The sequence below is a fragment of the Diospyros lotus genome, chromosome 6 (genome assembly GCF_014633365.1).
Source record: "Diospyros lotus cultivar Yz01 chromosome 6, ASM1463336v1, whole genome shotgun sequence".
NCBI classification, from domain to species: domain Eukaryota; kingdom Viridiplantae; phylum Streptophyta; class Magnoliopsida; order Ericales; family Ebenaceae; genus Diospyros; species Diospyros lotus.
The window spans coordinates 25,412,007-25,484,095 of record NC_068343.1 but is presented as its reverse complement, the minus strand read 5'-3'; the positions used below and the strand labels follow the sequence as shown (position 1 = coordinate 25,484,095).

Here is a 72,089-nt window from a genome sequence, read left to right as displayed (position 1 = left end):
AGGGATTGAGTATGCTGAGGTGTTTTCTCTAGGTTGACATGTGTTGTTTTGTATATGCCATGCTTATGATCATACATACATTGTATAAACTATTTTTGTGCCATTACTTAGATGATTCAACATCTAATCTGAGTTATGCCCCTGGAACATTCAAACGTTCCAGACGAGGGTTACGGCAGGGACGAAGACGTGATCAGTTAGAGCTGATGGAGTACGAGCATGATAGACACTAGTTTCATTTCATAAAGTTATGTAATCTTTATTTGATTTGAAGATAGTTGTATGAACGATTGTAGTAATCTATGATATTAAGTTTTGTTATTTCCGTTGTGTAATGATATGCCTTGTTTAGCTTAGGTCTATTGATTTTGATAGTTAAATGGGCAAGACTGGGGTTTTAGGATTTTGTGAGCATGTGAAGATTATTCTTTGAAACACTACGTGTGTTGAAATTATGTATGGAAGAAAAAAAATCCCAATAAATCCCCTATAGTAGCGTGCCTGGGGAGGCGGGGTATTACACCTGTTGTATGTTGTACCTCTATGAGTATTTGCTCAGATTTGTTGGGGTGGTTACAGAAAGGACAATGGAGTGACACTTGATTGGCGCGTATTGTTGTAGATATGGAGAGATTCAGACCTTTAGGGTATAGCCAGGGAAAGGACGGGTTGCTATTGTATCGAGGACTAATTTGTGTACTGGAAGAGGAGGAGATTAGGTAAGTTATCTTATTAGAAGCTCATAAGACCCGCTACATTATTCACCCAGAAGCTATCAGGATGTACCGAAATCTACGACAGTATTACTAGTGGGATGGTTTGAAGCAGAGTATAGTAGACTTTGTATTGCGATGCCTTGTGTGTCAGCAAGTAAAGGCCAAGCATCAGAAACCTGTAGGGTTGTTACAGCCATTGCCTATTCTAAAGTAGAAATGGGATCATATTACTATGGATTTTGTCACAGGCATGCCGTGTTCTAGTAAGGGCCACGATACTATCTGGGTAATTGTGGACAGGTTAACAAAGACGACGCATTTCTTACCAGTTAAGAAGACATTTCCTATGCATCACTTCGCTAAGTTGTACATTGAGGAAATTGTGAGGCTACACGGTGTACCAGCCAGCATTACATCAGATCGAGACTCTAGATTTATGTCCCACTTTTGGGATGCATAGCATAGTGCTTTGGGAACACAATTATAGTTCAGTACAACAAGTCATCCTCAGAAGGATGGACAATCGAAGCAGACTATTCAGAAATTTGAGGACATGCTCCGAGCTTGTGTGTTAGATTTTCATTGGAGTTCGGAATATCATTTGCCTCTGATCGAGTTTGCGTTTAGTAATAGTTATCATTCCAATATGGAGATGGCGCCCTATGAGGCATTGTATGGCAGACACTGTAGATCTCCTTTGTGTTGGGATGAGGTAGGAGACTAGGTATTACTTATACTAGAGATTGTGGAGTAGATGATAGAGAAGATACAATTCATCAAGAGTCGAATGAAGGCACCCCAAGATAGACAGAAAAACTATGCTGATAATCAATGGAGAGATTTGGAATTTGTCATTGGAGACCATGTGTTCCTATAGGTGATGCCTATGCGAGGTGTACGGAGATTCAGGTTTTTCGGGAAGTTGAGCCCTTGTTATGTGGGGCCATTTGGGATTCTGGAGCGGATTGATTATTTGGCTTATTGATTAGCCCTACCACCACACCTAGCTCATGTGCATAACGTGTTCCATGTATCTATGCTTCGAAAGTACCGACCAGACCCCCATCATATCATGGATTATCATTCCCTCAAGGTTAAAGAAGATGAGTCCTATGAAGAGTTGCCTGAGCATATCCTAGATCGAAAGGAAAGAGTCTTGAGGAGCTGGACCATTGCTTATGTGAAGGTTCAGTGGCAATGCCGTAGTCCTGAGAAGGCGATGTGAGAGCTAGAGAAGGAAATGATACGTGTCTATCTGCAGCTATTCATGTAATCAAGTATATATTTGGATGACTAAATTCTTCTATGGGGGGAGAATTTTTAATGATTTGCTAAATTGCAATTTAATTTATTTTATTAAATTAGGGTGTTTAATTAAATGGAATATTAAATTATTTTAATATAGGGAAATGGGAAATTATTTGAAAAGAATTGGGGTATAAGTGTTAATATAAGTGGGGTGTGCGGTAATTTCTTGAAATTATGGGGTCTAAGCATAATTTCTCAAACATGGTTGGGGATCATTTTAAAATTAATGATTCACGTATACATTGAAGGAGCAGTTAGTCAAGATGGCATGCACATAGGAAGGTTATGTGGGAGGTCCTAGGTTCGAGCTTGGAGGTGTTTGGCTGTGGAGGAAATTGCTGATTTTTCAACAAGCCCAACCCCAAAACGACGTCGTTTTGGGGTAAGGCAGTAGGCAGCTAGTAGCTACCACGCGACGCATGCTGGGCTACCCATCTATTAGCTTTTTAAACCCCGATTTCAGTAACAACTTTAGGGATTAATTTTAGGAAGTAAGTTTCAGCAACAGAAGGTAGAAATTAAGGGGAAGTTGGGGATGGAAACAACGAGGAATAGGGAAATTCAAGGGGAAACACGATTTAATAAAAGTTTAAATAGCCAGGTAAGTAGCAAAAATATATTAATAATTCTTTACTATTAGAATTTTATTTTGGGTGCAATTTTACTAATTTTGGGAAGTTATATTATTTTGCAGCATTTATAATATAGTGATGTGTGGGCATAAAAATACTAAAAATAGCTCATTAAAGGCAAGCTTTTTACTTCCTTTATAAGCCTTCTTCATTTTATGAATTTCATTCCCTTCCTCAATTCGATTTGGTTTTGAGTATTAATTATATGAATTAAGGATTTCATTAATATAATTAATTTAAATTAAATAATAGACTCCTTGGGTTATTATTTGTTAAATACTTACGGGGTATTGTAACACCCCTATTTCCTTGGAAATGATGTCGAACTAGATTCGAGACTACGTTTCTAGAAGTTGGGGTTCAGTTATGCGTTGCTCAGGTGTGGGTAGCCGTAATAGGGGCATGAGCTGTCGAGCAGTGAGGCGTGTGTCAACCGTCTAGCGATAAAGGAGCAAACCATCGACAGGCTTGAAAAAGTTGTTGACTGGTTGCTCTGAGTCATGGACCGTTAATAGCTATGAGTGGAGCTAGGCTCTGGATAGCTATGACTCAGGAACTTCGGTATATGGTTATTGTTAGACTGGGAAGTGTTATGGCACACACCAAGAGGGGGGTGAATTGGATAATTTAAAATTCAAATTGAACTTGAAAAACTTTTTGATACAAATTAAGGTTTTAGTGATTTAAAAATGTAAAGCATATAAAATGACAAATATAAGTTTGCAAAGATAAATAAGTGAACTAAGTGAGGAATAATGAAATGCTTGGAAAGATAAATAGATCAAAGAACGCAAGCACAAAAGAACACAAGGATTTATAGTGGTTTGGCTTAATCCAAGCCTAATCCACTACCTTAGCTCCTCGTTAAGAATTTTGCAAATAATCCACTAAAATCTTCTATCACTTCAGATAAACCCTCTAGCACCAAGCTAGGAAATACAACCTCTTTCTTTCAAGCAAGCCCTCTAGCAATTCAAGGTAGGAAAAACAAGAAATATACAAAAGGGAGTTTCTAAGAGTATATCCTCTTAGTTACAATGACTCTCAATAAATATACAAGGCTTGAATCAAATGAAACAAATTTAGTACAAAGCTTTTTGAGAGAAAAGTTGAAGCACAAATGTAAATCGAGAAGTGTGAAATAATCCTTAAGCTCACTTCACTTCATTTCCATCCACTAGCCTCTTCTTGATTATCCTTGAGTTATATATATATGCATCCCACAAGATCTAAGAGAAAACTAGCCGTTTGTGATCGTTGGGATTTGAAAAACCAGCCATTAGAGGCTTTCTACAAAGAGAGTTAGTCGACAGATAAAAATAGTTAGTCGACAAAATCAGACAAAATAACAAGTTTGGTCGACAGACAAAAATAGGTTGGTCGACCAAGTCATAAAATCAACAAGACACTTAATCGACCAAGACAAAAATAGGCATGGAAGTTAGTCGACCAAGGATACCCATCTGTCGACAAACTCAAAGAGTTAGTCGACCAAGTCATATCAAGAGCACTGTTAGTCGACCAAGGTTTAAGGTTAGTCGACTAAGACCATAACATATATACTGTTAGTCGACCAATGCTTATAGTTAGTCGACCAAGGCAAAAGCAAACACACTGTTAGTCGACAGATCCCATAGCTTTAGTCGACCAAGTCAAGCTTTAAAGCTAAATGAGCATACTGTTAGTTAAACAATCAAGAGCAAATTCAATCCGATACATTACAACATATTTATATTTCTTTAGTTTGAGTAAATGCCCTCATTTTTCTTAATTTATATTTTATCTTCCATTACTTTAATACATAAATGTAAATAACAAAGTACCCCCTATTTGGATTCAATAAAAATATCTAGAAAATCAAAATCCTTATCAATAAGAAAGTAGAATTTGGGTTTTAGTACAAACTTAAGATTTAGGAATAGTACCACCTCCAAAATACATACTTTTCATTTCTTGATAAATTCATTAAAAATCGTTTTAACAACAATGAATACTATATATCAAAATACCGGGAGATAGTTTTCTAAAAAGAAAATATTTTCTTATAGGTCTCCTTATAAGGTTCTAACCTTCCAGACTTAGAAAAAATATAACTTTGAAATCTCGATACTTGAAATTCATTTGGTTTTCATTCTCACAAAGTAATACTTGATATTGAAATTGATTTATGTTGAAAACCACAACCTTGACTCATGACTTAGGGATTAAAAAAAATATGTTTTTCATCATCAAAACTAATATACAAAAAGTACAACAACAGTTATGATGAGAGCTTTGGGCTCATATGGGTTATGTTATAAGGGTCATGGACCTATGTGGATGATGCTAGCCAGTTCATGGTTGTGATAGGTTTGTATGTTGGGACTTGGGTGCCAGGTTGTGCATTTCTTATGTGGGCCCCAGGAACCATTATGTGCATTGTTATATATATTCGTGTTGAGCCTTGAGTACTTGATGCATGGTTTGGTATGACACCTGTTTCATTACATGGCATGTTATGGGTGGTAGACAGAATGGAAATTCTATTCCTAGCCTTACCGTTATCCTTTTATTTGGTTGTTGAGTCTTGTGACTCACCCTTGCCCTACATCATTCCAGGTACAGGGAAAGCAAGGGCCAAAGATGAGGGTAGCAACGTCTGAGAGTTTGAGTAGCTGGTTGTACAGGGTTATCCTAGCCGACGATCACAAGTTTGTTTTTGTGGTGTTGGGGTACAGAAGATTACTAGTTATGCTTTGTATGTTATGATTCTTGTGCCCAGGTTTTGTCAGGGGTGCGGGGATGTTGCCACCCCACTACTTTACCACTTGTATGTATGTATATACCATGCTTGAGCTATGCTAGTGTGTTATTCCTTTAACATGTTGTTCTACTAGGGGTTTCTTTTTGGTGTCTTATCTCTCATTTTTGAGACTTCTATCAGGGGCTCATGGGCTTCCAGGATCTCTGGGCGGGGAACCTCACACTATTAGTAGAAAAGAATGTATTAGAGAAAAGTTTAACCACATTGATTTCAAAGAAAAAATCAAGAGCTAAACCAATGTACAAAGAACCTAAGAGAGAATGGAAACAACCTAGGTGGAGACCCCAACCTAAGAAAAGTAATATAGTATAAATGTGGATACCCAAAGAGGTAGTACAAACAATGAATAGTCTAGATCACAAAATTTTAAATGTTGTTTCCCATTCACATACATCAAAAATAAATGGGTACCCAAATCTAAAAGATTCAAGGGACATGTCTATAGATGGGTACCTAAATCGAAAGAAAGATCGTTTAAATGTGCAAATGTGTGACGACCACAATGGGAAACAAGTGGTATATGGACAGTGGTTGCTCACGACACATGACCGGTATTTCTCTCCCAAAGATAGAGGATTTATCACATTTGGGGACAATGCCAAAGGAAAAATGGTTGGTATAGGTACGGTTGGCCAGCCACATTCCACTACTGTTAGAAATGTTCTATTAGTAGTGTTGTAGCCCTAAAACTACGACAATAGAATTTGTAGTGTAGAAAAGATGGAGCTGAGGCTGAGTGAGGTAGACAGCTAGCTAGGGTCTGCTGGTGAGACGGACGTTGGGTAGCTCCGGTCCCCAATGTCTTGGTTGGGGTCGTAGATTAGCCCTCGAAGGCGTTCTCAATAGCGCCTGCGAGTGGCCTCCTGTGTTCTTGGGGCATATTTCCGCTCACAGGAATAGGTTAGAAGGCATATGGGGATTTCTCACTCATGCATGCCCTTCGATGCTTAAGCTAGTATCGGTAGGAGAGAGGAGTAATATGCAAATAAACCATGCTTTCATTAAATATAAAGCAATTATACCTTTCCCGACGAGAAGGGATCCCGGTACTATTACAGGGTGTCGGGGATAGACCTGCACGTAAATAGCAATCGAACGGGCATAAGGAGAATCCCCTCTTGGAAGACCGAACTGCCTAGAGGGTCATATGGGAGAAGGTGAGCCTCACTGTGAGCTGCTGAAGTAGAGTCTCGGCCCCTAAGAGATCAACCCGGCTATAGATCCGGGCTTAGTGAGAGATGCCCCGAGGTGATGCTTACTTGACCTCTACTCCCTTAGGGGACACATCACACTCCATGGACACCAACATATTGCATTACATCCTATAGACATACCATGTGTGAGATAATATAAACATTAAACATTATATACAGTATGTAATGTGATATACATTAAGGGATGTGGGGGTCTGAGGGTGCATCATAAGAGTATGGCATGCTAACACCATATCACAACCCATGGCTTCTCTATCTGGATGCTACTCACACAAGCCTTGCCATTATACATATATATAATATATATCAGTAGAGGGGAAGAGTGGGTGAGAAAAAAGCCAAGGAAGAAGGCCTCGCGGAGAAAACCACCTCTTAGAAAGAAGCCTTCTTGAGAGACCTCTCGCCGAGAGATGCTTACCGAGAGGGAGCTCGCCTAGAGCAAGCCTGATCTATAACACCCCGCTCCCACTTACGAGTGTTACTTGTGAATAATCAATTAACTATTCACTCGCTAAGACAATAATGAAGAGACGGGCTATGTTTCAATGAGAAACGCCCTAAGTGGGAAATAGGTTTCGCCCCTCCCTTCGCTCCACTCAAGGATCCGGGAAAATATCGAAAATACCTCGCAGAAATAAAATCCAAATCCTTGGTGAAGTGTCACCCTTCTCAAGCTCTTAATGAAGAGCCAAGGATGACTTTTCTCAGAATTCGACAAAATAAGCAAACCATACTCGCTTCATTTAACTATGGCATAAGGCCTTAATTATTAGAAAATAAATTTGGGCCAATTATTGACCCATTTTTCTCACTTCCAAATCCTTTAGAAAATATTTGGGTTAAGCTTCATTTGAAAAATTAAATAAATTTTTCCTTATCAAATCTCCATTTATTTTCCTTTTATTTCATTTCAAAAATACCTCAAATTTCCAACCTTTAGGAAGTAAATTTTTGAAATTAAAACATCAATCCTCCTCATCCATTTTCCAAAATTTAAGGAAAATACTCCTTTATTTTATCTTCTAAATTATAGGAATTTTCCCAAAATGCCTCAAAATTTACCTTACTTTAATAAATAATTTGGAGGCTCAAATCTTCATTTATTTATTTATTTTAAACATTCCTTATTCCCAGAAATTCCAAAATAGCATGAATAAATTTAAAAAAAAAAATAGTAGGGGGCAACGATAGCACCAGTCACGCCCCCAGTGCACGGGCTGCGCTAATTGCTCACGAGGGCCGCCTGCCATGCGTAGCCGCGCCCCAGCCACCCGCCCGACCACCCAGCCCGACAGCCCCCAAAAAAATTATTATTTTTTTTCCTTTTTAATCCAAATTTTTCAGAATAGCCTTTCAACCCAAAATGCTTCCAAACCTCAAAGTTTTCCTCCATCTATCCACATTAAGCATACATACATATCAACTAAATAAATACATCAATACACAAGTCAAAACATACACCATCACACACACTTTTCTCGCTCCATTTCCTTCAACCTTCCAAAACTTTCTTTTCTTTAGAAGATTCCCCACTTACAAAAAGGTCAAAGGACCTTATGAGACGTTGCTCAGTAAAGGTTCTATGCATAAGTAAATATAAAATGAGATAAACATGTAATGCAAAATGCAATGCAATAAATGGGTAGTCTTCCATGCCCTCATAAGCTCCATAGGTTAAGGCACCAACCAACATTTCCCACAACACTAGTCCTCCATATGGCCAATAGGTACAATAGAACACAACCGTGCAAATATGACCACTATATGCAACTCATACATAAACAATTACAAATGCAAGCAAACCCCACCACTTGGAGTCATCCCCTACCTCTTCTCTCTTGAGAGCTTTAACGAGAATTGGCTTCCAAGACTTCTTTTGCTTTCAACCACCTTAAGAAAAGGATTCTTAGAACATTAGATGATCTTGAAGACTAGAGAAATGAAAGGGAGAAATGAAGACTTTTCTTTCTTTCCACTAGAAAAGACTTAGATAAAAAAACACACCTTACTTTCCTTTGGAAGCTCACAAGAGAACACTCCCTTGTTCTTTAATTTTCTTCCACAAAGAAAAACTTCCAGTTAGAGATTTTTCTTCTTTATATATAATGTCTTCACATCTCACAAGTTCAAGACCAATTTCTAGCCCATGATCATTCTTTTGAAGAACAAATCCTAACCCTTGAAACTAGCACAATCCTTGTGCTTTAAGAGGGTTTATTCTTAGCCATAGATCAAGATGAAACTCAATCTCCACCCTTAAAGAAAAGCACAATCCTTGCCATCTAGTCTCATTAAATCTCCACCCTTAATGATAAATTAGAGACTAAATCTCCACCATCCATTCTTTTTATTAGGCTCATTAGATGTTTATTTATTTGCAAATTTGGCAATCCATGCCACTTTCAAGAATCAATTGTAGCCATTATATCTTGATCCTCTCCAAGTTAAATCCTCAACCATTGGATCTTTTATTTCTCACTATTTAATTAAATGAGAAAATTTTCACTACATCACTCTTGAAAGGCATAATTCTTTTTTATTTGCATTTACTTTATTCCCACTATTTTCCCACATAAATGCATGACTAATATCCAATTTCATTTATATTTTCTTTAATCCACACAATGATGACTCTCATTTAATGCTTGAGATACCATTTTCCTTTTCCTTTATGAATTTCTTTTAATCTCACATCTTGCTTCACAAGATTTTGCCAAGTGTCACCAATCTACCTTACTTGGCTTCCATTTAAATTCCAAATTATCCATGCATTTAAACAATAATTAAATTCTCCCAAAAATCCAATTCCCTAATATATAATTATTTTTCATAAAAATAATTTACCTTTATGGGATGGGAATTCAAATTACCGTTTTGCCCTTCTTAAGGCTTCCTATATATTATATGCCTTCCCTTTGATTCAAGGATAGTTACAGAAATTTTCATATAACCTTATTCTTTTAATTGACGATTTTAACATAATTCATCAAGGGTATTACAACCTATCGAAGGAAGAACAAAGCAGCTAAGATGATGCTCTTTGAGAAGCCTAGGGTCTTTCGGAGAGGCCTCGCAGAAGGAAACGAGGACAAGATAGAGTTGTAACGTCGTGGAGCTTCCCGTGAGATCATGGCTTGCCAAAGAATTATAGGAGTCAGCCATGGCTAACGAGAGCTAGAGCTGCCGGGAGCTCGTTGCTCCTTCTCGATAGGATGGCTATGGCCGCCAAGAGGTAGCTGGGTTTTCCGAGAGGCCTTGCGGGAAGGAGACAAGGCCGATAGAGAAAGTGTCTCCGAGAGACTCGGGTCATCTCCGAGAGGACCCTTTTCTTACCGAAATAGAGAGCTCACAATGAGCTCCTGGAAGTTGGTCCCCCCTATTCCTTTGTCTTCTTCCTTTTATATACCTTGGGCCTCTTCTTTCATTTATTACACTTTTACCCCCCTAAGCTTAATCATTTGCACTTTGGCCCTCATATCAACTCTTTCGCCATATAGTCGTTGTTTCTTCTTGGGAAATGCATCCTGGCTCAGGACCACTTTTGGGGTCGCTCGTCTTGGGCTTATTGACCAAAATACCCCTAGGTGGACACTCGGGAATTCTATGGCACAACAAGTAGAATTTTTAAGACATAATCTTTTTAGCATTAGTCAATTTTGTGGTGATGAATATGAAGTTATTTTTAGACAAAGGCACTGTCTCGTTATTAATAGTTTCAACTCTATTATTATTTGTGCTAATAGGCAAAGCAATGTATACATTGCTGATATTGAGGAAATTAATGCAAAATATCTTATGGTGAAAAATGAAGATATTCTCTTATGCCATAAAAGATTAGGTCATGTTAATCCAGACTTAATTAGAAAAATAACTAATAAAGATTTAGTTATAGGTCTCCCTAAGATGAAGTTTAATGAAGATATATTTTGTGATGTTTGTTACCAAGGAAAACAAACCAGAGCCTCCTTTAAATCTAAAAGTGAAATATCAACTAGTAAGCCTCTACAACTCTTGCACATTGACTTATTTGGACCTACTCAAATTAGAAGTTATGGTGGAAAAATTTATGCATATGTTGTAGTAAATGACGTTTCTAGGTTTACATGGGTTATGTTCTTAGGATCAAAGGATGAAGCATTTCAAAATTTTATTAAACTTGCTAAAAGAGTTGAAAGAGAGCAAGATGATAGAATTCTCGCTATTAGAAGCAATCATGGTGGGGGAATTTGAGAATAGACATTTTATGGAGTTTTGTGAAGCAAATGGTATTCATCACCAATTCTCCACACCTAGAACCTCACAACAAAATAATATTGTTAAAAAGAGAAATAAGACTCTTCAAGAGATGGCTAGGACCATGCTTTTGGAGAATAACTTGCCAACATATTTTTTGGCCGAAGCGGTCAATACCGCTTGCTATATCCTAAATAAGATTAATCTAAGACAAGGCATCAAGAAAACACCATTTGAATTATACTATGACAAAGAGCCCAGCGTATCTTATTTTAAAGCCTTTGGATTTTAATGTTTCATCTTGAGCACAAAGGAGAATGTAGGAAAATTTAAGGGTAAAAGTGACCAAGTGCTCTTCATTGGATATTGAAATTCTAGTAAAGCTTATAGAATATACAATATTAGAACAAATATCTTTGAAGAATCCATTCATGTAAAATTCAATGAGACTCCTAAGTCAAATGTAAGAATCGAAGATGAAGAGGAGATGACAACAATAGATCCATCCAAGTAGATTGAGAAACTAAATATTCAAGAAGAATCTTCAAATGATCCATCAAATTCTCAATCACAAAATCAAAATAAACTATTAGACGATGATGATTTAGGTAAACTTCCCAAGAATTATAAATTTGTACAAGATCATCTAATAGATCAAATAATTAGAGAATTATGTCAAGATGTAAGAACTAGAGCATCTTTGCATCAATATTGCAACAATGTAGCCTTCATATCTAAAGTTGAACCAACTTCCATAGATTAAGCCTTAGAAGATGAATTCTAGATTAAGGCTATGCAAGAAGAATTAGACCAATTCAAAAGGAATGAAGTATGAGAATTAGTTTCCAGACCTAAGGATAAATCTATAATAGGAACCAAGTGGGTTTTCAAGAATAAATTACATGAAAATGGAAATATAATAAGAAACAAGGCAAAACTTGTAGCTAAAGGACACTGTCAAAAGGAAGGTATCGATTTTGAAGAATCATATGCCCCCGTAGCTAGGATAGAATCAATTAGGATGCTTTTAACTTTTGCCTCTCACATGAATTTCATGTTATATCAAATGGATATGAATAGTGCATTTTTAAATGGCTACATAAATGAATAGGTTTATGTGAGACAACCTGTCGATTTTGAGGATCCTCATTTAGAGGACCATAAGTATAAACTAAGAAAAGCCTTATATGGTGTCAAACAAGCTCCTAGAGCTTGGTATAAAAGATTGAGTAAATTTCTTATTGAGAATGGTTTTTTAAAAGGGAAAGTTGACACAACCCTCTTCATAAGACATGAGGAATCCAATATATTAATAATTCAAATATATGTCGATGATATAGAATTTGTAGGAACAAGTGAAAAGCTTTGCAAAGATTTTGCGAATTTAATGACTAGTGAATTTGAGATGAGTCTCAAGGGAGAACTCACATATTTTCTAGTCCTCCAAGTAAAACAATCAAAAGAAGGAATCTTTATTTATCAAGCAAAATACATAAAATAAATGTTAAAGAAATTTGAGATGGAAAATGCTAAAGAAATAGGCACACCTATGAGTACATGCACAAAATTAGATAAAGATGGTCAATGGATAAATGTGGATCAACAACTTCATAGGAGTATAATAGGGTCACTACTTTACCTAATGGCAAGTAGGCTGATATCATGTTTAGTGTATACTTATGTCAAGAATTCAGTCAAACCTCAAAGAATCTCATGTATTGGCAGTTAAAAAAATCTTCAAATATTTAATTGGAATCCAAGATGTAGGTTTATGGTATCCAAATGGGGATAATTTTGAATTAATTAGATATTTCGATGCAGACTTTGCCGATTGCAAGGTAGACTTCAAGAGCATTTCTAAAACTTGTCAACTATTGGGAAACAAGTTAATTTCATGGTTTTCTAATAAGCAAAACTCGGTAACATTATCTACTACTAAAGCCAAATATATAGCTGTCGGTAGTTGTTGTGCTCAAGTTCTTTGGATTCGTTAAGAACAAAAAGATTTCGAAATAAATTTTAAGCAAACCCCCATTAGATGTGTTAATACCAATGCTATTAACCTCTCCAAGAATCCCATGTTACATTCAGGAACAAAACATATAGAGGTTAGACATCATTTTTTTAGGGACCATGTCCAAAATCAAGAAATATCTCTTGACTTTGTCCTATTTAAATTACAATTAGCGAATATTTTCACAAAATCATTGCCACAAGAAAGATTTGATTTTATTCAAATGGAATTAGGGATAATAAACCCTTTTTGAATGATAAATATGTGTTAAATGAAAAAATATTTTACGAAAAATACTATTTTCAAATAGTTTTTTACTGCATCATAATTTCAAAACTCTTTTCATGCAATAATATTTTCCATGATTAGTATGACGTACTATTTTAGTACTTAACGTTGTATATCCATTTTCAGTACTTTCTGTTCATCATCCATCATATATTTATATAAATTATGCTTGGTACATTTCTCTCACGAACTATATTGTTTAAATCTAGATTCTCTTCACTAACAATGTCTTTTTGATTATGACAAAAAGAGGGAGAAGAATGAGATGTTATGAGATGAGAAATTGTATGTAAGAGAGTGGGTTGTAATTTTAAATTGTAAATTATTTTTGTATGGAAGCGAAAAATGTATGATTTTTTTGAGAGATCTTATATGTAAGGAAATTGTATATCTGAGAGATAGGAAATCAGGTTAGGCATTCAAAGCAAACAAGTGCAGTCAAGAAAATCAGGTGTGGTCCTTAAAACCCTTGAAAAATATTTTATCTATTAACTTATATTCAAAACACCTTTATGCTATTAGTATTTTTGAAAGTAAGAGCTTATAATATAAAATTAAGGGGGAGTTCAATTTTTTTTTTAAAATTAATCACCTCAAAAATCATTTTTTGTCATCATAAAAAAGGGGGAGAATGTTGAGCCAACTTGCTCATATAAGTTAAGTTTTGATGATTAATAAAAAAAAAATTAATATACAAATTATAGCATTTTTGGTGATTAACAAAAAAAAGTATTTTTATTAAATATATTAATTATAGTACCGAATTATTTTTAATTAATTTATAAAATATTTTTTCATAGTATATGTATTAGCAAAAATATTATTTTCCATTAATATTATTTTTTAGTAATTTTAATATGCAAAAAATATAATTTTTCAAAATACTATAATTAATAGTGAACAGTGAACAATGAATAGTAATCCGACCGTTGTGAACAGTAATTGAACTGTTATGAATAGAGATTTTTTGAAAAATCCTATAAATACCTCTAAACTCATTTTTGAGATATCCAAATATTTTCATTGCATATTCAAAACACCCGAAATCTCTCAAACGCTTTCAAGCAAAACATCTAAGCAATTCGAAACTCTCAAAGCACTATTGCACATCTACCGAAGAGTCACAAGGCAAAAAGAGAAACATTCTTCAAGTTTTTTACGACAAATCTAAACTTCTCCATTTAAAATTACAAATTTATTTACTTTATTGATATTTTATTTGCCTTGTATAATTTGTTCTTAATTGCTTATTTGTGTCTAAGTGTGGACAAATTAATTGTAAACATTTAAATTATTGTAGAGGATTGTATAGGTTTCGTAGAACCGTTAAAATCTAAGTGAATATAGTTTTCAAGATAAGTTATGGTAGAAACCTTGGTATAGTGATTGCCTAGAAGCCGTTGTAAATTAGGTGTGTATCTAGTTTTTATTGTGATCTAGTGTGGAAATTTTGGTGAAATTGATTTAATAGAACCCCAATGATTGTTAGAGTTTAGGAGAGTGGACTAAGTGTGTGTGAAGACACCAAATTACTATAAATTATCTTATGCTTAATTTTATTTATTCTTGTTATATTTTATGGTTTACATTTATTATTAATCTCAAACATAATTTATTATATTTATCAAATATATATTTTTATAAAATTATTAATTAATAATATTTATTAAAATTAAAAAAAATTAATTACTCAATTCACCCTACTCGAGTTATCATACCTAAAGGACCAACAATCTCAACTTTTGTGTTGGTGGGATCATCCTTGCAATAACAATACAACAAATCCATGGTGATAAATGTTTCGTAGCATCTCTTTTATACAACGGTGTTGACAAGAAACTTGTTAGTCTCAATCTCACATAATTTTTTTTTTTTTTACTTTTATGCAGTTTATTTTCTCACACACGAAAAAAAGAAATTTATGTTTCGTGATCACAATTAAATCCAACCAAATCAAAGCTCTGATATTTCCTGTAAGTCTCGGATTGCACAAATAAAAATGAAAAAGAAACGAGAAAATAACGAGACATAAAAAATTTAACAAGATTTAATTCAAATAATTGTATTAAATAAATCAATGAAAACATGTAACGGTACAGCTTCAAATAATTGGCCCCTCCACACTAGAATTTTGGTTATCAAATTGTATTGAAACACACTCATTAAAGACACACGACCATAATAATCAAGGTATATCATCTCATACATTATTGGTCATAGTCCATTAATAATTAAATTGGAGTTTCTTATCATGGGCGTCAAATCACTAAACCTATTCCAATCCCTAATTAGAATCACAATAATGATTATTTAAGTCTTTTTCTCCCATCGAATTTCAAACTAATATATGAAGAGATGAGATATAACCAAATCAAAACAAATCGAATTTTCAGCTTTACCAAGTCTAAATGAAAGAGAATCAGGTGATGAGTCTGGAGCAAGCCTTCATTAGCTCACCTGTAATCACTCATTGTTTGTATAGAAGATAAAGAGATTGTCGTCTAAAGAAAAGGCAGACGGTGTAACTAAAGTTAATTTCAGAGCAATAATATCTTTGAAGAAATACTAATTACTATCTTAAGAATAATAATAAATGAATTGCCAACAGACAGAGAAGGAAGGAGGCAGGGAATATAGGTCATTGCACATGACGTCTCTGTTTCTGCTTTCTCAGCTGAGATATATTGCGATTTCTTCTCCAGCAATGCTGCCTAAAGTTAGGTGCCATTGTTGCTTGATTGTGAAGGCTGGAATATAGATCTATGTGTTATAATTCGTTACACTTCTTTAAGTACCTTTTTGATTAGTGTGTGAATGTGAGAGAGCGTGTGTGTGTATATATACATATGTTCCGAAATTTTGAGTCCAACACGAACATAGTGGCAACTACTACTGGCGCATTATTATTCCACACTCCATTTTATTCAGGTTAGTCGTCAACTCTTTCTTGTTACTCTTAATTAATTCGACGTCGAAGTGAGCATGCCGCGATGTTGTTTCATTTTCTTTCCAAAATATTTTTGTATGATATTTTGTATTAATATATTATAAATTTATATTGATATCACACATATTATAATATATTAATGCGTAAGTATCATTTTAAATGTCAAAGTGGAGTGTCTAAATAGTATTATCAGGCAAAATTAGAAACTGTAATGCTATTTAAACAATTAAGTTTGTATATTTATCTTAATATGATATAAAATACAAGACATGGATGTAAGTGTGTTACCATAAGTTTCAAATTTAAGTATCCAAATAGTATTTTATCAAAAAGTGTAAGCTGCAAATTAAACTTTTTTGTAAAAGTTTAGTTGTAAAAGATATTTTTTGTTTCTTGTTTTTGTTTAGTTAAACTTTTGAACTTACCACAATTTTACACTTGTTTAGTTGTAAAATTGTGTTTTTTATTTTTTATTTTATGTATTTGTTACATTATAATATTTTGACAAAATTTTTAACATAGGACTAAATTATAATAACATTAAAAATTTAATAGTTATTTTAAGATAAATTGAAATATAAATTCTAAGTTGTTATAAAATATAAAATTCAAAGAGTAATATAAATTATTCAGCCAAAACATATATATACTTTATATGTTTCATGTACTTGCAGAAAAAATGCCTAGTTCTGATGATCAACACGGACAGTCAAGAAGACCATCTCTGTGGAGAATTGTGCAGAACGAAGGTGCTGGTTATGACGCTCAAGTTAGCCTTTTTAATAGGAAATCTAAACGACAAGGTAGTGGCAACATTCCGCTTGCTCGGTTTCATTTCTACGTTTCGGGAAAAAATTATCTGGTCTAGTTTAATTTTATTTCAGTTGAGTTTTAATGAATTTTAATATTTAGTAATTAATTTTTAGAGTAAATTACACTTTATATTTTTAAGATTTAAAATAATTATAAAAATTATCCTTAACATTTGAAAAAATATAATAAGTACATCTAATGTTTAATATTATATTACAATTTCTTCCCTATCATTTTTCTCTCTCATTTATTTCTCTCTCTCTTGGTTTGTTAGTGGTGGCAACCATCACTTCTCTCTAGTGACAACATTAGTTCACAACGGCAACAGTCCCTTTTTTCTTGGGACAGTGTCAACATCTTCTTATCGCCCTTCTCTTTGTCCATGCTTCTCTTGCTTTTTCTGCAAATCGAACACAGGCAACATGCTTGATGGGGACTTCACCTACTTGTTCTCCAATCCCATGCTTGTCATTTCTTTTATCATCCTGAAGCTTGTCTTTTCTTGTACATTTTCTGCCCTAAATCGGTCATTAACTTATTAATCATTAGAGGGTCGCTTTTAGAGCAAGCCCTTCAGTAGATCCTAATGGTTTCTTTTGTAGTTATAATATTACTTCCATCTGAGAAGCTTGTGGCCAAAGGAGCTAGCTTAGTGGCATGGCTGGCTCAAGAGGTTCTGAGGCCTTAGGCGGTAACTAGTTTAGGGGCCTCACCCACATTTATTGCCATTGTAGGGAAGGGAGGGGACTGGCAGCGACAGTCCAGTAGTTGGCGTCTGCAAAGGCAGCAGTGCAAGCTCTCTCTCTCTCTCTCTTACCACCCTAGTGACCAAGTCTTGTCGGCCGTCTCTCTCTCTCGCGCTCCATCTCATTCAGTCTCCGTTTGTAAGTTCGATCGGCATCTCGTCGTCTCTTCCTCAACTCCACCTCCTCGGCTCAGTGAGCCCACTCAGCTCACATATGCAGGCCAACAACATCAACAACTAGCTAGCAGGGGAAGGGGATGGAATTCCGACAGTCGGAGAAAAGTAGGAGGCCAACAATCGGTGGTGCAGCCGAGAGGCGAGGCTGCTCTCTCTTTCTCTCTCACTGGCCGTCATTTTACATCTTTATGAACCGATCGCCAACCGGCATCCTCCGCCTTTGCAGTTTGTTTCCTTCCCCGCCTTCTCCTTCATTCTCTGTTGGGTAATCGGCACTTGTGAGAGCCCCCAACCGGGTATCCCGTCAGTATAGGAAACCAAAAGGAAGTCCTTCGAGTGAATAATAAAGAAGCATAATTCTACCATACACATTCCTAGGGCAACAGCCAAGCACAACAGAAACATGATATATACATTGCCAAAGAGATGTGGAGGTGTCAACGTCACAATATAACACAAAGACATATATACAACACAATACCAAGGGGTAACAGACACTTTCCAAACACGTAAAAACTGTAAGACTCCCCCCAAAACTTGATGGTTGGGACCACCATGTACACGTTGCTACCTGACAACTTTGATACTACCACCCTTGCCCCCGATCTTAGCCTTCCCTTTACCTAGAATGATGTAAAGTAAGGGTGAGTCATAAGACTCAGGAAGTATAAAGAACAAAAGGGTAATAGTGTTGAGGGAATAACCCAAACCACCTATCACCTGCATACACATATACACATCCATACCATGAACCTTAAACCATGTAGTATACACATAAATAAACATGCATATATTGGTCTTTGGGGTCCACATAAGACACACTGGTGCCCAAGTCCCTAAATCCAAACCTGCATGCTGCCATGAACTAGCAAGAAAATCAACATGAGTCGTTGCTCCAAGATCCGTACCATGTGCCCAGGTCCTGATACCAGCATATCGAGCCAAAGCTCCCACCATAATAAACCGAGCCGAAGCTCCCACACCAATATATCGAGTTGAAGCTACCTCAAGATGGTCCTCTTGTCACCCGAGCCTGTGGATGTACATCCTGCAGATTAATCTGTCACAAGCATTAGTAATCATGTAATGCAAACATATAAGAAATGCAATGGTGTAGTAAGTAAAAACGTGATACAAGGCCCCCCATAAAACTAGACATCAAGCTATACTTTGCCCACATAGATATACACACGCAATGTAATGCTCGTGCACAACCACACCCTAGTTGTTCTAACATGTCCGTGCCCAAGCATCCATAATATGTGACCCCCCAATGATGAAAACCCAAACCCCAACTTCATATCAACATAATTAAAGGTTGTAAAATACAAACAAGGCGGGATCGATCGATAGATTTCTGAGCGTCCATCGACAGTTTATGTCTCAGGGATAACCGGTCAACAACTTGCTTGAGCTAGTCGATAGTTAATTCCTCCCACAACATCAAAATGTCAACAATTTTTCCCAATCGACAACCCCTGCATCCAGCAATCCGAACAACAACATTAAGGACACAAACCAACATGCATGCACCCAATTAGAGCCTACCCTAACATGGTTAGGCAGCATTCCATGAAGAACCATAGGGAGAACCAAGCCCTATTCAAGCTCTTGGAAGAAATATAACAAGATTGCCCAAATGAGACTAGAAAATGGAGAATTCAAACAGTAGAGAGGGCAAAAAGGAAGAGGAACTTTCCTTAAACAACATGGAAGTGAAAGAGAGGGGTAAGAAATGCCCGGATACATCCCTTTTCTTCTTCTTTCCCTCATTCTTTTCCTTCATTCTCTTTCATTTCCTCTTGGTCGATTGATGCTCTCTTCTCCTCTTCTTTTCTCTTTATTTATATAGCCCCTTAGATGATGTAGAAATTCCCTTGCACATGACAAAGTCTTCTAGAAAGCACCCATCGAGCTCCACCACCTCCTAACCAACCTGAAAGTGGCATGGGAAGCTGATCTTGGTAATAATTGGTTGACAATCTCGAGAAATCTGTCAAAAACTTCATCAATCGATCGATAGTTCAATGCAATTTGTCGACATGTTCCTCAATCGATAGATAATTTGCGGCAATCTGTCGACATCTGCTACCTGCAACCACCTCCCCCTGTTACACCCTACAAACATACACCAAATATACTTAAATACCGCAAAACCCCAAACCCCGATAACGGTACGTTGGCCCCCCCCCCCTTTTTAGGGTGCCCTAGGTGTAGGCCTTAGCAGCCTCCCCTTTGAGAAGGGCTTGCTTGGGGGGTTCATGGTGTCATTGTTGTCTAGGTGTTATATATTTATTAGTGCAGGTTTTTGAAGAATCATCCCGAGTTACTTATTTTCTTCTCTTTTCTTTTTCCTAATGCCCCTAAACTTTGATTTCAGGGTTTGATAAAGTCTTTTACGAGGCAGTGCGACGCGGAGACTTGAATGCGGTGAAGGAGATGCTAAGAAAAAATAGTGAACTGTTGAACACCGAATTCACCTTGTTAGAGAACAATGCTCTCCAAGTTGCTGTGGTCGCCAGACAAGAAGATATTGTTCGTCATTTGTTGGAGCAAAACCCTGATCCAGAATTCCTAAAAATAAAAAACGGTTATGGTGACACGACGCTTACTCTAGCTGCCGCTACAGGGTCGAGGGCTATCGTCCAATTGTTAGTTGAGACATACGAAGACTTGGTGGATATCAAGAATGCTAAGAGAGAGTTGCCGGTTGTTGTGGCTGCCTTCTGTGGATGCGAGGAAACATTTCGCTATCTTTATGATATCACTTTGGTTGAAACTCTTTATGTATCCAAGGAAGATCAAAATTTAAACACAGTTCAAGTTGAGAAGGAGAAAGCAGTTGGCTATCATAATGGGTTTATGCTTTTCAAAGCATGCATCACAGCTGAAATCTACGGTATATGCACGTAATTAAATTCCACTCTAGCAAATTATTACAGTGATCGACACACACACATATATATATATATATGCTATTTGTAAGTAGTAATCATTTTTCTCCTCATATCATCGTATATATACCGTATAGATATTGCTTTGGTTGCATTCAAGGAAGCGCAAAATCAGTGCATTGAAGAAATGCAGAAGGAGAAAGGTGAAACACTGTGTTCACTAGCGCTTGATTTCAGAACACCAAGAATAAATGGATTCCTACCTTGGCTATTTCACAATGTCTCCTCGCGTGAGCACTATACTTTTCTCATTAAAAAAATTGAATTTATTTATGTTTCATCAGTTATTATTTATTGAGGTTGGCCTTTTGTGCAGGACTTCCAACATGGGTCTTAGCCTACGTACCTATCGACTCCGGTAATTCAACTTATTCCAAATTTCCTTTACTTCTAGGGTTACTGGGCCATAAGCCGATAGCTAGTTAATTAACTGCGTGCGCGTGTTTAATTTCTAGTTTTTCATAAGAACTATATTTATAGTCTTGTATATATATATATTGATTTTCGAACTTAGTTTTTGGAAGGAAACATACTAAATACCTTAAACTAAAAAGTTCAAGCCAATAAATAAATAAATAAAACGATCCAATTAAATCGAATTCATTCTTAAAAGGTTCCGTTTAAATCATGATTTTTTATTGTTCTTCATTTAGCGTGAATTATATGGATATATTATCAAAAGTACAATCTAGCAGTAATTTTTGTATGGTGCATTCAAGTTTCAATTTTTAAGGAATACTAGACTCATTGCCTTAAATTAATTTATTAAAAAAAAAAAGTCAAAAAAGGTGCTTGTAACCTTGAGATTTGACCTAAATGCAATGGTATCTTGAGGTTGTGAAAATAATAGTGACATCTCTTGATTTTAGAAACCTTTGTTGCACTGGACCTTTATCATTAATTAGCCTCAGTTATTTCTATTATATTTTATTTTGCTACAGAATTCGCCCACTAAGGGGCAAAAGCGCAAGGGTATAAAATCTCAAGTCAATGAACAAAGTCCATCCTCTGCCCATAGTCAAATAGGTTAAAATAACTACACCTACAAGCTAAACCCAGAAACATATATAGGCCAAACATAAAAAGAGCAGTAGTACACAAGAACATGGCCATCCAAGACCAACAAGGGGCAACCTAAATCCCAAAGACCATTTGTAACCCTCGAGTAAAAAGAATAACTATTGTCGCCGCTATAATCTTCTTTAACAAGTCATTGCTGACGACCTACGAAAAAATGACCATCACATTCTGGAGTTAAAAACTCACTTGATTGAAAGAAACATCTGCCTCAACTGGTCAAACTACCATTAAACATAGCAAGCACACTAAGTCTGTCTTCAAACATTTTTACAATATCCATAGAAAGCCAAAACTTTATACCACTGTTGGATAACCACCCTTACCTTTGTTTCACAACGAACAAATTAACATTCCCCTAATAATGAGAGATGCAAAAAGATAATTGGGAATAAGGATAAGACCTATAGCAAACAATGGTATAAGGGAGATGTCAAGTTGATGAGGATTACAACCAACAAAAGGAGGAAAAAATACATCTATGCAAAATAAGGCTCGACAAGAAGGAAAATATACTAAGGAGAAGAAGACTGAATGGGTCGTCCATCACTCATACCATGAGCAATGCCCTAGCTGAATGACCATCCAACAACCAACAAGAAGAAGAGGACCAGATGATGGTGCCGGTGACAAAACGATTAACAGCAATAACAGTGACAAAAGCAAATGAACCCTAAAAAATGAAAACACCATTGGGATCCCTAGAGACAAAAGATCTCTAGGGCTTAGTTATTATAATTTTTTTTAAATGACTATTTATGATGCCCTCATCTTCCCAGTCTTTCTCCCATTTCTCTCTTTCTGTCTATTCCTTACCCACCTTCTCTTTTCTCTTCTTCTTTAGCTACAATGGATGTGGCAATTGATGATTCCTGATGTAACTCCATCTTTTCTCCCCACCCACTAGATCTCATTACTCTACCATTCCACAATCACTACAATCCTCGATCTTCTTCGACCTTGGTTCCACTCTCCCTTTCTCTCTTCCAACCGAGAGCGCTAGGATCCAACCCACCCCGATTGGGGAACTACTACAGTAGTTTTTCTCATTTAAATTATAATTATTTGTTTTATATACTTATATAATATTTTCATAGAAAGTATATTTTGATATATATATATATATATATGTATTTAGCTTATAATTAAATATTCTAGAAAATAGTTTTATAATTAAAATATAAATTTTGTAATTTATAAATATATTTTTAGGGTTTAATATATATTTCTATGCTATATTTTCTGTATTTATAATAGATGATAAAATATTTATTTTTAATTTTATAATTATATTTTCAATAATTTTATCAAATGAATTTTTTATATAGTTAGTTTAGTGATAGAAAATATAGAAAAAGGAGAGAGAGGATATGAGAGAACCTTGGCTAAAATGATTAATTTACCTTGGGTTTGAACAAGAGAGGTAGATTCTACTATTTCTAAAACACGAGGAATACTTTTTGCAATTGGGTCAAACCTCAAGTGTGGTTGTTGCAATTTCCTCAAAATAAACCCTTAGTTCACACTGATGTGGTATTTTAGGGAGCAATTATTAGTTTAAAATACACTAATATCAAAAGTTGTTCATGTCTTTGTTTCAATGACAGTGCAATGGGATTCTGTTAAAAAGTACAGGAATCATCATGGACATGCTCCTAAATTGTTGCGTTACATATGCAAGGAAATATCAAGTTTAAATCGGTATAATATTATGACCATTCTGGGGAATCCAACATTTACAGCTGTTTTTCATGGGAATGTGGATTTTGTTAAAATAGTTTTTGAAGAATGGCCTGATGTAATGTGGTTGGAGTTCAGAGGTTCATGCATTTTTAGTCTTGCGATCTCAAACGGGAATGAGAAAATCCGTAGTTTTGTTTGTAAAAGGACTGAAATAAGCCTTTTAGCAACCATAATTAATCCCGATCCCGAGGTTAACACCTTCCTTCATCAAGCTGCAAAGTTGTCACCGTCCCCTCAACTTAGCCAATTTCTTGGTCCAGCTCTACAAATGCAGAGAGAGCTACAACGATTTAAGGTTTGTCTCATAATTTTATGTTATTATGAAGCAACTTCTTTTCTAGTTCCTTTCCTTCTCTTTTGTTTGTTTGTTTGTTTGTTAGTTTAAACTATGAGAAGAAATGAAAGATTTTTTCTTTTCATGATAACAAATGTTTAAGACATATTCCACCATTTTATTTGCCTTATTATACTACTAATCTTGTATTTCAAATTTTTTTTTATTATTTTTATTTTCTAAAATATGCTATTTTTATTTTTATTATTTATGTTGGTGAGAGAGAGAGAGCGATGTAGTTAACCATTTATGAAATATTTTTTAATTGATGTATTTAATTTCGACGTGTATCCTTGATGTGTAGGAAATGGAAAAGATGACACCTATGTGCAGAAAATTAATGAACAAAGGCAACCAAACTCCAAAAGATTTATTCAATACGGAACACATGAACCTCAAGATAGAAGCACGAGGCTGGTTGAAGGAGATAGCACAATCTTGTTCAGTAGTGGCGACGTTAATTGTGACCATCATGTTTACTGCAGCATTTACTGTGCCAGGTGGCGAAAACGACGATACAGGCCTTCCTAGGAAATTGGGATCAAAATACTTCACCATTTACATAATTTCGGATGCACTCTCATTGCTCTTCTCTTGTACTTCGGCTATGATATTCCTAGGAATTCATACGTCGCTCTTTAGAGAAGACGATTTCCGGATCAAGTTGCCCCTCGCCTTGATGTTTGGCCTTCTCACTCTTTTCCTATCAATTGCAACAATGATGATCGCTTTTGGTATTGCCCTTTTCATAATGTTGCGGGAGCATTTTATGTGGGTCTCCATACCCATGCTTATGTTAGGAAGTATTCCAGTTAGCATTTATGCTATACTACACGTTCAAATATTCATTCACGTCTTCCGTTCTACCTTTCGAAGCTACGTAAAATGATTTGCTATCGATCAGAGTTTGCTGTAAAACAAAATACTGTATTGATTTCTTTTCCTTCTTTCTTTCTGCAACGTTTTAATACTTTATCTTGTTTGTTGTTACTACTATTTTCTTTTTCTTTTGTCTTGATTCTATATTATTCTCTTTTCTGATGTCCTTGTATTATGCACACAAATCATGCTTCTTATAATGTGTGTGTATATGTTGAGACACCCATAACTTAAAAATATGCTTAATAATAATAATAATAATATTCATACGAACTTCAAGTTTTAGAGCAAAAATACTTGAGAAACAAGATTTTATAAATTTATATAAACTTTAAAGACATACAATATAGCAATTGTGTACATATAACATAAGAGTTCAATACTGAAAGTCTTTCTTTTGACAAAAAAAAGAACAAGATTTCAATTCTTGAAAATTCTTTTTAACGAGCCACCATGCTCCGATCTCCTCATTCATGATTACCTGAGAAAAAAAATATAAGGGAGGCGAGATTATGCAAATCTCAGTAAGCACATATGAACTACAAACGTGTTTTAAAATATAGTATAACATAAACTTGCCACATGAACATAAGGAGACACGATAGGATCTACAACTTGTCGAGGTAAGAATCTACGTGCGTAGCGCTACTAAACTCCAGTCCCATAACTTACTTGAGAACATGACATGAATGACCACATAAACATGATTTTCATGAGTTAAACATGTAGATAGTTCATATCATATTGTACTTACCTTCAAACTTGGTTGGAAGAAAAGATAGATCCTCTTATTTGATCCTGTCAATTTGGCACGAAATCACCTCAAGACTACTTGGAATGATTTGTAAACAAACCTATTACCCTATTTATAGACTTCTCAGGCCAATCATATGTCACCACCTTAGGGAGTCATCATGAAGCCTTATTTGCCACCTCAGGAGGGGTTATCTTGAAGCCTTATCCTTATCCTCAAGTGGTCACTCCTAGGGGGTTATAAAGCCTTATCTTATCCTCAAGTGGCCAATCATGTGCTGCCACCCCGAGGTGGTTATAAAGCCTTATCTTATTCTCAAGTGGCTCATCATGTGCTGCCATCCCATGGGGGGTTTATAAAGTCTTATCTTCTATCTCCAAATGGCCAATAAATGCTTGCCACATGATCCAAACTTGTAGGCTAAGCAAACTTGGACTTCAAAACGATCCAAAAGTGGAATGGAATGTTATTTGAGATTCGTAATCATGATCCCAAATGGTTTAGTTGGCTTAGTTCATTACCCTAACGATCCAGTCGCAAAGTTTCAAGAACTACACCTTAGCCTGAACTTTTCGGGTAATTACATTTAGACCCTTGCAACTTGAGTAATTGCATTTAGACCCATTGTAACTTGATTCTCGGGCCATTTGTAATTACATTTTATCTCGTGAAGAAAGGATAAATTATGCTAATACCTTAAGATTTTAGGTAAATTACACTTTTACCCGAATTTTAATATTTACGATTTTGCCCCTAATTCATAAACTGAACTTTTGTATCAAGACTTTCACAATCTCTTGAAATGTCATATTTCCTCAAGTATCTGAATCTAAGAATCTCGAGTATTACATCATATTTGAGTTTAAAAATCTCGGGAGTTATATATGTATTTTGGCATATCTTCACCTTTCCAAATACATTATCTAAGGTGTAGAGTATCATCCTTTGGGATTAGTCAATACGATTAGTGCTAATATATATATATATATGTATATATATTATAGCTACCAATAAGTTGTAAATTTCACATAATCCAAATTACAATTTTTTCCTTTTGATGTTTCCTTGTGAAAAAATTACCAAGTAACAATAAATAGGTCATAATTAGATAGTGATTAATTGTTAACATGATTGGCTCAATTTTTAGTCTTTACAAAGTTAATAATGATGAGAGTTTTCCTCTCATTTCCCTTCATTATAAAAACATTTAATGATGAAAACTTAAACCCATATTTAATTGTAGGCCAATTAGCACCAAAAAACCAAACATTTTTGGGTTTTTGCGATTATATCCAATCGTTTCAATTTTGGTAAAAAATAAAAATTTTATGAAATTAGTTGCAATTTTGGCTAGCTCTCTAAATCGAATCCCCGGGGTTGTGCCTTTGCATAGGTAGCATGCCACGTGGCCTATTTAAATGGGACCCATATTTACTGTGCAAGAAAAAAGGAAAAAAAAACAAAAATTAAAATCACGTTGGTTACGTGGTTAACCGCGGTTAAACCCATAGACATTCAAACCCTACCCTAAACCCTAAACCTTACCCTGGAAAGAGCACGAAGAAGAACCAAAGGCCAACGGCGAAGTCCTTGAGATCATGAAGAGTCGAACGACGGAGAGAGGAATTGTAAGAAGTGGCGTTCGTGCTCCCAACAAGGAAATCGACGAGTTGAAACAGATTTGCAGATCTCCCAGACAACACAATGACCAAAGAGAGTCGTAAAGGAAGCGGCGTTCATGCTCCCAACAATGAAAAAAGGTCAGTGTTCCCTCTTATAGGACGTCACAAAGTTCTTTACTTTCTTGACGTCGTATGCTTCCTTGCTATTGTTTGTTTATTTCCCGTCGAAATAGTATTATTCTTTACCTCCGTGCAACCATTTATGATTTCAATTATATGAATTAGGGTTTTTAAGTTGGGGAAACAGTGATTAGGGTTTATTGGTTAACTTACGTTTAATTTAATTAGAATGCTCTTGTATGTTTCAGTGATTAGGTGATTCATTGTATGTTTAAGTGATTAGGGGGTTTAATTTTTTTTTCTTTTCTTTTGTTAACAGTTGCCCTGTTGAGGTATGGGTTGGTGGGAAATTCACTCCTGGTCCACTGCGTACATATGTAAGTGGTACATTTTTATTGGGGGGGTGGAAGAATATTATTGAAATGTCCTATCAAGATATTGTAGTGAAGTGTAAGGAGGAAGGTTATGGGGAATTGTCCAAGTTAGGGTACTACAAACCAAAGGGGGAGTGGGATTATCAAACCTTAGTCCATACTGATGATGAAGTTTTTAGGATGTGGCAAGAAGGAATAGAGTTTGGTTTCCCTAAGATTTACATTGAATGTAAATCAGGTGAGTCCAGTGGGAAAGAGATGGGCAAGGACGGACGATACGATGTTGATGTACATGAGGATCAACAGGATTCTGAGGTTGGTGTTCATTATGAAGCACCAATTGAAGTAGCCATAAAGGATGCACATAATGCACTAGACACTAGTGAGGAGGACACTGAAGAGGATGAGGATTTTGATATTAATACAATTGGTGGGGATGACCCTAAAAGTGATGACAGCTAGGTTGAGGAATGTGAGACCGATGATGAGGAGTTTTCGTTTGCACAGAATAACAAGAGAGTCTTTAAATCAACCATTGTTGACAATGGTGAAGGGTTAGGTGTAGATTTTGACTTGAGAGAGGATGAAGGACACCTTAGTGAATACATGGAGTTTGATGAGGAAGGCTTTGACACTCCATGCAGTAGTGCCGAAAGTGATTTGTTAGGTGCACAAAAAAAGAAAAAAAAAACCTTTGGTTTATAACCCACGCTGTGACCACACTACAATTAATTTCAAAATTGGCATGCTTTTTGAGAATGCCAAACATTTTAAGGAATGTGTCTAGTAATATGGAATTTGCAATGGGTTGGCTGGAAGAGGTCGTGTCAAGAACGTGTCGAAGGGGTGTGCACAAGTGGCTGTCCATGGAGCATCTATGCTGCCAAGAAGTAAGGAGAGAGGACATTTGTGGTGAGAAGATATAATGCTGAACATCATTGTTTTAGAAGTCTAACAAATAAGCAGGCCAATTCAAACTGGTTAGTTAGAGAATTCCTCCAAACATTCAAAAGAAATCCTTCTTATGGTGTAGAAGACATGGCCCTTGACATGAAGGACAAATATGCACTAACTGTGTCAAAGTGGGCATGCTATAGAGCAAGGACAAAGGCACTCAAAATGCTTAGGGGTAGTTTGGATTCTCATTATGCAAAACTCCATGCATACAAGGCTAAACTAAATAGGGTTGACCCTGAAGGCAACTTCGAATTTGAGATAGACAGTTCTGGACCTAATGGGCAGCCTGTGTTCAGAAGAATGTATGTAGGATTTTCAGGCCTTAGGAAGGGCTATATTATAGCTTGTAGGCCATGTATTTGTCTTGATGGATGCTTTTTGAAGACCCTAATAGGAGGTGTCTTGCTGAGTGCAATCGGGAGGGATGCGAATAATCAAATGTTTCCTATTGCTTGGGCTGTTGTTGAGGGGGAAAATGAGAACAGTTGGAGATGGTTTTTGGAGAATTTTTTTGGGAAAATTAATATTGTTAATGGACTTGGCCTAACACTTATTAGTGATCAACAGAAGGTCTTGCCAAGGAAATAAAGGATCTTATACCTCACGTAGAGCATAGGAATTGTGCAAGGCATATTATACCAATTGGAAAAAGTTACACAAGGGGCAGGAATTGAAGTCATTGTTTTGGAGGTCGGTTAATACAACCCATGAGGCAGGTTTTTTTAGCTTCATGGAAGAATTGCAAGCATTGGATGCCACTGCGCATGAGGATTTCATGAAGCAGAACCCAAAAAGTTTTTGCAAGGATTCATTAGTACTTGGCCCAAGTGTGATGTTATAACCTCCAATCTATCTGAAACCTTCAATGGTTATATGTGCAAGGCAAGATGCTTTCCAATAATAAACATGTTAGAATGGATTCGAACATCTTTAATGGAAAGAATGTATGATAAATACGTGTTCGGATGAAATTTGTCCAAGGATCAGAGATACATTGGAAATGGCACAACAGGGGACAAGGCATTGCATTGCGAGACTTGCTGTGGGACATAAGTTCCATGTTGGCATTGCGGACCAAGGATATGTGGTCAGTCTAGATGAACACAAATGCTCTTGTAGACAGTGGGACTTAAGTGGCCTCCCATGCTCCCATGCTTTGGCTTGTATACACTTTATGAAGCATGATCCTGTTGACTATGTAGATCGATATTATAGAAAATCAGAATTCTTTAAGGCATACCAGTATGCATTGGAGCCATTGAATGGGTTTTCAATGTGGCCAAAGATAGATGCTACTCTTATACTGCCCCCCCCCCCCCCCATATAAGAAAATGCCTGGTAGACCTAAAAATAATCGAAAGAGGGATGTTCAAGAAACTAAAGAAAGGCAAGATGTGGCCAATCGGCATGGCATGCAGATGACATGCCAACAATACTTGGAAACTGGCCACAATAAGAGGGGTTGCACAAATAAGGACAAGGCGGTAGCACCAAGACCTCCAAAGGTATGAAAGTCTAATTACACATGTCCATTTTTTGACTTATTTAATTTGTTTCTTTGTTTACCCTATGTTTATCACAATATAGGCCAACAGAGGTAGACCCCGTGCCATATCCACTACATCAGCAACAGCCCCAACAACTGGCAGATCACGTTCCTCGGTAAGATTAACAACAATTGCCTCAGCAACAGCCACAGCAAGCACACCAGTAACAGCCACAACAAGCGTCCCATCAATAGCCACAGCTAGTGCCTCAATAAGTGCCTCAGTAACAGCCACAACAAGTGCTCTAGCTATAGCCTCAGCAAGTGCTGCCTCTAATGCCACAGTAAGTGCCTTAGCAACTGCCCTAGCAATGGCCTCAACAAGGCAAACAAGGAAAATATTAAGAGATCAAAGGAAGGTTTGTGTCTTTTGTGGTAGATTTGGTAGTTTTTCATTATGTTCATTATTTGCAATGCAAGCTTGACACATGATATTTCACCTTGACTTATATAGGAAAATCAAGGCTACGGATTGATGTTCTCATCAGAATCAGGCAATTTTTATGCAAGGGTAGATACTCTTTATTCTAAGCTTGCCCATGTAATAGAATTTATAATGGCCATCTAATCATAATCTTCTATTTATTTTCTTTCCCATTCAGATGCCAGGGGAAAAATGAGCTAGATATGTAAGTGGATCTGCATCAATATCTGCAGCGGCAAGGAATCTGCTGAACTCCCAACGGCATGAAGTTCAAGCAACTAGTGGATCACAACCCATGGCGTCTCAAGAACAAGCTCAGTCATTTACACCACTACCAACAAGGCAATCCCATCAGATATCCACTGCATCAGAAGTTGCTGCACCTAGAAGGCCAAGGCCAAGAAGATAACAACAAGATCCACAGTGATTGATTTAAATTTAGACTCTGGTAATTATGTCATTTAGGTTGTGTAATTTGAGACGATTTATCACATTTGGTCATTTGGGACGTGTAATTTTATACGGTATTGAGATTTGGATGTGTCGGAGATTTGGAAGATTTGTGTAATTGGGACGAATTTAAATTTGGAGGATTTATGTAAATTTGATTTGAGACAGTATTGTGTTGTTTTCAATTCATTCAAATGGGAACAATATATTGTATAGCTGATAGCATGCATATTTATACCATATTTTGGCATTTCACTTCATTCTTATTAGGCCATTTGAAGTAATTTTTGCTGATATTTCATTGTTTCTATTTTATTATGCTTCAAATTGTCCTTACACTATTTTCTATCTTACCTCTATGGATCCAGGCTTTAGGGAATATTGGATGGGCTAGAGAAGTGGCTCACTAAAGGAGCTTGGGCTTACTTTCAAGGAGCAAACTTGGGCTACTCAAATTATGCTGTTTTTGGGCTTACTTGTTTTCTGTTGGGCTAGGCCCAACCCTAGCCTTCCTAGCTTTCCTTTCTTAGCCATGTATTTAAGGCCTCTTAGCATTAATTTTCAGCATATGAGGATGATATAGAAGGAGAGGAGAAAATAGAGAGGATTCTGCCCGTTTTTGTTGTTGTAGCATTTTTCTGTTTTCTACATCTTTTGCTCCATTCTGTTTTCCTTGCTGTAATGATAGGCTAGAACATTTTGTAACCGGTTGTGTGTCTTGAATCCATGTGGAATTTGAGTCCCGGATGAGCTACAAGAATCTGGTTTGTTGTTTGTTTCTTATTCATTTCTATTTGGTTTAGTTTGAGCAGATTTGTGAATGCATGGAGTTCATGGCAGGTTTGTGTGAACTTGCATGGTTTCATTTTCTGTTAAATGCTTAAGAGAATAGAATGTTATAGCCGGTTGGTATAACATCTCAGAAATGAATATTATGTGCTTGAACGGTTGTTCTTGCATAGGTCCGGATACGTTGAATAGAGAGTGAATGGTTGCATTTTGTTTACAAGAGATTTCTGTATTCATTTTGTTGTTCCAATCATTCTAATCCTTGGACGGTTGTTGGGGATGCTTTGAGTTTGTTTTCTGGAGATCAAAACATCTAGCAAGCCAAGATATATAGGTTGGACAAGGAAGATTTCACATAGGAGACAAATACACAGCCGGTTGCATATCTTTTACTGATTTTTCATCCATCTTTATCTTTCTGTTTTGTTAATTAGTTTTCTGTCAAACCCCCCCCCAAACAAACTGTTATTTGTATTGGTTCTCCTTGTTGGTAGAAGAAGGTGAGGCTCCTTGTGAGAGATGACCTAGGGTGCACTTTGCTGCAAACTAGAGAAGAGATTCATAGATCTCTAATTCTGGAGCGGTTCGACAATTGCTGGCCAATAGCCGATCGGACTATTTGTTATTTATGTATTGAGACAGCATTGTGTTGTCAATTAATTCAAACGGGAACAGTATTAAATAGCCCAATCGAACTATTATTATGTATTGTATAACCCGATTGGAATCTTAATGCGTCCGACCGGACTATTCACAGTCTGCGTAAGTGTGAATTGTGAATTGTCCGATCGGACTTATCCTTCACATGAAGAGTTCGATCTGATTATTCTTATGTATTGTATAGCCCGATTGGAATCTTAATGTGTCCGATCGGACTATTAACGTTTGGCGTATGTGTGGAGTGTGAATTGTCCGATCAGACTTATCCTTCACATGAAAAGTCCGATTAGACTATTAACCGTATGCACAGAGTGAAGAAGAGTGAATTGTATGATCAGAATAATCCTTCTATTGTAAAGTTTTTGCATAAAAATATAAAAATCTATTAAACTCTAATAATTTTTGAAATTAATCAAAAGTAAGCATTTGCTTAAGAATTAACAAAATCAAATTATATTAAATTGGAATATCTAAAAAGATCCTTGCAAAAAATAATTCAAATTAATTCGTAGCACTTAAATTAAGTGTGAATTGTCCGATCGATCGGACTGATTTGGAAGATTTATGTTGTCAATTCATTCTAATGGGAACAGTATTGTATAACTCGATCGGACTATTCGTTATTTATGTATTGAGACAACATTGTGTTGTCAATTAATTCAAACGGGAACAGTATTGAATAGCCCGATCGGACTATTATTATGTATTATAGAGCTCGATTGGAATCTTAATGCGTCCGATCGGACTATTCACGGTCCGCGTAAGTGTGAAGTGTGAATTGTCTGATCGGACTTATCCTTCACATGAAGAGTCTGATCGGACTATTCTCATGTATTGTATAGCCCGATTGGAATCTTAATGTGTCCGATCGGACTATTCACGGTCGGCGTATGTGTGAAGTGTGAATTGTCCGATCGGACTATTCTTATTTATGTATGGAGACAGCATTGTGTTGTCAATTAATTCAAATGGGAACAGCCCGATCAGTCTATTCTTCTGTATTGTATAGCCCGATTGGATTCTTAATGTGTTCGATCGAACTATCATAGTCTGTGGTTAGTCTGATTGGATTGATCCTTCACATGATTGGACTCTTAATGTGTCCGATCGGACTATTCACGGTCGGCGTTAAGTGTGAAGTGTGAATTATCTGATCGGACAGATCTTTCACACGAAGAGTCCGATCGGACTGTTAACCGTCCGCGCCACGAGAAGAAGAGTGAATTATCTGATCAAACCTTCATATGACGAGTCTGGTTAATAGTCTGATCGGTCTCTTCATGTGTCTGATCGGACTATTCACGGTCCGCGGTAAGTGAGTGTGAATTGTCCGATCGGACTAATCCTTCACATGATTGGACTCTTAATGTGGACGATCGGACTATTCATGGTCGGCATTAAGTGTGAAGCATGTGAATTATCCAATCGAACAGATCTTTCACATGAAGGATTATTCCAATTGGACTATTAACCGTTCGTGCAACGTGAAGAAGAGTAAATTGTCCGATCGGAATAATCCTTCTAAATTTGTAAAGTGTTTGTATAAAAATATAAAAATCTATTAAACTCTAATAAGTGTGAATTGTTCGATCGGACTGATCCTTCCACATGAAGAGTCCGATCGGACTATTCACGGTCCGCATTGTATGATAGATAACGCATACAAATAAGTGTCCATTGAGATTGTAATCACTTATCAAATAATCACTAGCTAATCAATTATGAGTTCAATACATCCCCTTTACACAGAACAACAATTATCAGCCTAAAATGATTACTATGTATCCCCATCAATTGGATTACTATGTGTGTACAAGTAAAAGGCAATGAACTTCCAGAGTTTACAAGTGTCCTCTTTCGTATGGTGTATCTCCCATGTATGCTCCCTATAATGCAATATGTCAGCCACGTACTTGATTACAAAGCACCCGCAACTAGTCCTATAAATTATTAATTAACAAATTAATTTTATTTTTTTGGGAATCATTTACAATACTTTAAATAAATGCAGTACCCATCATGTTGCTGAGGGGTCGGCCTCTACACCGAATCAGGAATATCCACCTCTCATTTTTCGTATGAATGATAAATTACCGTACAGTGCTTATAATAATCACTCTGAAATAGGAGAATGGGTAGGAGTATGGACAATGGCTTCAATTCCTTAAGTCTTTTCTGCCTGCTTTCAATGGACATTGACCTAGGGTCGTATACAATGATTATCCTATCTTTGAAGCAGATATTCTCAAGGACCCAGTGCTCATTTTCTACAACATATGGGAGCAATGCTTTCTTGTAACATGAACACATTAGTTATGCTTTACTGAATAAAAAAAACGAAATAATATGCAATACACTTATGTGGTCTACTGCCCACCAGGGGAAATCTTTGTCATTCTCCCCTGAGACATAACGGGACCATTCCTTGGGGAGCTTCACCTCATCAGGCACGAAGTGTTTCTTTCCCTTTTCAAATTCGGTATCCCATACATATTGCATATACCCCTATGAAGAAAAAAAAAGTTTAACTTTACTAACCAATAACAAACAAGGAAAAATAGTAATATAATTTGAGTTCAACACTAACGAAAAGCGATGACGACACAATGGCGTAGTTTTTATCATAGATATAACCAGGCAGTGACTGTGTATCTCTAATCTGTCGGATGAAACACAAGTAGTTGTCAATGTGTTGCCCTTCCAACCAGGATGTCTCTCCCTCTATCTAACAGAGCATACTTGGCACAATGTGGTATATGTTCCCAGTGGTACGCCTACAATGAGCATGAATTAATATGGGTACTCATATTACTGATGTATATAGAAAGTGTAATACCCCAGAATTTAATGTAAAGCTTGGATGTTACAATAAAGTGAATGGTATTTTGCAAATGTGAAAAAGAGGTCAGAAGTACCTAGGAAAAGAATTAACAAGATAGGATCTTATGATTAAAGTATTTCAAATGGAAGTTTAGGGCTAAAGTGCAAATAGAAATGGTTTCAAGGCAATAACATAATAAGGAAAAGGAGGAAATCAAACCTAAGTGCAAATGTCACAACTTCTAAAAGGGTTAGTGTGTTCCAACTAGAGGGAATAATTACAATGATGATTCCTTACCCTAAAAGACATGATTTGGAGAGATAGGATTGGATTTGAGAATTTTACCCTAAAGTCTTAAGGAAGAAAGATTATAATGATTGATTTTACCCTAAAAGTCTAAGATGACATAACTTGGAAGACTAGGATTGGCTTGCAAAATAAGAGATAATAGTGTTTATCCTAAAGCCACGTGGGGGTGTATTTGGAGGCTTGGGATTAGAAGGAATGGAGACTTGCATTGAAAGATAGAATCAAAGGAGGAAAAATCAAACATTGTAATGATGGCTTGAGAAGAAAATAGGGTGACTTAAGGGCTAAGATAAATCTTGAGATTTAAGACTTGAGAGACTATAAAAGGGAAGGAGGAGAGACCCACGTGAAACTAAAATCATAGGAAAATAATAAGTGTAACAAAGAAAGCAAAGAGGAGGAAAGGTAGAGATAGCAGCAAAAATAGAAGGGAAGTCAAAAAGGTAAGTCAATTTTCTTTTTGTAGGGTCGTAGGGCATGAAAAGAGGAGTCGGTAGGATCGAACAGAAGGTGAATCGGGATTAAAATGAGCAAGATATAGCCGTTTTAATTTCTAGGTGCATAATCCGTAAGAAGGAAGGAGACGGCGCGTGCATTGCACGCGCCAGTCGCTGCTGCGTGTGGCCGCGCATGGCCACCCTTCTGGTGGAGTGTGAGGGCACGTGACAGGGCCTCTTTCTTTGTAATTTTGTAGTTTTACTCCTTAAATAATTTCCTATGATTATATGTAAAAATATCTTGGATTGGTAACTTGAACTGTATGAAACTACAGCTAAACTGGCTAAAATTCCTATAAACAGTGTACCGGCAAGGCCAACAGCTAGTGTGTGGTTTTTTGCATTATTTGTGCTTCATATTGTTCATTTCTTGAATCATTTGTGTTGAATGTGGACCTATTCACTTGCTCTCTTTGTTTAGCATCTTACTTTTCTTGTTTCATCATTTCATGGTATGTGGTTTTGTAGCAAGCTAATGGCCGTCATGAGTGGCTCTTAGAGTCACATATGTGTGTTTGAGGTGAGCATGGCATGCGCGGGGGTGATTGCAACACCCTGGCATGGCTTCCAGAAAAGGGGGGGTTCACTTTGCATACCTACATTTCATACATGATCTATTTCTTTCTTAAAAAGATCTCACTTAGATTTATGTATTCTCACTTGGGTTGATGCCCCTGGAATGTCCCACATTCCAAGTATGTTTGGTATATCAGGAGCTAAGGAGGCGAGCGAGGCAAACGGGAAAGAAACTATGGCCGCTTAATACTTTTCAGTTATTTTATGTAATCTTATTCAGAAGTGTTGTAATAATTTGGAGATTATACTTCTTTTTTCTTTTATGTTAGACTTAAACTCTATCGTAATGAAAGGCTTATGCATGTTATGCTTGTATGGGAACCCTTTCAGACTTTCTGGCAGGTTCGATCCATGATTTTCACTACTTAGGGTTTCCTAACACCTCTTGGACGATTAGGTGTATACCTTCCTGTGATACTTGAGTCAAGGAGGTGTTATAGTGGTATCAGAGCAAGATTGTTATGATTTTGGGTAAGATATGATTTGACTGACATTGAGGTTTTGGGTGTGTCACAGGATATGGACCCCAACGAAATAAAAAACCAACGCCAAAAGGCTATTACGGGCTGGTGGACTGCGGTGCTTTAGGGACACGTCATGCAACCTGTTGATGTTCTGGGAACTTTTCTTGACGTGGTTGTTCCTGTCATACAGCAAGTCCCACCAAGCCCAGTACTTTTGTATATTGTAGAACTCCAGTTGGGCTACTTAGTGTCCATACTAACCCTAGAGATGCAGGGATTGGCTCATCAACTTTTGGAGCAAGCTATTTACCCTGACATCGAGACCTTTGTTAATCATTTATGCGAGGCAGAACAAAACTAAGGAATTAGAGACATGCCGATAGACGTGGATGACCTTGTAGACTTCCCTAAGGAAAGGGAACTCACGCCTCCCATTGTGTCAGAGTCAGAGGAGGAGGAGTTTACCATGAGTTAGAAAATTTTGTGGGTTGTAGATATATACAACAGAGGCCAAATCGAATATGCTGTATTATACTAATGATGGTAGGATAGGCGTAGTACTTACCCCTTACTTGTGGGAATTTTGGATTGTATGACAAATAGTATAGCAAACTCAGATGGCATAGATAAGACTCTAGTAGCAGTGTTTAACAAGGATGTGACAAAATAGTAGTAGTATATGTGTATAACCAGGATGTAATGAATTAGTAATGGTATAAAATATGATGGTCTAATGTAAGGTGTAGTAGTACTGTATAGATGGACATGTACTTGTGTGGTGGGAACGAAAATGGTAAACAGAGTATGAACTGTGTAGACTCTTTGGGGTTTTGGACAAGATTAGAGATGAGTGTTAAAAAGGATAGAGTTTGAGAAAGACCTCGCAGGCTCTCGGAAGGATACGGGTATTCTAAGGACCTAAGGGCACTAGAAAAGTATTTTGTGAGACAGTGATAGGTTTGATCATAAGGGTTAGTGTTATTTTCTTTGAGGATTTTAGAAGCTTTAATTATGATTTGGGTAAGACAATTCTAGTTACTTTGTTTTATGGGTTCAAGCATGTGATCCCTAAATATCGTTCTTATAAACTTTGTGGTTGTTTTAGATGGTGAACACTCGACTATCCCAAACCATCAGACGAAGGGGTGGCAACCAGGAGAAGGAGACACGACATCCCCAAGAAGAGAGAGTAGAGTTGTCTCAGGAAAATTCTTCTCATGGTGGAGGTCAGGGAAGTGGGGATCGTATAGATCGATTGGAGCGAGTTATGGAACACATGGTCACATATATGCAAGGGACTCAGCCATCGGATCAAAGTACTCCTCAGGTGCCGGATGCCATAGATAGGTTCCAATGATTAAGTCCCCATATTTTCCGAGGAAGGGCAAGCGCTGACCCGAGTGAAATTGAGTATTGGATAGAACAACTTGAGAAATTTTTTGATTTCATTGGATGTGGGGAAGGGGAGAAAGTAATTTGTGCCACTTTCATGGTCCGAGATGAGGCAGACCATTGGTGGTGAATGATGCAAAGCACTTTGCCTGGCCCTACGAGACAAGGTATGCCAGTTGTCACATGGACTCAGTTTAAGGAATTATTTTACACTAAGTATTTCCCTTTATGCAAAAGGTTGGAAAAGAGCCGAGAATTTATGAATTTGAAACAAATTGGGGATATGTCAGTCGCCCAGTATGAAGATAGCTTTTCTCGATTAATTAAATACATGTCTGTTTATAATTTGGATAAAGAGGCAAAATCTCATAAATTCCTTGGTGGGCTAAGACTTGAGATACAGTTGGCATTATGTTCCTTAGGGGCCCATACTTATGCAGAGGTTGTTATGCAAGCTTTAACGGTTGAAAGTAACCTTATGCAAATGAATGCTTAGAAGATAGAAGTGCAGGAACCCGAGGATAAGAATGCGGGAAGGAAGCATCACTTAGGAGTCCGGGGAGGAAACTTTAAGCCTAAGAGAAGGTGTCCCAAGTGTTAGAAGTTCCGTCCTGAAAGGGCGTGTCAAAGCCTAACTCAAGGATGCTATTCATGTGGAAGGAATGACCACTTGGCACGAGATTGTCCTAAGGGACCTAAGTGTTTCAACTGTTAGAAGATCGGTCATCTCTCAAAGGACTATCCACAGAGGAAGCAAGTCGATTAAGCGGGAGTAGGCAGAGAAAGCCAAGAACCGCGACGAGGCCGGGTGTATCATCTGACAAGGGATGATTCAAACGCAAGCCCGTCAATCATACACGGTACATTGATCTTTCTCAATACACCAGTGCGAGTGTTGGTCGATCCTAGAGCAACACATTCATTCATTTCACATGCGTTGATACAAAGTTTGAATTTGGAACTAGAGGATTTGGTGTGTCCTATGCTTGTGGCTACTCCTTTAGGGAAACAAGTGAAAATCAGCACGGGGTATAGGGAAGGAAGGGTTGAGTTGGGTGACAGTGAATTTGCACTTGAACTCACATCATAAGAAATTCAAGATTTTGATATAATTCTTGAAATGCATTTTCTGTCCAAATATAAGGCCTGAATTGATTGTCAGACAAAAATAGAAGAACTTCAAAATAACCAAGGAATTTGGGAAAAATTTTGGGGATAAGAGAGTGATGAAAAGATTAAGTGGATAACGACCCTCAAAGCTATCAAAATGCTTGAGAATGGAGCCTATGGGTACTTGGCAGGGGTACAAATAGAAAATAAGAAAGTGGAACTTGAGGAGACACCGGTAGTTAATGAATTTTCTGATGTGTTTCCCGAAGACTTACCTGGGTTACCCCCTCATCGGGAAATTGAATTTTCTATAGAAGTTGTACCAGGAACAACTCCTATATCCATACCCCCATATAGAATGGCCCCAGCAGAACTAAAAGAGCTTAGAAGTCAGTTGCAGGACCTTTTGGACAAGGGATTTATTCAACCCAGTACCTCACCCTGGGGAGCACCTGTGTTGTTTGTTAAAAAGAACGATGGAAGCTTGAGGATGTGTATTGATTATAAGCAGCTAAACAAAGTGACTATCAAAAATAAGTATCCCCTCCCTAGGATTGATGAATTGTTTGATCAGTTGCAGGGTGCTAAAATATTTTCCAAAATTGATTTGAGGTTTGGTTATTATCAGTTAAGGATTAAAAAGGAAGATATTCCAAAGACTGCCTTTAGATCCCGATATGGACACTATGAGTACCTAATGATGCCTTTTAGATTAACTAATGCACCTACTGCCTTTTTGGATTTAATGAACCGGGTGTTCAAACCATATTTGGATCAATTTGTAATTGTGTTTATTGATGACATCCTAATTTATTCTACTAGCAGAGAGGAGCACGAGCAACATTTGTGGATTGTCCTGGAAACATTGCGGAAGCACCAGTTATACGCTAAGTTTTCAAAATGTGAGTTTTAGTCAAATCAAGTTGCTTTCCTTGGTCATGTCACATCTGGAAAAGGAATAGTTGTAGATCCCTCAAAGGTCGAAGCAATAAGAAACTGGTCACAACCCAAAACAGTAAACGAGGTACGAAGTTTTTTGGGTTTAGCTGGTTACTATAGAAAATTTGTCAAAGGATTTTCTCACCTTGCTCTACCTTTGACTCAATTAACACGAAAGGGTATTAAATTTGAATGGAACGAGATGTGTGAACATAGCTTTAAGGAACTTAAGGACAGACTAACCTCTACTCTGGTTTTACCGATGCCTAATGGTACAGGAGGATTTACAGTTGATATTGACGCCTCAAAGACTGGGTTGGGGTGTGTTCTTATGCAAAATGGAAGAGTGACAGCCTATGGGTCTCAGCAGTTGAAAAAGCACGAACAACATTACCCCACCCATGACTTGGAGCTTGCGGCGATTGTGTTTGCCTTAAAACTCTGGCGGCATTATTTGTATGGAGAAAAATTTGAGGTCTTCACGGATCATAAAAGCTTGAAGTATCTGTTCTCCCAAAAGGACCTGAACATGAGGCAATGACGATGGATGGAGTTTCTAAAGGATTATGATTGTTTGCTTCAGTACCATCTCGGGAAGGCAAATGTTGTGGCCGATGCATTGAGCAGAAAAGAGCCTACCTTGATGGCCAATTTGATGACTCGGGAATGGGAATTGGTGGAGGCTTTTGGCCAGTTGGCGGTAAACGTAATTCCTAAAGAAACTTCTATATATGTCGCTGGCCTAGTGGTTCATTCTCAACTGTTAGAACAGGTTCGGTAAGCCACTAAGGAAGACCTGAGACTGAAACTTTGGGTTGACGACCAAGGGCAGGTTAAGAATCCAAGTATTAGTTTCTTAGATGGCATACTACGGTTCGTCAACAGAGTTTATGTACCTAGAGTAAGGGAATTAAGGCAAACTATACTGGACGAAGCTCGTAGAGCCAAATATACGATTCATCCTGGTGCTACAAAAAAGTATAGGGAATTGAAAAGTGCATATTGGTGGTTGGGAATGAAAAAAGATATGGCGCGACAAGTGGCTCAGTGTGATACCTGTCAAAGAATTAAAATTGAGCACCAAAGACCGGCTGGAAAATTGCAACCTTTGGAAATTCCTGAGTGGAAGTGGGAGCATATCACTATGGACTTTGTAACAGGATTGACAAAAGGACCCTCAGGGAATGACGCAATTTGGGTGATTGTGGACAGACTGACAAAATCTTCTCACTTCTTGTCGAAGAAGATAGGACAACCTGTTAGCAAACTGGCTCAGTTGTACATAAAGGAAATCGTCATGCTACATGGGGTACCAGTCAACATTGTCTCCGATAGAGATCCAAGATTTACCTCTCGATTTTGGGGAAGCTTGCAAGAGCGTTTGGGAACACGTTTGCAGATGAGTACTGCATACCACCCACAAACAGATGGCCAGTCGGAACAAACCATACAAACCTTGGAAGACATGTTGAGAGCATGTGTAATTGACTTCTCAAAGGGATAGGAAGAGCATATGCCCTTAATTGAGTTCGCATATAATAACAATTTCCATAACAGTGTCGGAATGGCCCCCTACTAAGCTCTCTATGGTAAAAAATGTAGAACTCCTCTATTCTGGACGAAAGTAGGAGAAGGGCGAATAACTGGACCTGAAATTGTACAGCAAACAAATGAGATAATCAAGATAATCTGAGAACGGATCAAAATGGCCCAAAATAGACAAAAGTCTTATGCCGACCACCGGAGAAGGGACTTAGAGTTTCAACAAGGCGATAAAGTATATTTGAAGATCATACATTCTCAAGTAATATCCCAGGGAAAGGAAAAAAAGAAGTTGAGCCCTAGATACATCGGACTATATGAGATCTTGGAGCGAGTCGGGGTAGTTGCTTATCGTTTAGCATTACCTCCGACAATGTCCAACATACATAACATTTTTCATATCTCACGACTCCGGAAACATGAGCCTGATCCCACCCAAAAGATTCCTGTAGAGGCTATTGAGCTACGAGAAGATTTAACCTATCCTGAAGAACTAGTCGAAATTTTGGATACAAAGGAACAAGTGCTAAGGAACAAGACGATACCGATAGTGAAAGTCCTGTGGAGGCATCACGACATTGAAGAAGCTACTTGGGAAAGAGAAGAAGAAATTCGGCAAAATTATCCAAACCTCTTTGACTTTATGGAGACTTAAGAAAATTTCGGGGATGAAATTTATTTTAAGTGGGGGAGCATGTTATACCCCAGAATTTAATGTAAAGCTTGGATGTTACAATAAAGGGAATGGTATTTTGCAAATGTGAAAAAGAGGTCAGAAGTACCTAGGAAAAGAATTAACAAGATAGGATCTTATGATTAAAGTATTTCAAATGGAAGTTTAGGGATAAAGTGTAAACATAAATGGTTTCAAGGCAATAACGTAATAAGGAAAATGAGGAAATCGAACCTAAGTGCAAATGTCACAACTTGTAAAAGGGTTAGTTTGTTCCAACTAGAGGGAATAATTGTAATGATGATTCCTTACCCTAGAAGACATGATTTGGAGAGATAGGATTGGATTTGAGAATTTTACCCTAAAGTCTTAAGGAAGAAAGATTGTAATGATTGATTTTACCCTGAAAGTCTAAGATGACATAACTTGGAAGACTAGGATTACTGTAACACCCCCTCTCTTAGAACTGCCCAAGAAGAGGTGCTACTGGAGATAATAAAATAAACTGACTGATAAACTGAAATCTGATACCAAAATGAACATCTCAATCAACTAAAATAAAACTTTGAGTCAATAACTAAAAACCATAAATTACATCTAAGGGAAAATCCCTAAACTGGAATATAAAATAAATCTAAACTGATCAAGCACTAACTAATAAACTAACAATTCCTAAACATCTTTGGTCTTGAGCGGCTCCACGTACACACACTATTGGACACTGCTGCTAGGCCCCACATTTGGTACTCCCCCACTAGGACCTGGAATGGTGAAGAGTACAAAGTGAGCTACAAAGCTCAGCAAGTAATAAACTGGAAAGAATAACTGAAGCTGAATCGAAGAATATCGATACTGATAAAAATACTTACTGAACTTGTACTGAGAGATATAATAATCACTAGATGGCATTTATAAGATGTAATGCACATAACTGTAACTAAATGCAGGTATGCAACTTTGGCACGTAGGCCCACATAACTGTAACACATACCTGACTGATTTGAGTCCTGCAAACATAAAAACTATAAGCACATACTTTGGGCAATATGCCCCTAGCTCCCTGGTCGACATCAGGCGAGAAACTCATGACTGAGATATAATTAAACTGATACTAGTGGGATCCCCGCGGATAAGCCGCCTGACGCGCATAATGCAATGCTCATATAAATGCTGGCACACGATATGTAGTGCTCCACATATAGTCATGCTCAATGCTCATACAAATATGTATGCACATAATCTCACAAAATAATACTGATTATGTCATAATTAACTGCTAAACATGGTATATGATTTTTATCAACTATATTGAGATTCAAATATTCTGAAATTTCTGAGTATAGGCATGACATATTGGATTTTATCATATCTTGGCATAAAAAATTAATATTTAAATAATTGAATATTTATATTAAATTTAAGACTTGAATCAAGAATTTATTGGAAGCCATTCGGATGCCATTTGATACTATTTGGATGATTGAGGAAGCAAAAGAAAGCAATTTGAATGAAAAAGCAGCCCATTCGAATGAAAAAAAACGAATTTCAGCAAGCTCATTCGAATGGCAGAAAACTCATTCGAATGACAGAGACTCATTCGAATGACAGAAGGCTCATTCGAATGATAGATGATATTCAAAGGCTATTCGGATCTGATCAGGGACTCATTCAAATGACTCACAAATTCATTCGAATGAATTTTGAAAATTTCCAACTTTTGAACTGGCAAAAAGCGACTCATTCGAATGTAACAGTAACTTTATTCGAATCAATTTATGGATCATTCGAATGACAAGAAGGCTCATTCGAATGCTAGACTATACAAAGCAACAATTTACTCACATCTTCAAGGACTCATTCGAATGACAAGGAAGCTCATTCAAATGACAAACCGAAAACACATACGAATGATATGATAACACATGACTCATTCGAATGACCAAAAAAAACTCATTCGAATGACTGAAATATTATAAGGGAAAAGCTTACGATAACACAGAAACTTATTCGGATGCTTTGGAACTCATTCGAATGACACAAGACTCATTCGAATGACTGGAATCTTATCAGACATAACTCACGAACAGAGATGATCTTGATTTACAAACTTAACATTACTACACCATTCTGAAAGAAAACTTGAGAAAACAAATCCCAATTGATTCCAAACAAACTTGAGAATGATTCAACAACAATATTGGTGAGAATCGCTGAAAGAAATTATGCATGCCTACTGTGAACTCACTGTACGCATGTAAATATATATATATAACATGCACTGAACTGATATAACTCATTGTAATGCACATATATATATATACATGCACTGGAACTAATTCAATTCTGGAAATCTGATATCAAACTCAATCAAGACCTATAAGAAAGGATTACAGGGGAAGGATACTTGCCTTATGATCTTCTTGATCGACTCAATGATCTCCCGAGAGCCTCCTATGCAAACCTTGAACTCACTGATTCTTCTTGGCTCTCTGTTCTTGCGGCGTGAAGAACATATGGCTTATGAAACTATATATACACTGATCTAAGAAGCCCTAACGCCATAACTCATTCTCCTATTATAATTAGGAGTCTTCTAACCCAATCGTCTCACGAATGGATTCTTCAATCCCTTAATCACAATAATTCTATTTACTAATTAAATACTAACATCAAATCCTTAAATGACCCTCAAGTCCTTGCATTTAATTTCTCATAAATAAAAAGAATTAATGCTACTTAAAATCTATTTTCTCAACTAAAAATATTCTAAATTGCCACATTAAAATTAAATGGCAAATTCTCTTAATTAAAATACCTCGTGAAATAAAAAAAATTCTAAATCAATACTAGGCCCTCTAATGGGTCGTTACAAGGATTGGCTTGCAAGATAAGAGATAATAGTGTTTATCCTAAAGCCACATGTGGGTGTATTTGGAGGCTTGGGATTGGATGGAATGGAGACTTGCATTGAAAGATAGAATAAAAGGAGGAAAAATCAAAGATTGTAATGATGGCTTGAGAAGAAAATAGGGTGACTTAAGGGCTAAGAGAGATCTTGAGATTTGGGACTTGAGAGACTATAAAAGGGGAGGAGGAGAGACCCACATGAAACTAAAATCATAGGAAAATAACAATTGCAACAAAGAAAGAAAGAAATCCAAGAAAGCAAAGAGGAGGAAAGGTAGAGATGCCTCATCGGAAAGCAGAAAAAAAAAGAAGGGAAGTCGAAAAGGTAAGTCGATTTTCTTTTTGTAGGGTCGTAGAGCACGAAAAGGGGAGTCCGTAGAATCAAACAGAAGGTGAATCTGGATTAAAATGAGTAAGATATAGCCGTTTTAATTTCTAGGTGCAGAATCCATAAGAAGGAAAGAGACGGCGCGTGCATCGCACACGACAGCTGCTGCTGCGTGTGGCCGCACGTGGCCACCCTTCTAGTGGCACGTGAGGGCGTGTGACAGGGCCTCTTTCTATGTAATTTTGTTATTTTACTCCTTAAATAATTTCCTATGATTATATGTAAAAATATCTTGGATTGGTGACTTGAACTGTATGAAACTGCAGCTAAACTGGGCTAAAATTCCTATAAATGGGGTACTGGCAAGGCCAACGGCTAGTGTGAGTGGTTTCTTGCATTATTTGTGCTTCATATTGATAACCACTTCATGCATATAGGGATCTTGACTATGCCTTTTATTGGTACAGCCCATGTACTCGCCACCCATGGGGTTGTTTCGATCAACCACCATTGTAAAATATGAAACAATTATAATAAAAAAATTCAACTAAACAAAACAAAAAATGTTTGCATATACAAATAAAGTGAGGATTGTACCTGAAACGGCCAAACAAATCCATAGAGGTTGACTTTCTTCCCAACCTGAGCATTCACTTTCCACTCGGTGGTAGCTAGACGAAAGAAATGTAGTCCCTGACTATATACGTACGTTCCCCAAGGGAACGACCTAAATGATTCTAAATCCTCCACCAAGCTCCAATGGAAATCTTCTACACTTGCCTGCTCGTCGTGGCCCATTGTAACACCCCAGATTTTCTAAGCATGTTATAACTTAGAATTTCAGGAATATAAATTTCTTTTCATACCACAATCATTGACATACATCACACAAATTCCCAACAATCCTAACTTCACTTTCCTAGCCTAACAAACCCGATAATCATACAACTAAGACAGGTGATATCATTACAAATGTGGAAGCTGGATCGAACCTAATATGGTTCATAACCATAATGCTTTATTTATAATATAAGAAGTTGTTCAAGACGTTTACAAACGTATTACATGGATATCATTTCTCGAAAGCGATAACCAAACGCCTCAACATAACCAAATCATACTAAGGTTCGCATCAACTGAATTTCTCATACATACATAAAGATATGCTAAAACATGTTACAAACAACAAAACGAGCTTATCCTTCAGCCATCTCCTTTCCCTTAGAGCTGCTTGTCAAACCTGAAATGTTTGAATATTCCAGCGACATAGTCCAATTAGAAGATGAATCTTCTAGTGAGAGCTCCAAAAATAGTTTATATCAATGCATGAGTAGGTATAAAACGTATGAGAAAACAAGGACTACTCCGAAGTGCCTCATGAACATGTCAGCCTCTCCAACTAGAGCTTTCTCAGTGGCGCATGCATAGCGCCTCTCGGGAGGTCCCTAACCATGCACCTCGGCCCAACCTTATAGAACTCATTCAAACACCACATCAGTTGTCCCTTAGACTCACGGTCTTCCCCACGAGAGCTTTCTCGATGGCGCACGCACAGTGCCTCTCGGGAGATATCTCGACTTTTTCCCTCGAACAACAGATAGGAACAACATTATGGCCACATGAATTTTATAAATGCAATAGTTGAAAACCAACAACATATATTTTCCAAGAAATTACATTTCATATATGCAACATGATTTCACGTAAGAGAACAATATGATTTTGCGTACAAAAACGTTACACAAAACACATTTCATGCAATAGTACTCTCACATAAGAGAACAAAAATAGGATTTGGAGTATAGGACTCTCACCTTGACTTAATTTTGGGATTCCTCAAAATTTGTGCAAATCCTCAGGTTTTCTGACCACACCACCTCCTCACATGCCCTCATGCATTGAGCAAGTGGTTCTTCTTCTCTAGGAACAAAAGCCTTCTATCCACTAAGCTCGAAGCACTCTCATTTAGCACAAATTTATCACAACTTAGAATGAGGAAACCCTTGGCCATTAGCACCTTATTTATAGGTTTGGGAAACTTAGCCACCAAGTCACAATCATTTCAAATCTTTTCTAAATCTTCCAAAATATTCTAATCATTTCAAATCTTTTAAAATATTCTCCAATCATTCCAAATCTTCTAAGATATTCTCTAATCATTCCAAATCTTCTTAGATTTTCTGCAATCATTCTTATACGAATCAAATCTTATCCAATCAAATCAAATCCAATCAAATCTCATCAAATCTTATCCAAATCAAATCACATCCAATCAAATCTCATCAAATCTTGTCAAATAAGTCATCATGAGCTTTCATCTTATTTCTAAAGTTATCATGAGACTTTATCTTTAATCTCCCAGATGCCCTTAGGAAAAAGGTTTCAAGAATTACACTTTGGCCCAAACTTTTCAAGTAATTGCACTTAGACCCTTTTCAACTTGGTCCCTAGGCTAATTTTTAATTGCATTTTAGTGCCCAAAACGCTAGTACCCCTGATTTTTAGGTAAATTACACTTTTACCCAAACCTCAAAAATTACGATTTTGCCCTTAGCTTAGAAACTGAACATCTCCCTTAAGACCTTCATAACCCTTTGAAATGTCCTAAAACTCTCATTTGACCCTTGAAGATTTCCAAAAAAATATTGTTTCGACCTCCTTCTATCAATTTCGAAAAACTATACTTAGGCTCGAATCTTCGTTTTGGCTACAAACCCTTTTGTTTCTTCCAAAAACTACTGAAAGGTTGCTCTACATACCAAATATGAACTTCCTCAGGGTTCCGTTAACTTCCTGGATGCCCCGTACGATAATTCGGTATTTCAGCCTAAATCACAATTGCCTTTTTAGCTGTACCGGGAACCGTTGCCGATCCAATTTCTTTCGATGCCATAAATCATACCTCGAGATGCTTGAGGATGTCACATCATTTTCCTTAAGCATCTAGGCTCCAAGGCACTCCCTGCAGCTGATTCGGAAACTAATTACCCTTTCAAGCCCATTTTTTGGTATTTTAAACTCACTTAAAATACGTGGCAACCTTACTAAAATATGGGGTATTACAATCTACCCCCCTTAAAAGAATTTCGTCATCGAAATTGGCTCATACATGCAATTTACAAAGGTTAAAACAAGTCATTTCACAGCATGGACATATCTCATAGTCCACAAAATTCCAAATTTCCAATCTAACTTTTTCGATGGTGAGTAAACAAGAACGACCAACAACCATACCTCAATAGTCGATAGCTAACACCCACGCATCTAACATTCCCCCCCGTCGGCCTAACATGGGATCGCACCTCCCCAAAGGAATCTAGCACACTCGCTGGCAGAGGCTTTCTCATCTCCAGCAATCCCGACATTCCCAGCCTGGGTATGGACTACCCCACCCACTCGGTTTAACCACAGGGACTGCTTTATTGAGGGTCCAACAGTCGATAGTTTTGGTACATCAGGCGAACGACAGAGCTATTCCACCATAAACCACATAAGAAGCCATCATAACGTTGACGTGGTAACACGAACTCAACCAACAATAGGTGCTCCTCCAAAACTTTAGGCACACACTTCCTACCCCGAAACTTGAGAATGCCATCTCGCATCTCAAAAATTATAACCCTTGGACTGGCCACACTCATATACCATAGATGTATATACCGGTCACCCCCACTAATCTCTCGTATCTCAGTCTCTAGATCCAGCCGAACCGCCAGGCTAGCTATCAAGACAGACGAACCCTTCGGCACTACACTTACCAACATCAGGCTAAAAGCCTCAATCAGCGGCCACCCCTGGGCCATTAACCCGACCACCACATTGGCACACCCCGGGTGATACAAAATGATGCAGTCGTAGTCTTTCAGGAACTCCATCCACTGTCGCTGCCTCATATTCAACTCTTTCTATGAGAACACATACCTCAGACCTTTATGGTTTGTGAACACCTTAAACATCTCATCACATCAGTAGTGCTTCGATAACCTCAAGAGCACATACCTCAACTGCCAGCACCAAGTCACACATCGGGTAGTTCACCTTGTGCCTCAATGTGATCCACACACGATCACGCGGTCATGTTGTATCAACACGCAACCCAATCCTTTGAGCTATCACAAGCTCTCACTGTATCCGGCAGACCATTCTCACTTGACTCTCCTCACGAGTCTTGACATGGATATAACTATTCCCAAAATTCTCTTCACGAATCTCCGACAAAAGCCTTCCAAACTCAACATACTTTCAATCTGTTCATAGACAGCTTAGGGATCCTATCACAAAGCTCTGGTCCCTTTCTCTATCACTTCTGGCACTACTTCTTGTACCAGACTTAACTCCAAACCTCATGGATCCTCGGGTCACTCATCTCTGAGGACTCCATATTCCTTCCCATAGGTGTCGAAACCATCATCAGACATCCCATAGGTTTGGTCTCTACTCCCAACAAAATTTCACTATGGTCTTGAGCTACACACCTCAAGCCATTACGTAAATCTTTCAAAGATCCGCCTTTCGGCTATCCCGATAACGATTTGGGGTCCCATGTGGTTGCCTAAGGCATAACCTATCCACATGTCCCTTCTTGTAGATCGTACCCAAAATTTTGATCGTCACGTGTCTTCCTTACACGTATATATTATCATCCCAAATGACATCAATTCATCATGTCCCAAATCATGGATAATCAAAATTTCCAACTCGAAACCTTTACGAGACGCAAGACTTCACTTAGCCACTTCATCAGCTAAGTTGACACCAAAATTACATGACTCGATCCCCCATGACTCGCTTTCTCAAGGTAACCTTACCTCAATTTCAAAATCCAAGACATTATAGAAACCTCTTCCCTCAACTACTTCAGGCCGACCAGACTTTTGGGCAGCATTTACACCTCCCTTACCCCTATTCAAGGATAGCGGTCACACACACCCATTTCCAACAATGAACCTGGGGTTACCCATCTTGCCTACAGGACTTTTGGGCTGCATCCACACCTCTCTCACCTTATCATGGCTAAGGTTTTAGGCTTACCAGACTTTTGGACAGGTTATCACACCTCCCTCACCCCATCACACTGCTAAGGTTCACTCATGGGTGACCACAAAGCAAGGGTCGCCCTTCAGCCTATTGGAAGTCAGCTCTAAGGCGTGCCTTCCTTGCATACACTCAGCATTTTTCAAATCCTCGAACTCGCTAGGCTCCTCAAAATTCTTGGCCTAAATCCCAAGATTCACAGTAGCTTCGCCTATCTAGCCACGTACAACTTTTTGATCATCTATCAGGTTTTAACAACGTTAACCTCTACGGTACTCCTCATGCAAACCTTCCCTTAGGTTTACTCTAAGTCCATAATTTCTAAATCTCCAAGCCCACTTAGCACACTGAACCGTAGTCACCAATTCTGTTGACTAGGTATCTCATCATTCCCTTTATGGTTGTTATGACCTATCAAGCAACTCTTGCGTTTCAGGCGCACAAACGTTTCCTTGAACTTAGATTTCCATCTCACAACTCATTGTCAAGGCTTTAGACTAGCCATGCTCCACTACCCGAAATCTCACTCACCGAGATTCCATTCTTCAGATCCAACTGACTATCAACCTGTGACTATCAAATTAGTTCCTCCTAGGTACTACATTTACCATCAGCCAGCACACAAGTTGTCATCATCAACCAAGTCACATAGTAGGCTTACTCCTACACTAGTATCAACCCTTACACGTGTACGCCCTGAGTGAAACTGCGTGGTCCCATTGTAGTCCTCCAAGAACTATCATTCACTGTCTGGCCACGTGTCTAACTCCTTCTGTAATACACCGTAATTGCATACCAAAACTTAACTGATCACAATTCCCTCATAGCGTCTCCAATGCCACTCATACTTGCATTCTCAAGTCCTTCCTCGATTAAAGAGTGCATTTGTATTTCGTCAAATGAAGACTACTTTAGATCTTACCTGTAACGACCCGATCGAGCGATAGGAAGGACTGGAACAACTTATCCTGATGGGCCTACACGAACTTCCCAGGGGGGTCACCCATCCCTGGATTACCCCAGGTCAAGCACGCTTAACTTGGGAGTTCTTTGCCAACATTCAGCCCAAAAGGTATCCAGCTGGTGTTGTTTCCTTTCTTACACTATCCTCGATATATTCTAACTTATCTGGGCTCTCGGGGTATTACATTACCAATAGATTCTCTTATATCTTCATATTCTTAAAACGACTGTTCATCTTTAGCCTCTCACTTAACCCAATCCCCTGGATCCTTTATCTCATTTTCAAAGTCACTAAATGATCCCCGAAAATACTTATCATCCGCTCCTAACTCATCAACTAGGTTATGCCAGATCCGATTAATCATTCATGATTCGATCATCCTCAATAACCACCAGTTATCCTATCATTTCCCGTAATGATTTCGACTAGTAACCTCAAATCAACAGTCTCTAAATGTCTCGGGTCCATAATCATGGTTACCGAGTCAACCTTATACCCGAATCATATCATCGGATCCTAACTTCCATAGCTAGGTTATCCCGACCAGCTGTTCAATCACTTCACAAGGTTAAATTCTCAAATCAATAACCTCTAAGACCTCAATTGAAAATCCCAAATCTCTAAGTAAGGATTCCTTTCTATGAACCATCAGTCTCTTCCCCCTAAGCCTCCACTTGGGGTTCCTACTACCTGGTTCCATCGATATCAAATCCCCTTAAGTCTCCAAATTGATATTCACTAATCTCCAATTAGGGTTTAACTCTGATATCAACTACATCAGAGTCACTTAAGTCTTTCAAATAAACTTAAGCTCTGATACCAACTGTAACACCCCATATTTTCTAAGCATGTTATAACTTAGGATGTCAGGAATATAAATTTCTTTTCATACCACAATCATTGACATACATCACACAAATTCCCAACAATCCTAATTTCACCTTCTCAGCCTAACAAACCCGATAATCATACAACTAAGACAGGTGATATCATTACAAATGCAGAAGCTAGATCGAACCTGATATGGTTCATAACGATAATGCTTTATTTATAATATAAGAAGTCATTCAAAACGTTTACAAACGTATTACATGGATATCATTTCTCGAAAGTGATAACCAAATGCCTCAACATAACCAAATCATAGTAAGGTTCACATCAACTAAATTTCTCATACATACATAAAGATATGCTAAAACATGTTACAAACAGCAAAACGAGCTTATCCTTCAGCCATCTCTTTTCCCTTAGAGTTGCTTGTCGAACCTGGAACGTTTGAATATTCCAGGGACATAGTCCAATTAGAAGATGAATCTTCTAGTGAGAGCTCCAAAAATAGTTTATATGAATGCATGAGCAAGTATAAAACATATGAGAAAACAATGAGGACTAGTTCGAAGTGACTCATGAACATGTCAGCCTCCTCCAATGAGAGCTTTCTCAATCACGCACGCATAGCGCCTCTCGGGAGGTCCCTAACCATGCACCTCGGCCCGACCTCATAGAACTCATTCAAACACCACATTGGTTGTCCCTTAAACTCACAGTCTTCCCCACGAGAGCTTTCTCGATGGCCCACGCACAGCGCCTCTCGGGGGATATCCCAACTTTTTCCCTCGAACAACAACAGATAGGAACAACAGTATGGCCACATGAATTTTATAAATGCAATAGTTGGAAACCAACAACATATATTTTCCAAGAAATTACATTTCATATATGCAACATGATTTCACGTAAGAGAACAATATGATTTTGCGTACAAAAATATTACACAAAACACGTTTCATGCAATAGGACTCTCACATAAGAGAACAAAAATAGGATTTGGAGTATAGGAGTCTCACCTTGACTTAAGTTCGGGATTACTCAAAATTTGTGCAAATCCTCAAGTTTTTTTACCACACCACCTCCTCACACGCCCTCACGCGTTGAGTAAGTACTTCTTCTTCTCTAGGAACAAAAGCCTTCTATCCACTAAGCTCGAAGCACTCTCATTTAGCACGAATTTATCACAACTTAGAATGAGGAAACCCTTGGCCATGAGCACCTTATTTATAGGTTTCGGAAACTTGGCCACCAAGTCACAATCATTTCAAATCTTTTCTAAATCTTCCAAGATATTCTAATCATTTCAAATCTTTTAAAATATTCTCCAATCATTCCAAATCTTCTAAGATATTCTCTAATCATTCCAAATCTTCTTAGATTTTCTACAATCATTCTTATCTGAATCAAATCTTATCCAATCAAATCTTATCCAAATCAAATCAAATCCAATCAAATCTCATCAAATCTTATCCAAATCAAATCGCATCCAATTAAATCTCATCAAATCTTGTCAAATAAGTCATCATGAGCTTTCATCTTATCTCTAAAGTCATCATGAGACTTTATCTTTAATCTCCCAGATGCCCCTAGGGAAAAGGTTTCAAGAATTAAACTTTGGCCCAAACTTTTCAGGTAATTGCCCTTAGACCCTTTTCAACTTGGTCCCTAGGCTAATTTTTAATTTCATTTTAGTCCCCAAAGAAAGGACTAATTACGCTAATACCCCAAATTTTTAAGTAAATTACACTTTTACCCTAACCTAAAAAATTATGATTTTGCCCTAGGCTCATAAACTGAACATCTCCCTTAAGACCTTCATAACCCTTTGAAATGCCCTAAAAATTTCATTCAACCCTTGAAGATTTTCGAAAAAATATTATTTTGACCTCCCTCTATCAATTTCGAAAAACTATACTTAGGCCCGAATCTTCATTTTGGTTACAAACCCTTTTGTTTCTTCCAAAAACTACTGAAAGGTTGCTCTGCATACCAAATATGAACTTCCTCGGGGTTCCGTTAACTTCCCGGATGCCCCATACGATAATTCAGTATTTCAGCCTAAATCACAACTGCCTTTTTAGCTATATCGGGAACCATTCCCAATCCAATTTCTTTCGATGCCATAAATCATACCTCGAGATGTTTGACGATGTCACATCATTTTCCTTAAGCATCTAGGCTCCAGGGCACTCCCTGCAGCTGATTCGGCAACTAATTACCCTTTTAAGCCCATTTTTTGGTATTTTAAACTCATTTAAAATACGTGGCAACCTTACGAAAATATGAGGTATTACACCCGTTAATAGCATGTTGACCACGGCAAGGTATCCCATCTTCAGCACATCATCTTTATCCATGTTAGGATTCGTATCAAGTAGTTCCTTTATGTCTTCCAAGTAAACGACATCTTTATATGGGAATAAATGTGTTCGTAAGCTACCATCCTTGGCAAGCCTCGCTTGCAAGATTTCCCCATCAATTGGGCAGAATCTAAGTCCAATAATGAGGGTGAACTCCTACGTCCCATATCGACATGCCACGCCGCCCAGCTCGAACCACATCTCATCGGGGTGGGCACCAGGAAATTTCACCTCCCTTAGAAGCACTTGAAGAATCAATTGTGGTGCAGTAGCTTGGGAGGAGTGGGGGATCTGCATGAAATGTCCTAGTGGGCCGCGAATGAAATCCTCCAACACACCATACTTCACAAGAGACTCACGAACTAGGGCAAGATTATTGATGCAACAGTGAGTAGTTGCTCCCGTATTGGGAGGTGGTACCCAACTAGCATGGACATAAGTAAATGTCTGCTTCTTTTTTTGAACATCCATCTATATAAAAAAAAACACAAAACAACGAGATTGACATCGGACTATTCATCACCCCGATCGGACTAATGAATACTTTAGAAATTAAATGAGAAATAAAAACAAAACAACTTCACTTAAAGGTCTGATCGGACTATTCATTAGCCCGATCAGACTCTTGATGAATCATTTTCGATCAGGGTTTAACGAGTGTCAGCCACAAATTATAATGTTAAACTACACTTTAACAACAACAACAACAACAATACAAGAGTTTAGAAATTAAATGAGAAAAAAAAAATTCAACAACTCAAAAAAATAACTTCATTTAAAGGTCCGATCGGACTATTGTCTTCAGACTCCTGACGAATCATTTTGAATCCATAGTATGAGTTTCAGCCACACTTTAACAACAACAACGATACAAGAGTTTAGAAGAGAAAAAAAAAAAAAAAAAAAAAGTCAAAGAAAAATTAGCTCGATCGGACTATTAATAGCCCGATTGGACTATTGTCAATGGAATAATCATTTCTATCGGATTGTCCATAAGCTTGATCAGACTATTCCGATAACTTTCAGATCCAAATGGTTTTGTTCGATTCATTTCGGTATTTTGGGTTTCATTAGTTTCATCCTACATTTCTCAAAAACACTCCAACCAAAACAACTTGAAGACAAGTCCGATCAGATTACATTTCCGTATTTTACATTCACAAATGCAAAAAACTACTTCAACAAAACTGAAATCTCATCCCACATTCAAAAGAAAAAATTGTATAATTTTTTTTACAAATTTAATGCGAAATAAAAAAAATGGACAAGTCCGATCGAACTCTTCTTTGAATGAAGATCAAAATGACTGAAGAGTCCCGATGACTAATAGTCCGATGAAGAGTTCGATGAATAGTACCGCTTACGTTTCATCTCCTTCGTCCACCTTGTTAAGAAATCTGTTTTCTGGGAGCTCTGCAAAATTATTTCAAAACCGTTGATCTCACTCCTCGGTCTCGTCCTCTTCGTTCTTCGATTGCTTCCTCAAGGACGTTGCCGTCGGCCTCTGATTCCTCTTCACGTCGATCGACTCTTCAGGTTATTTCTCTTCCAGGGTTTGGTTCGAATGTTCTGATTCCCTGTGGGTTTAACTGCGGTTAACCCACATGGTTTTTATTTTACTTCAGTCAACGTGGTTTTTATAAAGCCACGTGGTATGCCACCTATGAAAAGGCACACACCCGGGGATTTGATTTAAGGAGCTAGCTAAAATTGCAACTAATTTCATAAAATCGGTACTTTTTGCCAAAATTGAAATGATTGGATATAATCGCAAAAACTCAAAAACGTTTGGTTTTTTGGTGCTAATTGGCCTTAATTGTAATAATGACTATATAATTCTTATTATTATATTAGTAATATATCTTAATGCTAGATTTATATGACATCTAAAATGTTATTTTAATGTAGTTTTGTACATAATATATATTTATAAAATGGCATATAACTCTTTAATTTTTGTATGAATGTGTCTTTAAATTTCTCGTTAAAAATCTCACTCTTAAATTATTAAGAATATGTGAACGAGATTTTTTAGTATAAGAAGTCTTAAATTGTTCTTAGTTCTTAGCTTTCTTAAATAAGGACTTTAATCAAACAAGTATAGACTAGCACAAATGCTTACTACTTTGATTATAATAATAAAGGGTCACAAAGCAGGAGATAATAATAGTAAATATGTGGGTGGTGGTTGATTGAATAACACACTGAATGTAACATTAATAACAAATCATATGGCAGAAAGGATTAATGATTTGTTTTTAGTTGTGATTGTGTAAGTAATCATTTGCCTTGAAGCAACATGAATGTCTTGTGTTGTTAATTGTTTATAGGTGTTATTAATTGAATTGGATTAGTCAAAATGCAAAGACTAAGGAAGAGTCAATGTAATACCCGGTATTACATGGTGTTGAAAATAAATAATTTTTTTGGTTATTTTGAAAAGACCTCGGGTGGTCCGGGAAGACCAAGGGTTAATCTCGGGAAATTAATTAATAAAATTCTCGAATTTGCGGTCGGGAGTACCTCGGGACTTGAAAGTCCAGGGAAGAGGGCAAGAGATTGATGAGCATCTCGGGATGAAGATAATGGCGCTGAAACCAGTCCGACCGGGAATAATTTCGGTAGAAGCTCGAGTGGGTGCCAATACCGAATAATCGGAGGGGACCTTTGGGAAGCTGACGGGACCCTAGGGGTGGTTCAGTTTTCTGAGTAAGCAACCCTTAAGTGTTTTCGGGTCGAATAAATGTTCCACGTAGGCGCAGGGATGAAATCGGTATTCTCGAGTAAGCGTCGTCAAATAATTTTTGAGAAATCAAGTCTTGGTGTGGCTTAAGAATAATTAAATTAAGCTTCGAGGACCCAAATGTCATTATTAAAAATTCCTAAGTGGAATTAGGGATTCTCAAGTGTAATTATTATATTCTTTAAGTGGGATTAAGGAATATTATTGGAGAATTAATGTGAAATTTGGGGTTTATATATATAATATATATATATATCAACGTGTGTGTGTGAGGAAGCTTCAAGGAAGCTTCCTAGTGTTTATGTCTGCCATTTGAAATGGCCGAAACAGAGAAGAAATGAGCGAGAGCTGAGTGAGAGAGATTGAGAGAGTGAGCGAGATCGAGAAAGAGTGAGAGAGAGCTGGCCGAGTTCGGCCATGGGAGAAGCTGCCATTGAAGCCGACGAGTGAAGCTGGAGCAGCGTCGGGCAGCGGCCAGCGACGGCCATGGCCGAGGCAGAGGCGGCCCTCGGCAGCTCGAGGTGTCGGGCACGGTGTGGCCGGCAGCATCGGCAAGGCGAGCCAGAGGCAGCAGCGGCGGAGCTGGACTAGCAGCGGCCATGGCGGTTGCGCGCGCTAGTGTTGCAGCGCGCAGGGAAGCCAGCCGCGGCAGTGATGGCCGACGGCTGGCGTTCGTGTGATGCTCAGGAGCGGCCGGCGGTGGTGGCTGGAGCTGCGGCGTGGGCTGGTGGAGCCGCGGCGGTGGTAGGAGGCGCGCACAGGCGCTGTGCGCGCACCAGAGAAGAAGGAAGAAGAACAGTGCGCGCGCAGGGGAGGTGCGCGGGAAAGGAAAAATAAAAAATAAAAAAAAAAGAGAAAATAAAATGAGAAAAATCTGGAAAAATAGGGAAAAATCCTGAAAAATCCCAGAAAATTGGGGAGAGGTCCTGGAAATTATATTGAGGCTCGTAGAGCATACTAGAAGCTCGAGAATGAAATTTCGGGCATGTGATGGTAGCTCGGGAAGCAACGTCGGCGTGGGCGATTGACCGATTTTTCCTTCCAATTGAAAGAGGTAAATTAATTTAATTATTTTCATTATGTGAGATAATGAATTATGTAGTATTAGTTGGATTAAACCCTGTGTTGGGGTTATTTGAAATTAGTTAATGGATGAGTTTGGTGATGTGCGGCGTAGTTGAGGGCATTGATTGAATGCCGGATGTTAATGGAGTAGGGGTTTTGTGTGTTTGCCTCTAGGTTCGATCGGGAAGCGGTGATCCTAGAAGAGCTCGGAGTTTGGGCTGGAGTTCGTGCCGAAGCAGAAATGAGGTTTCGAGCCAGGTAAGGGACGGCCCCATGTGGAGGTGGCCTTGCAAGTTGGTAAATATGCTTGATAATGTTTTTATGTTGCACTGGCATGTAGTGGTTATATCTTGTGTGATGCAAGAACTAGTGAACCTATGGCCATAAGGAGGACTAGTGGTGGGGGCTGATAGGTTGATGCCTCAAACCTTAGTGGGTTGTGAGGATGTGTGAGCCTAGCCTCATTTGCATGCATTTGACATACATAAACATGATTATATTCATATTTACATGCATTGCACCCTTACTGAGTCTTTATGACTCATGAGGTTTTACCTCATGTGTAGATGATGCAAGTCCAGATGCAAGCCGGGATGGTGTCGGGAGGCTGTTGTGGTAATCAGCTTGTTACCTGAGATGTGTTGTTGTGTAATCTCCTATAAATTTTTTATATGTAATCATGTAATTGAATGTAAACGATATTGAGCGCTAGATGTATTAAATTATTGTAATCAATCATAGTGTGATAGATGATTGTGAGATTGCTTGTTGAATGTGGCATAGTCGGTAAAGCTAAGTTTCGGACCGAGTCAAGATCAGCAAGGTATGTTCTCATAAATCCCCAATACTCAGCGAAGTGTTTGTATGCTAGCTTTGTGCCTGGGTCACCTCTGGCTTGCTATGGGGTGAGCTGAAGAGAGGTGAAGCTCACTCGGGTTTCAGGTCTTGGTCCGTTGGATTTTCCTTATTTGAGTTGGGACCGATTCCTGAGTGGAGCGAAGGGAAGGACGAAGCCTAGTTCCCACCTAGGGCGTTTCCTGTTGAAACATAGTCCAACCCTTCAGTTGTGGCTGTCGGGTGAGTAATCCGATTGATATTTACCGGTGGCGCCCGTAAGTGGGAGCGGGTCGTCACAGTCAAAGTCATTTAAAGTTAAAAAGTCCAAGTCAAATGAAATGTGTTATGATAGGGTTGAAAAATCAAAAGTGCGTGATGATTGAAAAGTCAAGGGAATTAGTGTGGAAAAGTCAAAATTTGAGGGCCTAATTAAGAGAAGTGGGCTAATGGTGTGTGTGTGTGTGTGTGTATTTATTTGTATTTGTGAGCCAAAATGAAAAGGAAAATAAATGAAAAAGAGATAGGGGGAGCACGTGGGTTTGGTGTGTGTAACACCCCACTTTTCCCAAGCGCGATGTTAACCCAGGATTTCGGGATATATTTTTTTTCCAACATACACTTAACCTAAATCATTCCCCAATAATCTCACTCTACCTTCTCAGTATATCAAACTTAATAATCAATAAGCTAAGACATGTAACATCATCATAAATGCGGAAGCAAGATTGAAACCTCAAATGATACACAACTGTAAACGCTTCATTTATAACATAGAAACCATACCATTGTTTTATATCACATTTTCAAAACAAAATGCATGACAATTGAATATCTCGCACATAATCAAAGACCTACTATAGATCTAATATGTAAATAACGGCTACATCTTGAAAACCTCTTTTCCCTTGGTGTCATTACTTTCACTTGGAACATTTGAATATTTTAGAGACATAGTCCAAATTAGATGTTGAATTATCTAAGTGAGAGTTCAAAACATTTTCATGAATATATGCAAGACCATGAATAACTAACATATCCTAACATGTCCCACCCAAGAGAATCCCATAAAACGCTTAACCTATACCACAAGAAAAGTGCAATCTCTCTAAAGACAACATAACCATATTGACACATTGGTATAACGCAGTCATAGCTTAAGAGGGGCAACATCAACGCATCTCCCCAACACATAGGGAACAATTGTTACCACTCCCATCACAGGAAGGTCAACATCAATGCAAGAACCCGGCACACCACAATAATGTCAAGGATTATGTTCCCACTCAAAAACAACCCAGAAACACTACCCATTTTCAACACACATGTCAATGCCATAACCATAATATGAAATGATGCATTATGATAAAGGACATTTCAATGCATGTATTTCAATGCACACATAAGTAAATATTTTGGATGAACCATCCATATGAAATCAATCTATCATAGGTCAAACCGTTTGTATAAAAAAAATCAAGTATAGGGTTGAACCACCCACAATAAACCAAGTTTTAGATAAGAACACTCACAAAAAACCAAGCTTTAGTAGTGAAACCGCTCACCTTGAACGTATTTCAGAATATCTCGATTTTTGTGCCCAATCTCAATTCTCGTGTCACGTCTCAAATAATCGTACTATTACTCAACGTCGAATCTCAATGATCTCTAGACATCATATTCATTTAAAGGAATATCAATATCTATTTTTTCTCAAAATTTTCTCTTATTTTCTTCCTATTTTTTCATCAATAATTCCAAAATAAATACTTTCTCAAGCAATTTCCCAACTTTTTCTCCACCATAATTCATAAAATAACTTTCTAAAAATAATAAAATTAATTTTAAAAAAATACCTCATTCCACACGCCCTCACATGCTAGGCATGTGCCCTACACTTGAAAGCCCGAGCGTGCACTACACCCGCTGGTTGTCTTCTTAGGCGAGCCTGTAATACTCAAGAAATTATAAAGAACTCAAGAGTAATTTATCTTGGGGCAAAAGTGCAATTTCAGATAAATTAAGGGTATAACTGTAATTTATTATCATATGAATGACTGAATCGACTGCAGGGAGTACCCTAGAGCCAAGATGCCTAAGGAAAATTATGTGGCATCAACGAGGATCCTGGGATAGGATTTATTATCAAAAGAAATCAGATTAGGAACAGTTTTCTGTACAGCTAAAATGCAGTTGCCATTTAGGCTGCAAAACCGAATTGTTATAGGAGACTTCTGGGAAGTCAATGGGAGCTTGAGGGAGGCTTCGATTTTTCATAAGAAACAACCCTTCAGTGGTTTCAGGAAGAAATGAAAGGGTTTGAGGGCAGAACGAAGATTCGGGCCTAAGTGCAGTTTTTTGAAATTGCTAGATGGAGGTCGAATCAAAGTATTTTTGGAACCTTTGGGAGTCAAATTGATATTTTAGGATTTGAGGGTCTTAAATAAAATAGTTCAAAGTTAAGGGGCTAAGTAAAAAGGGCCAAAATGAGAAAGCCCAAACATGGAGGGGCCAAACTACAAAAAAGCCAAAAATTGGCCAATGGAATTTGAGCAGCGCATTACCGGTCGGGGATGGATGATCTAGGCCATGGGGATGGCATGAGCAATGGTCGGGGAAGCTTTGTTGTAAAGGAAGGGCCGATAATCAGCCACCGTGATGGTCGGAAATCGAAGAAAAATCGACCAGAAAGTTGGTTGCGCGGTCGGCCCTGCAAATCAATTTCTTGGTCGGCAAGGGTCGCTTCCAGGCTGATCTAGGGGAGGTGGAGACTCTTAAGGAAATGATTCGACTGGCCAAAGGGGTTTCGAGGCTCGAGTTTTGCTATAAATAGCAATGGCTTGGCCGAAAGTTTGAGAAAAATAGAGCTTCAAATCTAGGCTAAAATCGAACGAATTGAGCCTCCAAATTAAGGGGCTTTTGTTTCCCATGAGGAGTAGATGTATTATGAAGAAATTCAAGAGTTTTGGTTGAGGTTCGGTAGGGTTTTGAGGCTTCGCCGAAAAATGGTGGCAGACCACCTGGCCGAGAGTTTAGCTGGCTCGTTGAGGGCCTTGCGGTGGTTCTTTCAGGCCAAAACCTATGCCATTCGAATCGACCAGAGATGGAGAAGAAGATGGTGCAAACATCTAGGAGCTTCGGCTAATCGTCGCCAGATGAGACAACCAACGAGTGCCGGTCACGTACTGGTCTTCACGTGTGCCCAGTCGCCCTAGGCGCGTGCAAGCGCATGCGGGTGCGTGGCTGGGCCAAAAAATTTGGAAAAATTCTCCAAAAATCAGGAAAAAAAATTTATGGAGGTTTGTGCAAAAAGTTTTTGGTGTTTTCCTTCTCGATGTCTTAGTTTTTGCACCGAACAGCCTCGTTTTGTGTGAAAACACAACATTCAGGTAAGTTCAGTATTTTTCCTTTGAATTTCATTGGATATTATGAATTGTTGTGGAAATAAATTTGAGGAAATAGACCCGAGGGTATTTATTTAGATTTTTAGAAGAAAATATAGGAAAATAGGAAGAAAATGGAATATTGAGATATTTAGTGATTAAATATGCTTTTTATGATTGAGGTGATCGAGGAAAAGTGATTGGTGCAACTTTTGAGAGTTGGCACGAAAATCGAGGTCGAGAACGCATATCGAGGTGATGCGCGCTTTTTGAGATGTCATGATCTTTGAGAAAAAGTGAGTGGTTTTCTCACAATAACTTATATTTATGATATGATTGTTTATATAAGCATGATATTTATGAATGTTATGATCATTTTGTCATATTGCACGGAAAGTCGTGATATTTGCATGGTATGATATTATTGTTATATTGATATTTGTGCATGGGAATGGGAAGTCGCCCCCAGAGTGTAGCCGTAATTCTCCAAAGGCGATGATGGAATAATGTTAGGCTTATCCTGCAGAGGTTTGGGATTTACCTGGGATTCCGTGACGGGCTTGTGGGCCAGGGAAGTTACACTAGGGCTAATGTTTATTTATGTTATTGCATCATGCATTCATATATATGTTTTTGGACGCTCACTAGAAGTTTCATCTTCTAATGGGTTATGCCCCTGGAACATTCAACGTTCTAGTTGAGACTTGCAGTTAGGCAAGGAGCAAGTTGAGATATGACGGCACGTGATGGCGTGGTTGATGGATTCAGGTTCCAGTATTATGTTGTTCATGAAGATCCGGATTATGTTTTAGATGAGTTGAGAAATGGCTATGTATGTTTGAGGTATCATATGATTGCACCTAGGGTGTTTAGATGTTATCTCGGGAAATGTGTATCCATTTGTTTATGTATTAAGGCTTTTAAAGATATGATGTAATGGTACAATTCTTATATTGTATTAAAGTGAATGTACCATATCAGGTTTCAATTATCGCTTCTGCATTTGTAATGATATGCTGGGGGGGTTTCCCTTTGAAATTCGGTATATGAGGTATGAGAAATGTATATGGGAAAAGAGAATGTGTATTGTACGATGGGCCCCAGCATAGTGACACGCCCTCTAGGAAAATGGGGTGTTACAGAGCCCCTCACCATCGACGATCGAAAAGTTTCCCCGATCAAACCACCCTATAGATCTCTTCAAATCGATCGAAGTGGTAGCTTCCTTTTCTCGAAAAACCCACCAAAAATGCTCCAATCGAATGGCTAAAGCCTCAACTCTGGCGATTGGTCGTGATTTTGGCCAAGTTTAAATCCCACTAAAACTTGCATCAAAACCTACCAAATTCTCCAAGACACAAGGAACAGAAGCCCCTTATCCACACTTTCAAACACTCTCCAAAACACGAGCAATTTGAAGCTCAATCTTATAGAAAACCCTTTTTTTTAAACCCTATTTATAAGCGTTTTCAACCATCTCTTTCGCCAATCAGCGGCCAAAACTTCATCACCAAGTTGCCTAGGCCATGAAGGACCTACTTTTGAATGTTTATGGCGGTTGATTGGTCAGTGGCAGGCGTGCACAGTGTGGCGACTGATTTTTGTTGCAGCTTTCACACTTCACAACTTTATGATATTATACTTTGACTTTTCTTCAAATTTCAATTACAATTTGGGCATTTCCTTGAAACCACTGAGTTTTTCAAATATTCCATTAAGACCCATGAATTCCAAACTCCTTATTTCACCCCCAAATATTTAGAAAAAAATCTTTTTAACCACCCTTAGCCAAAATTAACAATTTTGCACTTAGGCTCGAATATATGTAAAATCACGAATCCATTTGTTTCATCATGAAACCGCAACAGGGTTCTTCTTTATGCAAAACTTGAATCCTCTCAGGGTTCCATTGACTTTTTAGAAATCCCTTACAATCATTCGATTTTCTAGGCTGAATCATAACTGTACCAAAAACTCTCTATATAGATTTATTTCTAGGCTGAATCATAACTGTACCAAATCCCTTACAGTGCGGCGGCCAATTTTTGTTGCAGATTTCACACTTTGCAACTTTCTGATATTACACTTTGACTTCTCTTCAAATTTCAATTACAATTTGGGTATTTCCTTGAAACCCCTGAGTTTTTCAAAAATTCCATTAAGACCCATGAGTTCCAAACTCCTCATTTCACCCCCCAAATATTTAGAAAAAAATCTTTTTGACCATCATCGGCCAAAATTAATAATTTTCACTTAGGCCCAAATATATGTAAAATCATGAATCCATTTGTTTAATCATGAAACCACAATAGGGTTGTTAATTATGCAAAACTTGAATCCTCTCAGGGTTCCGTTGACTTTTCAAAAATCCCTTACAATCATTCCATTTTCTAGGCTGAATCATAACTGTACCAAAAACTATCTCTATATAGATTTCTTTCAATTCTATAAATCTCATCTCGTGATACTCGCTAATGACATACATTTTTCTTTAGATTTTTACATTCTCAGTACTCCCTTCCATTGATTTGGAAATTACTTAATTAAATTCTCAAACCGATTTTCAGTTTCTTGAACTTACTTAACACTATGCAATACGGGGTATTACAGCGTGCAAGCCACTCCACCCCCCATACTTCATTTTTTCTCTTTTCTTCTTCTTTTTTTCTTGACTTACCTAATTTCTCTTCTTTTTCTTCTTCCATTTTCCTTCTTGGCTTGGAGCTTCAAGTGGTAGGATTCCAGAATTCTTTAGCAAGTTCTTCTTTGGTTCCATTTAATCAAGGCAAGCTCATATTCTTCTTCTTTTATATAGCAAGATTATCTTCTTTGCTTCTTGTGTAAGGTTTTATAATTCTCCTTTCCTCTACAAGTGCATAGCTTGATTCTTCTCTTGACGTAGTATCACTTGATTGCCCATTTTCGGATTTTTGATCCTTGAATTTCCTATCTCTTTGATAAAAGGAGTTTTAACCCATTTGTTTGTATCTCATATAGATTTTCTTGAAATCTTAGAAAATCGCTTTAAATATCTGAATGGAGTTTGGTTCAGTCCATATTTTCTAAGGAATGATGAGTTTGTTGTTAGAGTTAAGTTGTGTGAAAGAGTTTGTGTTGCTTGCATACATTTTTTCTTTGTTCTTGGCATTTTTGTTGCTATTTGTCTACTGTTTGGAAATTTATGTAATACCCCAGGTTTTCAAACTGAAATATAATGTAATACCTAAGATTATTAGCTTCTAATACTTGAGGAAATATGTCCTTTCAAGGGATTATAGAAGCCTTTCAAGTGGTAAAATCGTAACTATTGAAGTTCGGGTAAAAGTGTAATTTACCTAAAATCTTGGGGTGCTAAATGTAATTTATCCATTTTCTAGGGACCAAAAAGTGCAATTAAAAATGGCCCGGGGACCAAGTTACAATGGTCTAAGTGCAGTTACGTGAAAAGTTTAGGGCCATAGCGTCGTTTCTTGAAACCTTAAAATATCTCTTTAAAATATCATGGATTTCAAACTCAAATCAAATGGAGCTTTGGAGTCCAAGACTTAGCCTCCAAGTTTGCTTAGTCTCCAAGCTAGAGACATGTGGCAATCAACCATTGGCCACTTGGAAGATAAGATAAGGTCACATGATGGCTCATAATAACCCCCTGAGGTGGCATCGCGTGATGGGCCAAGGAAAAGCTTACTTAGTCTCCAAGTTTGCAAAAGTCTCCAAACCTTATCCCTAAAGAGATGTGGCAAGCATTCATTGGCCACTTAGGAGATAGGATTTGAAGTCTCATGATGACGCGACACATGGCGTGATTTGGTTCGCCGGAGTTTCTTATAAATAAGGGCTTTGGGGTTATTCATTTTAGGCACCAAGAAAAGAGCAAAATGAAAGGAGTTTGAGAGAGGAAACGCTGCCAAAAAAAAGGGACAAAACTAGGGGAGAAACGAGGGAGAATGAGCCTTGATGGAGTTTTTGGGTCTTTCTCAAAGTTAATGACAAGCAGTAAGAAAATTGTGAGAAAACCCACTCCGTTCGTTGTAAACCGTGCTTCCTAAGGTAATCGGTCAAGGTGAGTGATTCCTGCATGTTTTGTGACACTTTGAGCATTTGTTGCTTCACTTGTGTGTGGATTTTGGCTTGCATATCATGCCTTTGTGGCTTACATGTCATATTTTCCTTTAGTTATGCATATTCCTTCTACGTTGTCATATATCATGTAATACCCCATGTTCATATGAGTTACCACGTAATTTTGATGAGTTTAGGATACCGAAAAAATTGAATTGATAGCAGTTATAAGTACTGAATCAACTGTAGGGAATGCCTCAGAGTGAAATTGTCTAAAGAAAATTACATGGTCTCGACGAGCGTTTCAAGATAGAATTTATGGTATCGAAAGAAATCAGATCGGGAACAGTTTTTGGTACAGCTAAAATATAGCTGCTATTTAGGCTGTAAAACCAAATTGTTGTAGGAGGCTCCCAAAAAATCAACGGAACCCTAGGGAGGCTCCGGTTTTGCGTAATGAGCAACCCTTCAGTGGTTTCGGGATGAAACAATAGCCCGGTGAGGACACTGGGATGAAATTGTCCTTTTCAACTAAGATTTAGATTATTAATTATGAATTTTCGGTATTAAAATGCAAATTTAATCTATGTTTGAGGGCATGATTGTAATAAGGAAGTTACCCAAGTGATATTAAATGAATTATGAGAATTAAAAATGTAATTTCTCTTATATGTTAGTGTATTATATAATAGTTATATAAATATATATATGCATAGTGCGTGTGTGCAAGCTGGCTTCGCGAAGCTTCTGTGAAGCTTTAATGGCCGAAATTTAGGCTGCAAAATGGAAGATTGTGGCAGGGTGAATTGAGGAAAGAATTTGTTAGAGGTATGGAGTGAGTAATGAAGCAATTAATGTGATCTAATATATATATATATATATATAAATGAGTGGAGTAGGCGCCAAGGCAGTGAAGGCTATAAATTCGCAATGGCTCTGGCCGATTGAGGGGCATCCAAGCAACGAGAGAGAGAGAGGGAGAGGGAGAGAGATTGAGAGAGTAAGGAAGCTGGCCGATTCAAGGTGGCCTAAAGCAAGCAACCTTAGCCATGGCAGTGAGCTCCAAGCAGCCATGGCCGACGCGCAAGCTCGAGTAGGGCAGAGCAACAGCAGCAAGCTGCGACGGTGTGCGGATGCGGGGTCGAGGCAACCTTGTGCGGTGGCGCGCGGTGGTGGTGGAGTAGCTGGAGGGGTCGATCATGGCCGGCTGGAGGTGGCCAAGGCAGCAACCAAGTTACTGTTACAGAGGCAGAGGAGCGAGGACCGCGAGCAGCGGGTCGCGGCGGAACGGGGCAGTCGGAGGTGGTCGTTGGGGCGACCAGTGGCGAGCAACCACGGCAGTAGGCGACGGCAAGACCGGATGTTCGCGGGTGGAGGTAGCTGGTACGCGTTGTGCGCGCATGGCAGCAAGTCGCACGCAGGAAGGAGAAGGAGAAGGGAAGAAGGAGAAGAAAGGAGAGGGAAGAAGAAAAGAGAAGGAAGAAGAAGAAGAGAAGGAAAAGAAGAAAGAAGGAAAAGAAGGAAGAAGAAGAAGAAGTTGCAGGCGCAGGAGGCGGGAAAAGGAGGAAGAAGAAGAAGGGAGGAGAAAAGAAAAAAGGAAAAAGAAAAGAAAAGAAAAGAAGAAAGAAAAATTAGAAAAAATAGAAAAAAATGTTAGAAAAATTTCATAAAAATTATAGAAAATAGGGAATTATGTTTCGGTGATATCTCGGAAATTTTGGTGAGAAAAACAGTCCGAGCACACGTTTTAAGGATAGGGCACGCATACCGAGGAAATTCGAGATGCTAAGTTAAGGTGAGTAAAATTCCTTAGAAAATTTCATAAATTCAAGAATATTATTTTATGAATTATAGTAGTGAAATATTTTAGAAATATTTAATCTAGATTTATTGAGGAAAAATAGGAAAAATAGAGAGAAAATTAGAGAAAATGCCAGAAATTATGGAAAAATAGGTTTTAATGTTTATTTAAATAAATATGGTGATTAGGATGCTTTGAGGAATAAGTTGAAGTGACTTGTCAAATTTTGAGGTTGGTACGCAAATCGAGGCGATGCACGAGACAAGGCACGGAGATCGAGATAGCCCGATAAGCTTGAGAAGGTAAGTGGTACTTCCTCGAAAATGTTTTCATCATATTGACATGCCCTGATATGTATCCATCACGTAGACTGCATACATGACTATGAAATGCATAAATACACGTTGATATCATTGATCACTCGCATTTGAGGCCGTAGGGCGTACGAACTGGCATCGCTACTTTACCAAGGGTGCACCATACACCTCGGCTTCGAAAGAGGGGGCCGCTAAAATGGCAGGTAGCATGAGGGGTGCAGTTGACACCTACGAGGTAAGACATTGCATACACACATGACATAGCATTATGTACCCTTACTTAGATGATTCATCATCTAACTTGGGTTCACTCCTGGAACATTCAACGTTCTAGTCGGGACTTGCAGAGATGATTCCGAGAATGGTGATATGTAGTGACGTGAGACGTCAAGAAGCGAGTAAATGTATCATGTTATGTTGAGTAGTTTAAGAATTATGTACATTGTAATGTCAGACGCTTATGAATTAACTTTGTAATGAATGTCATGTCTAGTTATTATTATATGAGCAGGTTCGATTCAGCTTCCGCTTTGTATTCATTTTCTAGTGTAGATATCTCGTCTAGCAGTAGATACGGTCTTAGGGAATTTCGGGATAATGTAATAAAAAAATATATATATAGTCCAAATTTCCTAAAGCATAACATGCCCTGAAGAAGTGGGCTGTTACATATCATGTTCGTGTTGGTGACTGTGGCTAGTTGTTGGGCCATCATGGAAGATCTCGTGCTCTTACAGTGAGCCAGGGGTGACTATGATGACTGCGGGGGTGATTGCAACACCCTGACATTGCTACCACAGGGGTGGATTCCATAATAGCATTATTGCATTTGCACACACAAACCTTTCCTTTTCTGATTTACTCACTTAAATGTTATTATCTAACTCGGGTGTTTCATACCCCTGGGATATTCAACGTCCCAGGTATATCAGACGTGCCAGGTGATCCAGGTTCCAGTTCGAGCAAGGGCAAAAGGTGGTGCTTGGCTAGCTTTGGGTTTTACACCTAGCTTTGGGTTTTATTTCATTATGTACCCTTGTAACCAAGTGATGTATTGTAATAGTAGTTAGGATACTCAAGGTTGTAAGAAGTGTGTGTATGTGGGTGTCCTATAGTTGTATCTATGGTTATGTGTTGAGTCATTTTTGGAGTATTGGAAGTCATGATCATTTCTTGTACTTGTAAAGGAAATCTATTGGAAACCCCTTTATTTAGCTTTGGTTAAGCTTGCAGGTTCGATCCAATGCTTCCGTTGGTAAGGGTTTCCATAACGCTAGTAGGTGATGTCTTCTTATATTTCATGTTGTTGCGTATATGGAAAAGCGGGGCGTTACAATTTGTATTTTGTCAACCGACTGATTCCTCTCATTTATCGATTGATGGTTGAAATTGGTTTTGTTGGTGGATAGATTAGGGTTCATTTGTCGACCAATGGCCTGTGTTGGGTTTTAGTTATCGACAATTTCCTTCTATCTATCGATCAATTGTTCCCTTTAGTTTCTTGATTCTTCTTTTGATGTTTCTGATCCACCTCCAAATCACCATGTGAACTTCTAATAAACTTCTCGATAGCATATAATCTTAATTGCTATTCTTGGTGGGTAGGGAATCTATTATGTGGTCATGTGTACAAATTATTGGGTTTTATATTATAATTGATTAATAAATGTGGATGGTTATGTTGTGCATGGAAAAATGAGTAATTCCAAGCATGTTAACGGGTATTTATTTCGATCATAATCAATACATATGGGTTGTGGTGTACGGCATATTCATGGCATTTTCATATATGAAAAAGTAGCACACCTATTATTTTGTGTGGCAGCTATGATCGTATATGAGGGAAAATATATCCTAACGAGCCGATAGTTACTTGCCTACTATAGGAGCATTGACTCCTAAAGCACGCTTGGTCTAAAACTAGAGTGTGGGTGGACAATGGTCCACAATGCGAGGGTATGATATTATTATTATTATTGCATTGGCATATGGTGTGGTTAATGGTGAGGCATGATGAAATGATATGTAAGTGGTGAGAATGTATAAATTGTTGTGAGAAAGATCTATTTCATTTTTTCATAATTATTCATGCATTGATTCTTTACACTCATTGCTTGTTATATATTTATATACTTGCTGAGCCTTGTGGCTCACCCTTGCTTATTTTGTCATCATTTCAGATAAATGTAAGGCCAAGGAAGGGGTTGGATTGAGCGAAGCTTGAGTATAGGCAAATGTACAGGGCTCTCTCAACCAAAAGGTCTTGAGGTATTTTGAGGGAAAAGACAGAATACCTTGTGTTGTATTTTTAAATTCTTACCTTTTTATTTTGTAGTGTAGGGGTGATTCATCCCTAAGGAGTTGTTAAAAGAATTTATGTATTCCTAAGAAATATTTATACACTTTTATGGTTATGTTATTTAATGAATTTAGAATAGATGGTTTTGTTATACGTATCTTTCGCACCACTTTTTATGGGCTAGAGCCAGCCCAGTAGGCCGGCCAAATCGCCTAAAGCCTAGAAAGTCCAGAAGGCCCAAGCAAGCTCGTCAGGACGAGCTCAT

General features: G+C 37.9%; 3 protein-coding genes across 3 annotated transcripts; all 3 read left to right on the top strand.

Moving 5' to 3' along the window:
* The first annotated feature begins 16,834 nt into the window (after positions 1-16,834).
* LOC127804421 (uncharacterized) lies at positions 16,835-21,181 on the top strand. The gene is made up of 4 exons (XM_052341282.1): positions 16,835-16,958; positions 20,271-20,789; positions 20,922-21,064; positions 21,161-21,181. The coding sequence occupies exons 1-4, from the start codon at positions 16,835-16,837 to the stop codon at positions 21,179-21,181; spliced, it is 807 nt and encodes a 268-aa protein (XP_052197242.1).
* A 2,405-nt stretch (positions 21,182-23,586) lies between these two features.
* LOC127804966 (uncharacterized) lies at positions 23,587-24,932 on the top strand. The gene is made up of 2 exons (XM_052342098.1): positions 23,587-23,959; positions 24,303-24,932. Exons 1-2 carry the CDS (start codon positions 23,633-23,635, stop codon positions 24,885-24,887), a joined length of 912 nt encoding a protein of 303 aa, XP_052198058.1. The 5' UTR covers positions 23,587-23,632; the 3' UTR covers positions 24,888-24,932.
* Positions 24,933-42,386: 17,454 nt separating this feature from the next.
* On the top strand, positions 42,387-42,878 carry LOC127804420 (uncharacterized). The gene has a single exon (XM_052341281.1). It carries the CDS (start codon positions 42,387-42,389, stop codon positions 42,876-42,878), a length of 492 nt encoding a protein of 163 aa, XP_052197241.1.
* The last annotated feature ends 29,211 nt before the right edge of the window (positions 42,879-72,089 follow it).

What these genes read in the sequence shown, in the direction of transcription:
- LOC127804966 (XM_052342098.1), top strand. Translation starts at nt 23,633, where the DNA reads ATGACCATTCTGGGGAATCCAACATTTACAGCTGTTTTTCATGGGAAT. An exon ending in GAGAGCTACAACGATTTAAG is followed by an intron (nt 23,960 to 24,302) that starts GTTTGTCTCATA and finishes CTTGATGTGTAG; the next exon opens with GAAATGGAAAAGATGACACC.
- LOC127804420 (XM_052341281.1), top strand. Translation starts at nt 42,387, where the DNA reads ATGGCCCAAAATAGACAAAAGTCTTATGCCGACCACCGGAGAAGGGAC.
- LOC127804421 (XM_052341282.1), top strand. Translation starts at nt 16,835, where the DNA reads ATGCCTAGTTCTGATGATCAACACGGACAGTCAAGAAGACCATCTCTG. An exon ending in CATCACAGCTGAAATCTACG is followed by an intron (nt 20,790 to 20,921) that starts GTATATGCACGT and finishes TATACCGTATAG; the next exon opens with ATATTGCTTTGGTTGCATTC. An exon ending in TACCTTGGCTATTTCACAAT is followed by an intron (nt 21,065 to 21,160) that starts GTCTCCTCGCGT and finishes CCTTTTGTGCAG; the next exon opens with GACTTCCAACATGGGTCTTA.